General features: G+C 41.6%; 1 protein-coding gene across 25 annotated transcripts; it reads right to left on the bottom strand.

Moving 5' to 3' along the window:
- Positions 1 to 14,672: 14,672 nt before the first annotated feature.
- Positions 14,673 to 59,820, bottom strand: GPATCH2L (G-patch domain containing 2 like). 25 transcript variants are annotated; one of them, XM_088167375.1, is made up of 11 exons: positions 59,717 to 59,820; positions 58,918 to 59,240; positions 58,140 to 58,810; positions 51,842 to 51,906; positions 48,322 to 48,498; positions 47,866 to 47,945; positions 45,744 to 45,811; positions 44,766 to 44,913; positions 42,642 to 42,727; positions 33,354 to 33,445; positions 14,673 to 28,328 (listed from the first exon to the last, which is right to left on the bottom strand). In XM_088167375.1, the coding sequence occupies exons 3-11, from the start codon at positions 58,796 to 58,798 to the stop codon at positions 28,156 to 28,158; spliced, it is 1,548 nt and encodes a 515-aa protein (XP_088023501.1). In that variant the 5' UTR covers positions 58,799 to 58,810; positions 58,918 to 59,240; positions 59,717 to 59,820; the 3' UTR covers positions 14,673 to 28,155. The 25 variants fall into 25 exon arrangements, with proteins under 25 accessions (XP_088023501.1, XP_014745466.1, XP_088023508.1 ...); XM_014889980.2 differs by having other exon boundaries at positions 44,874 to 44,913; XM_088167382.1 differs by having other exon boundaries at positions 58,140 to 58,807; positions 59,717 to 59,790.
- Positions 59,821 to 72,089: the final 12,269 nt, after the last annotated feature.

Here is a 72,089-nt window from a genome sequence, read left to right as displayed (position 1 = left end):
GACCTGCCTGCTACTTCCCACCAGCTCTGCAATTACTGCCTCTGGAACAGCTCTCCTCACAGCTAGATGAATAGATGGTCCAGGACCAGAGAGAAAAACAGCTGCTCTAAGATGATGGCCTGACCCAGGCCACCCCCAAACCCATCAAACTACAGCCAGTTTTTCTAGTACCAGCAAGGGAATGGCTCATGCCTTATAAGAGGTACCACCGACTACTCTGCCAGCAACAGCAGTATTCTCAATGCAGCATGCTGTACAACTTCTTCAGTATGTCTCTCCATAACAACACAAATCCTTCTGAAGAAAACCCCTAAAAGGCTATTTGCACCAAGAAATATGCAAAGCTATTTTCATGAGAGCAAAGTAGACTGGGCCTTGGGCAGAGTTGCATCACAAAAAAGATTGAGCAGTTTATTTCTTATTTTCACATCTTTAAAAAATGTTATTTCCCAGCAACAAACATATAGACCTGTCTCCTTGTATAACATATATTGTGGTAGAAAGAATATCCTTGTCTAGGCCTAGATAGAGTTGGCAGAAATCTGTAGTTACCAATTCTAAAACCCAAAGAACACAAGATGGCTCATGCCATATATCTTACGATGGAGGAGATCCTTTGTTTTTTATATTCAAGGCATGAGGAAGTATCTTTCAAAAGTAAAAACTTCCAATTGGAACAACTCAAAGAATTGATCAGTGATGTCACTTAACACCTTTTTGAAAACAAAAAGCCCACCCAATATGAAACATAACAGAAGTAACGATAGGGAAAATCCTGTAGTTTGAAAAGGACAAAAGGGATGTTGGCAGAGCATTCTAGATCAGTTAAACTTGATCTCAGCCTGAACAAACAATGAAACAGTTAATCCAGAATTATACAGGGAAAAATAAAATCAGAGGCTAAAAATATAGTGAAAAGTAGGTCTTGCTAGGCTGCTAGCCTCTCTCTCCAGTTCTTTCTTTTTTTTGTTGGTTGGGTTTTTTTCCCACTTTTTTTTTTTTTTTTTTTTTAACATGAATGCAGGTCTGGTAAGCAAAGACAGCTGTGCTAATGCAGCACACCTGGACATCTACAGCAAGGCTACAGCCATGGCCACTTTAGGTGTCATTTCACATGCATTGTGCAGATCCTGACATATTCCTGGCCCAGAAACCACCCTGTGCAGTGCATGCACCAAGCTCAGCCCTAACAGTCCTCTGTACATAAGAAGGCAGTAGTGGCAGTCTCACAACAGTGGCATGCTGGCTGCAGGGGGCAAACACTGTATGTGCTGCTTTCACTCAGTTTCCCCGGTGCACTTTGCTCTGCACAGCCTGGAGCCATTACAAGCTCTGGGCTGGACTGCAGGAGACAGGAACACAGCCCTCTGTCAAAGGACTGACACACAAGAATGGCAGGGCAATCTGTGTTCCCATGAAGGAAAGGGATAGAGCTGGATGCTTCTGGTTATGGGCAGGCTGCAGCCCCTGTCTCTGGAGAAACAAGTGATGTGACACAGAACAGGCACCTGGGCAGGATACAAAAATGTGCCATGGTCTGGGACAAGAAAGACATTGTGCTGAGTTTTCAGGAACCTCATGAGGAGAGTAACACGTAGGACAAGATTCTTTGGCTCAGACTTCCTTCTGTGACATCTCAAGTAGTGAATGTGTGCTGCTAGCAATCCATCAGGCATGTAATCCATGCATTAAAAACAGGCTCCCCATTTGAGATTCAAGAGCAATTGTTAACTGTAAGATGACATTACACACAGACACGAGCAGAAGTCTGCACTGACCCATTGCAATTCCAGCTAATTTGGTATTGATACAACCTACAGATGGATGGGATGAGTTAAAACATGGAAAAGAGGCTGCTCTCAATGACAAGACTCACATTATTCTCTATAACCCAGCAATGCATTGCCCAATGCAAACTACAAAGTTGGAGGGACAGATGCTGCAGGGGACTATCACAGAGATAAATTTGGGGTTCCCAATCACAGCATGAGCTCTCAGGTAACCCTAGGATCTACAACATGGGAAAGATTAAAAGCACTATGTAAACATCTTGCTTACATCAATGAGGCAGTTGCTAAAGCCCCTGACCCCCATAGGTGCAAGCTTTTTATCCCCTTGACTAGTCAAGACTGAGAGAATGTGCTTACAATGGTAAAGCACCTGAGAGCACAGTGCCAGTTTTGTAGAAAGAGCTATAAAGAGATACAGAGCCAAAAAGCTGAAGCTGATGGATTCCGTTGAGAATGAAATACTGCCATACTGCCTCCTAATGGCAGGGGGAATTGTACACCAGCCAAAGGAGAAGAGAACTCACTTTTCTATGGCTTACACCTTTTTACATGAGATAAGTTACAAAACGGAATTGTCTTCAAACACTGCTTACCAATCCTTGCAGATGTCCTGTTACAGGACTCTATTTTCACCTGATGAGAATACACCATCTTGCACTGCTGAAAGACAAACTATGTGCATCTGAGTACATAATAAAAGTCAGCTACCTACAGAGGACCTGCAATTCTAGAGGACTCTAGAGATGAGGAACAGATCACACAAGGTTAGTAGAGACATGACTGGATCACAACTGTATCTGAGGTTTCTGATACTTCAGCTCCCCAGAAGACCCCTCATCGCTAGCTTTTGGTAATCAAAGGACATGCAAATACTGTCCCAGAAAATGAAATAAAACCTGTTTCATAAAACAAAGTTCATTTTTTCTTGAGGCCACCACAAATTGTCTGCGATGCAAATCCTCTTTGATAGGTAGGCAAAGAGACAAAGTAGCTTTGAGTGCCCTCGTATCACTCCATAAAAGCACTGAAAGTCTTAGCCTGCAGTAACTGATCACTAGCTCTCTATTGCAGCAGTTCCCATCCTATTTCCCCATACTCCCTTTTGTCAGGAGGTATTGTCTATTCAATCTCGTTGGGATGTTTTTTGGAGCACTGATCAGCACTGAACCAAAATCGTCCAACTCTTGTGGACCTTTTTTTCCTTCCTACTATCAGAATGAGATTTCATCTTGATGTTCAGAGCTTGGAGACCCAGAGGTCAGAGGCCACCACACGATCCACTGAGCCACCCAGTCCCTAGATCACAATGTTAACAAATCACCATTTATCTTTGTTACTGCAGCAAGTATCCAAGGCAAAACGGTGCCAAAGATCATATCTGTTGGGATAACCTATTGATTTGTGTCATATTCCGCCCAATCCCTATTTTATTCTTGCTCAGGCAGAGGTCAAGACAGGTTAAAAATAACTCCTTCAGTCTGAAGTGCAGGACTGAGGAATTTAAAGCCAGGCTGTTCTTCCCAAGGTGGGGGTTAAAAAATCTCCAAGACAAGCAACAGAATCAGAAATCTACAGCAGTTGTGAGCAAGACCTTGTAGGCAGGGAACTCAAGCCATGGCAAAAAGTTTTGCAGCTTTAACTGTGAGATTTTTTATTTTTTTCTGTGAGAGGGAATAAATCAGTCATCTTAGTTCATTCAAGCAACTAAGCATTACAAAAGTTTACGTGATGTACATACACAGTAAATGCTTTGAAATACCAGTGTAGATTAATGCAGATGCTGTTACAGCATTCACATCTCCTAGCCAAAGTACACTGACCAACATCAGCATAATTCAATGTCCTTATTTGACAGTAAGTTTAAAATTTGACCTTTATTACAGGGGTAAAAAAAATAAAAAATATCAGAGTTGAAGCAGTTACTGCTGTTCCTAGCACTAATGTTCACGTGTCATTTTTGTCAGAGAACTCTCTAGGTAGATGCAAATTTTTATTTAGATTATTTTATCCCATTTTCAAACCTGGGAGTAAAATTGCCAACACTTTTAGAGATATTTTCCCTTCCATTAACATTATGCCCTCCAGAAAATGAAAATTTAAACTAATACACATTTACCCTTCTTTTTCATTAATGAAACATTATGTACATGCAAAGCAAAAAGCATTTCTTTATTGAATCTACAGGATCTCCTGATAATTTTGCCAAGTGATGCAAAAGAGGATCTTACCTTTACTCTGGCTTCATATTCCCATTCTCATGTATAGATTAGATGATTAAGAAAGGAATAGAATTTGTTACTGCATCTTCTAAAAACAGAATTTCTGACACTTGTAGTAAAGTTCAGCAGACTTTAAGGGGCCCAACAGGTGGACAAGTCGTTTTCTTCTCTCCACAGAGAGATTTACATCTGAGTATCATTCACTTAATGGCCATACTACAGGCCTTGGAAGTCCTCCGTAGAAGAAAGGAAATTAAACCAATCTATGCTACCAGGTGATAAAAATATGGACTCTGAATGACAGAGAACAAAACCTCCCACCAACTACCAGCACCTTGCCTGTAGAAGAAGAGGGGGGTCTCAACTGTGCGACAGGTGTCAGAAAATTCACTCACTTTCCCAATCAAATGTCAAAAAAATATTGCTTCCTTTCTATATTGCCTTTGGACCCGAAGACTTAGTATATTTTAGGAATATACATTAGTCATAGCACTCTGGATAAGAAACAATTAAGGATTTCATTGCCCTTGAGCAAAGGTAACATGGAAAGTGTGCAGCAGGTCCATGGGAAGTGAACAAAACAGAGACTCCAGTTCTGCCAGGACAGCTCCCCAGATGGGATGAGAAAAATCTCTGTATAAAGTAGTTTACTGAAATAGAGCAGTAAACCACCCTAATGTTGTAACAAAAAGCAAAGGAAAAATCAGGAGGGGCTGAAGTTTTCCTGGGCTTACAGACCGGCACAGAGGAGGCAGGCTGGCTCACTGCACACAGCATCCTGCAGTTTTGGCAGAGGAGAAGGGCATGTGAGAGCAAGCAGGGAATACTGAGGCAAAACCTCACAGCACAGACACCACTGAGAAACATGAACATGTTCATCTCTGCCCTGTCCCAAAATTGACCTGCCCCATGGTTAGGCAGGCTCAGACATGACTAACCTTGCTGACTGTCACAGACAGGTTTCTCTCTGTAACAACCAACAGGTGGAAGAGCCAAAGGGCAGTTTAAGTCTCAGCAATACCACTACTTGCATGATACATGCTCCAAAGCCATCTCTTCCCTTACTACATTCTTTCACCAGCCATTTCTGGAACAGCAGGGCAGAGCCCCACTCTGGGCTGCAGGAGCTGGCCACAGGAATCATCCAGCTGGGGCTGCTCATTTCCAGGTTAAAGAGGAGACCACCAGCACAGCAGGAGGTAGAGCAGAGCAGATGGGGGCAGGAAGCAGCAGAGACCTGGTAAAGCCCTTGCCTCTCTGCTCGCTCTCTAGTGGTTCTGCAGGCGATTACTCCAGAGCATCCAGCCATACCAAAATCAATAAACAATTTATACGCAGCCCAGGGAATTTTGCCACACTTAATAAAAGTCTCCAGTCACAGTTATGGTTTCATTTCATCTTAACGTCTTCTTTAACTGTCCCTTCTTTTCAAGATCAATTAGAGGCACGTGCAAAGAGAAAAACAAACAAAAAACACAACCACACACACACACACAAACCAAAAAACAGGGGAAAAAAACTAAAAACCAAGGTCAAACTAAGCAGTCCAGCTTCTCACCACTCTCCTGAGGCAAACAGAAATTCAGGGACTGACAGATAACACATTGAGACACTTTGTTCACACATGCTCCTTGCAGCCTTTGGTTCAGATCAGCAAGACAGCAGCCTTATTTAGGAGAGCTGGAGAATTTGGTAAGACTCAGTTGAGCCTACAGAAGACACCTACATTTTCCCTGCATTTTCAAGGGAAATTCAATACCTCTGAAAAATTCCGCTCTACCTATCCTCAAAAGGGGGATGGATCAGATACCTTTACGTAGCTCTTCATCTTGTGCTAGGATGATCCAGTCTCACTGTCCTAGTCCCGCCTTGGCTCTTGATAAGACATCCAGAATCCCACCATGAAATCATCTTTACTCCAGCGATTTTCAAGAAGAAAGGGGTAACTTCCATTAATAGCAACTGGGGGAAAATAGCTTTTGATCTCTCCTTCACTTTCTGCATTGAGGTGCTAATATTGCTTTGATGTTGTGTGTTCACTTTAAAAGTATTAGAAAAGTTGTCGTGTTTTCTTGGTCGCTTGTTTGAAAAAAAAATGTCTCTGCACCTGGGATACGTGCTCTTGAACAAGCCATAAAACAGTGGAGGGCTTGCCCCATTTGCCAGACTTTCAGTTCCGTACAGAGCTTCTTGAGATCAAATGCTTCCTCAGAGAGAACCTAAAGTCTCTGCCCTAGCTAAGCTGAGCCTATCAGCCACCATAGCTCTTGCAGACAAGAACAGCTGAAACAGCCCTTTTCATTGTTTTACACTCTTCAGACCCAGGCAGAGTAGGATTCAAGAGCTTCATGCTCCTGATGCCAGCACTGCCCTTAGGTCCTTAACCAGAAACATACAGAAATCATTACAACTCCTCAATTCTTCTCACAGATGCAGGAATCATCAAGGGAAGATTCACTTTGCCTTCATGCCATCAGAAACAGGAAGGAATCACCTGAGAGCAGCCCTGACAAAGCAACAGCTGGAGTGATTGACCTCTTCAGGGAAGACACTGCTGAACTGCTGCCACTCGATAGCGTGGGCCCAGGAAATACTACTTCCACAGGTAATAGTGTGGCCTCATATACTGCTCTTAGAAAAAGGGAGCTTTTCATTAAAAGCAGTTTTGAAATGCAAATAATGGAGACTACAGGAAACAGAACAACACTTATCACCATGCCACTGTCACCACCACTGTCCCCAACTCAGGCCTCAAATCTGAGGTGGATCTATTGTGCCTCCTTCACCAGAAAGAAAGAACACAAGGGAGGAAGCCTGGGGACAGGCAAACACCATTCTCTAAGTGGCTCCTGCTACTTTTGTAGGGCAAACACAGAACGAAATGCATGCATACAGTCAGCAGGGCAGTCTGGCTTTCAAAATTAAAAAACTCAAAGAAGGTGGAAAATAGGTTAAGATATAAGGAACAAAAAATGACTCATCTTTCAACCCAAAGCATATTTCTTTGTTAACATCTCCAAAAGGTGAACTCTGTTCTCCAGCTAGATCTCTTTCAAAACACATCTACCTCTTATCTTGGTTCTTCTTCCTGCGTGCACAAATCCTTCATATATGTATCTTCCCTGATGACTTTCAGTGTGCTTTAGCTAGCATCATGAGATGCTCTGGCTGAGGTCCTGAAGGTTAAGGACAATTAATTCAGCAATCAACAGTTTAGCAGTATTTCTTTTTTGCTATTTCATTTCACATTGATGTCATAACAGATCATGTATCATCCTGCCCTTCCTCACCTTTACTACTTGTGGCCTACACCCACATCCTTCTCTGCTTGGACAGTATGTTCTCTGAACAGTAAATGCTCCTATTCAAAGTCTGTAAAGCCTTAGGTACAGATGGACCAAAACCATATTGATATTGACCAAAATCTTCTAAGGACTATAAGAGAACAGAAAGAGAGCAAAGACTGAGTTTATACTGATCCCACAGGCTACAGCAGTAGCTCAGGGCACCTTGATCCTCAGATTCTTTGAAGTACTACTTTTCCAGAAAGGCCATCTGGTCAGTTTTCTTCATACAGTCTTTGTTGGAGGAGTTTAGAGCTCTTCATCCACCACTCACTTGATATCGTGCAGATCTTTCAGCACACTCACACTAAAATAATCTAAGTTTGGATTAGATGGAGTGAAGCATTTCAAAGAAGGTTATGCAACCTGCACCTGTTATATCCTCATAATTTGAAGCCTCTCAGGGAACATTGAGATCACCAATATATTAAAGCATACATCAGAAACTAATAGGGTGTTAAATACTTCCAATTGAGAAGAGCCTACATGTCTGGGAGGAGACATCTCCAGTAAAAAACTGTATGCTGCTGCATCACAAGCCTTTAGCAACACAAGTATTTTCTTACATGCAATATTTACAGATTGTTCAAGGCTAAAGAAAAATCTATCTTCATTACTTAAATGCAAAATATCTCAGTGATACCCTGAGGTAGAGAATTGGTCATCACCTCGTGCCATGGTGCTACTGCCCATGTCAGTGTGTACACAGCAAGAAGCCCTAGAACTGGGACTTTCAACAGAATGCAGTCACTAGCTATTGGTTTGGAGGAAGAGGAGGGGTCTAGACAGAACAGACATGGAGACCCAATAATGAATGCCCTAAGTTAATCACTGCATGGAGCCACTAAAATCTTGAAACAAAAGAATTTAGTCAGAGTATCAGCAGGACAAAGGTGACTGGAGGGATGAGATCTCATAAACCATCCACTGGCAGGAGTCAGCAGAGAACCTTCTCCTCCACAAACATGTGACTACACATTTATTACACATCAAGTTTATATTTGCCTGGAAAGCACCAGTTAGAAGCAAGGCAATCTCCTGGGATGTGACAAAGCAAGCTTTCCATTAATAATCCATAATGCCACCAAGAAAAACAGAAGGAGCACAGCATTTTCAGAACTACTCAAGATTCTCACCGCCCATGAAACCCAGTTTTGTAAACACAAGTAAGCTGATGGGTTTTTTGTTTTCCCTTAATGTCCAAACACTTGTCTATATCCAACCAAGGTCAGGAGGTGACCATGAGCAATAACAGTTTCTTAGCCACTTTCAGGGACCTGATCTATGGTGATATATAAAAAAAAAAAAAAAAAAAAAAAAAAAAGATTCCTTCAGGAAAAAAATAAGAAGCCACTAACCACAGGCTATAGAAGAATCACCTTCTGCAGCTGTACAGCAATGAGACCTATCATGGCTGAGGCACTCTTTTTGCTTTTCTAGTTTTTTTAATGAGCAAGCATGCCATACAGAAGCTTCCTTCTTTTGTATATCCTGAGAATTTCCATATTCAATAGAAAATCCTTCTCGATGCTGAGCAACCAAGAGTCCTTATCTAGGGATGGAAATGGAGACCTAGTAGGATGTGTAAATGGAGCTAGATCATGTAGCCAAACTGATCCAGTTCATAATGACATGTCATAAACCTGTGCCAGAATATAGGGAAATGGACCAAATGGTTTCCCAAAGGGAGACATATGTTAGAGTTGGACTGGTAAAAAAATATAGACTGAGTCTAAGCACTGCATTACATTCCCTGGGTACAAGAGGGAAATGGAGGGGCTGCTTGAGAAACAGGTCACTCTTCCCTGATTCCCCTATTGCTGGCAAAGCTGTGATTTTATACAGGAAAAATTGAGCATTGTCAGAGTCTGGAATAGAACGGGTCACAACTCTTTTTCTCCCTGCCAAGATGACAGTCCTAAGGGTCCACCAAAGCAACATATTTGCTTTCTTACTCTTTCAAGGGTCACTTCAGCTGTATCATTGCATTGGATCCTCCCATCCAACTGGGACTGCCTTCAATAGCTTTAATTGAGAGGAAAAAGCATTTCATACAGGAATATCCTGATGTTTATGTCTTGCCAGAGGTGCGTGAAGTACCCCAGGATTCCAAGAGGCCTGACAAATATACAGTCCCTTGAGATAAGGTCTTTTTTCCTCTTTATGGGCTGATGCAGTCTCCAGAGGTAGAAATGGAACCGATAACCAGCAATACAGGTCATTGCAGCACCTGAAAATAAGACCATACTGCCCTTTAAATCAAGCTGCTTTATGCTTTCCTAGATGGAAAAATATAGTCACATGTTATGCTCTTTCCTGAAACTCAGACCCTCCAAGCCCCAGGAGAAGACAGTACCTGCACTTCTGCATCCAAGAATTACTCAGCACAGCTCACCTTTGCCTCAGAATGGCAACTGCATTTCCTGGATTGCCTCACTACAAGCACAAGAGGGCTGGAGAGTCAGATTATCTCTTCAGCTGTGGAGGAACGTGACCACTACATCTGGGTGCACCCAGGCACACAAAGGTCAAACAGCATTGAAGCACTGACGCTGCTACCCTGGACCTTGAAGATAGGAGAAAGCAGAGACCTTTCTGGATTTAAGTACACACCCCAATCAATCAGATATACTTCAGGCAATTGTTTGTGGGGTAGTTTTTTGGGTTTGGTTGGTTGGTTGTTGTTGGGGATATTTCATCCTTTATAAATGGCAGGTTTTTTCCTTCTGGCTTTGCGAGTCATTCCAGACCCCAGAATGCTTCAACACTCCCATCTGACAAATTTCCATCTACCTAATCTACCAAAAGGGAAGAAGAACAAAACATTTTGTGTTCAACAGGACAGATGGATTTGTAAAGTAAGATAGTGCAGGGCAAGCTGAGAGGTGTTTGTTGATATGACAGAGAACTCGAGAGTGGGCTCAAGTGAGAAAAATGTAAGAAAGAGTGACACCTGCATTGCCTAATGTGTCCCTCATTCCATCTCAGACAAGTTTGTCACTCCTGTGAAATCCTCACTTGGACGTTCTGTCTTTCCTTGGTGATTCGAATGCTTAGCAAGCATCCCCACTAGCAAACCCTAAGCCTCCCTTTCACAAGTGGCAGACTAGAAGGCCACTTTACTAGGCAATAACACCTGCTGGAAAGAAAATTCCTGTAAGCAGATTCCCTGTGACTGAAGCAGCAACCTTGACCAGTCACTTCAGAGCCCCGTTACATCCATAATGATACTGTCTCCACCTTTCCCTTCCCCCCTGCATGAAAGATGAGTGGTTGTGTGGAACGAGTCCCCGAGCTGTGATGGGAATCCGTCTCGCTTGGCTGCAAAAAATATATATATCCTGGTGTGGCTGTGATGAATCCTTTCATTATTCATCTGCAATTGCCCTGCTCCTGCTGCTGTTCTGTTCTCACTCTCTCTCTTTCTTTTATAAATAAAAATGGAAACAGATTAATGACAAATATTGACAGAGATTGCTTCTAAAGAGCCACATCTGAATGTGGGCTATGGGGGAGAAGCAGTGGCAGAGCCGCATCAGAGGAATGGGAAGACCAGGAAAGACTAAGTAAGAGATGGGAAAAGATAAAGATGCTCACTCCAATTGGGCTAGGCGAGTACCGACTGGAGCAAGGTATCCTCCTGGTGATGAGGACCTAAATTTACTGCAACAAATGAGCTCTGGATTAACAGAGTTGTGCATCCAAAACACCTGAAATAACTAGAAGCAGTCAGCTGTGCTGTCAAAGATACTCTGGAGCAAAGCAGAGACTAAAGCAAAATATTTGCAGGACAAAGCCACAAAACACAGAGGGGCAGTTACACACAGATCACCTGGTGATCAATAAACAGTACCTGATAATGCTGTTTGTCCCACTTCACTCCGGGCGACCACTGAATATCGAAGTTCTAGTTGGCACATCTGCCAAAGATATCTGTATTTTAGGAATGTGACTCAGATGGACCAAACAAATCTATAACCAGTCAGGTCACAGGTTGACACAGTGAGTGAATGCATCCAATGGAGGCAAACCTGGCCTCATGCTACTGTTCCCTCTCTATTCTCACTGTGTAAAGAAACATGGTGTTATAATCAAGTAGCACTCCAACAACATGAATTGTTTATTCCTATTTAAAATTTCATCCTCCTATTGAAGAAAGCAGCAGAGGAGTGGCAGAGATGGCACCGAGCTCCTAGAGAAAGAAAAATCAACTCACTTTGGGTTTACTTCTCATCTTAAAATAACCTGTTGTATCCATTCTGAGCAGGTGGGCTGCAGGAAACAGAGCTTAAAGTCCTGGCCCCTTATAACCAAACTATACCTGCTCCTTGTAGATCCTGGCACTCTTTTTCTCATCACACAAACAGATGAAAGACCTGACCTACAAAATGGCCAACTCGGACTGCTTGTTGTGCCACACACTCCTGCAGCATTACAGAGAAGGGTAGAGAGCTGCAGCCATTGCACTTGCCTTAGTATTTAGCCCAGATGTTGCATCTTAAACCTCGTCGGTGCTGTGTAAAACTCACATATTGGAATAAATCTGCTCTCCCAGTTGGAGGGCTGATGTCACTCCCTGGTCCTACACAGCTACTGATGCCCTTCAGATCAGATGGAGATTCAGATTACAGGGGTTTTTTCTCCAGTCTTTCTGCTTTTAGTCTCTTTCTCATCCTCCACAGACAGATTGAGTTCTGTTAGCACTTCTCTACATATTTCTATCCCTACGGTGATCTCCACTAATTCCAGTCTCCTCCTCTTAGGTCCCATGCTTCCTAACTCAAAGCACCATCTACCTACCTACCTGAAGATATGATATCTGCCAAAATCACCTTCTACCACACCATTTCCAAGGCTATCTCCCCTTCCTGCCATTGATTACACTTCCTATCCAGCTCCTTACTCCCATCAAAGTGTTTGGCACTACACATGAGAGCCGAGATGTGCACAGACTCATTGCTGCTTGCTCCTTGCCAGCCTCCCACTTAACTAAACCCATTTTCATCCTTCCCTCAGAATTGCTCCTGCTCTTTTGGTGCCAAGCCACTCTCCCACCCTCCTGTCCTCCTCAGAGCACACTGCTCCTTGGACTCCTTTCAGCAGCAGCTAATTCAAGACATTACAGCACAGAAGCCTGTGCCAACATCCAGTGCATAAACAAAGATGAGATACATGAGAGGAGAGAACACACTGTCAGCATTTAATAACAAATACTAATTGCAAACAGGGGGATGGACTTCTCCATCCTGTTCTCTCAGCAGCCTAAAGTGATCTGAGCCAAGGGACGTGCCCATTCACAAACAAGGACCCATTAATCACTAAATGACTCAGTAGCTGATGGATTGCCACCAGCCTGCTTGGTGTCTCACTGATCCACTGAATGGACTGGATCTTGGAGTTTTATTTGCACCTCATTAGTGTAGGGACACAGAAATATAAGGCATCTACTGATGCAATTTCAAAAGCCTTTCAGGTTGGTGACAGATCTGCCCTATAATCCTTGCAAAATTTTAACTTTTCTATGTGCTGCCCATTCTCCTTATATCAGGAAATATATCATCTTATATTGCCTTATATCAGACCCCAAAAACCTGCAGAGCAGGCTGTTTGTGGGCCTCAATATTTCAGTACTTTTACTGAAAGCTGTTGCAAAAGATAGATGGTGTTTTTAATAACATTCACCAGAGAAGCTGGTTCTCATCGCATGCAACACAATGTAGAGAGACCAAGTATTTTCAATAATTTTGCCCCATCATTCACAGATAAACAAATCAGACCCCCAGTGAGAAAACAGCCATGTAAACGACACTTGGGTCCTCAATAGAAGGGAAGTCCCTTCTAACCATAATCCCTATTTAGGAAGCATATGCAGTTGTGTCACAGGAAATGTCCCTTCTCTCCTCAGCTCAAGAGTGTCAAAACCCTTAAGGAGCACCTGGGAGAAGAGGCATACATAGTTCTTGGCCATGTGACTTTAGCACCCCCTCAAAGCCCCTCTTGCAGCCTTGCACTGTGTGGATTTCCTATGAGCTGCTGGACCCATGGAGACCATGGGGTGATGGGAACAGACCTGCAAACAGTTGAACCAAAGTTAAAACCTTGGTGCTTACCAGTTGTGTGAATCTCCCTCATTCAAACCATTATTCCCAGGACCTTCTCCCAGCCCACCCAAGTCCCCAGTCCTGCCCTCATGCCTTGGAATGCTGCCCCAGCACTCCTCGTGCACATCAATCAAGCCAAACCAACTGACGAAACCAGCAGAAATCAAGTCATTTTTTACAGTTTGAGTGGTTGATGTGACTCAGAGGAGTCAAAGGAGGGAAAGGTAAGGAGCAGAAGCTTATAGCCAAGCATGAAAAAACAATGTAGTGGAGATGGAAGGATAAGGCTTTCCTTGCATCAGTCATAAACAGTTTACCTCACTTCATGGCCTTGTATCCTGTATTTCTGACAAAAACAAAATCCCTAAAATTTCAGTCAATGCAGACTTTTGAGTGCTTTAGGATGTGTTTGGATTGAAAAGTAGTGCAGAAATAGAAAGTCAACACCCTTCCAAATTTCTACATGCTATAGAGTTTCAGCTCCCACAGACACTCAAGGTGATGTTGGAAACCCTTTGGGTGCATCTGCACCTGAATTCACTGTATCTGATGTATCCAGCTGCACATGTATCATACATGCTGCTCTAGTCCTCATGGTACTTCTCCACTGATTTTGAGCTACACAGCCCTTCACAATTCAAAGTCTGTCTCCTCAGTACCTTCCCCTCCTCAGGTTCTGAGGCCAGTAATTGCAGCATTACTTGTATATTTACTTAGGGCAGATTTATGAAAGAGTTTCAGCTGTTGTCTTGCCTTGAAAACTTTATTAGCTTTGATGTTGCTTTCCAAATGAACGCCCTGCATTAATTCACATGATGTTTTAGCCTTTACGACGCTGAGCAGATTTGAACTCTGTGGAAAGACAGAAGATCTGGAGTTTACTGACCTTCACACCCTATTACAAAGTCCACCTTTCACTCAAGCTTATGTTTAATGAGATGACATGAAGGGCTTAAGTAATGGGGTATAGTATTCAGATGGATATAAACTACCCAAGCAAAAGCCTACTCCTGACTGTCTCTTCTTCCTCCTTTATCTTGCCCTTTGTGTCTCACAGCTTTGCCCCTTTGCCCTTGTTCTGACTCCTTCCTGATCCTCCCACCAGGTGACAATTTGAATTTTAAAGCCATTTACATTCCAAAATGTGCATAATCAGATTTTTATCCTGTACTTTTCTGATGTGACTTTTTTATTATGACATCAAGTACTGACCCATAATAAGGATGTAAATGCCCACTTTAATGTCTATTAGCAGTATCTGCAGATGCATATAAAATTATAGTATCATCACATAACTACATATTAACCTCTTGAGCTCCATGACAAACTCTCCAGGGAACACTGTATTCCAATTTTCAATTACCAGCAGTAGTTCAGTGACAAGCAGTAGAAGTTGTACTCATCCATATCCTAAACACTCGAGGTGCTTGCAGAATGACAGAGTAGACGAATTCTAAATAGACCGGTTCTGATGCTTTCAGTTGCCAGTTATTTCTGACAAGCATTTGGGTTCTTCCCAGGAACAAATACACCGTTACATTTAAATATACATACAAGTGAGATGGACTTACCTGAAATAAATTTGTGGTTTTCAGCAAAGTTGTTTCTGAGTCATATGGTAGTGCACCATCATCACTTTATCCACAGCGATTAGCAGAGAGAAGATAAGGTATACAGCAACATACCATGTGTCATCTTTTATGCTTCTGTTGAGCAAACAATGCACTTTGCTCAGAAAATGCCCACTTAGCACAGGTGTGAGGTACAATGTGTGAGCAAGGAATGATGTGGACTGCAGTACGTTACTGCAAGGATAAGAAAATCACAATTGCAGCTATCTGTCCAGTCTCAAAATGGTATTAATGGAAATTCAAACATTCTGATTTTCATCTTTCAGCTTAATGGAATCTGTTTACATGAGAAAATGGGTATTCAGCTGCAAACAGAGCCTGCCAACCCACATCTAACAAACAAACACAAAAAATTTGTAGAGGGAGGTTGTTTGTGTTTATCTTTTTGGGTTTTTTTAAAGATGTGCTAATTTCTCTAGAAGATGTCAACCAAGAGTCCATGGAGAGAACAGAACAAGACTTAGGATAATAAAGACAATAGTTAGTACCATTTTCTCTTTGTACCCTTCTCTTTTTTTTCCAATACAGCTCAGTCAGATGATTAAATCTGGTTCTAAGGGCATTCTTCCCAAAATAAATATTAAGACTTCTGATACTTTAAAACTTTGCTGAATTGGGCATTAGAAGGCAGCCTATCATTTGCTAAACACAGTCAGGTTTACTTCACTAGGCAATCATTACTTTGTAGTTTAGAGAAAAGAGTCAAGAGGACAATACTGGAAATATCACTGCAAGACATTAATCCTATGATGTTCAGGAAAAGTATATAAAGTGTGATTGCTCCATAGGAAGTTTTCACCTACCTATTGCTCTTTCTTGAGGTCTAGTAGACAAGTTATTTCACAGCAGATTCTCTATGATACTATGCATTTGGGGCTGCTCTTCCAATTCCTTTCAAGTCCAGGAATCATAGTAATTCCAGAGACAAAACATATTTGGGGAAATTAAAATACCTTTATAAGGAAACTCCAATATAAAGTGAATACCAACAAGTCCGAGCTCAAAAATAAATAATATATATACACACAGATATACATATATCTAGTTACAGATAAAAATACTCAAAAGGAAGAGAAATCCCTTTCCTGCCATATTAAGTTGTCCCTTGGTCCATACACTTTACAATAATGCTAAATCAAATTATTACACCGTTTATTTTTGAGATTCTAACTTTATACAGAGCATAGAAGGCATGCCTGCAGAGAGGTGAAGGGCAAGAACTGAAGGAGATGAGCACAAAGGAGTCAGACCCAATGACAGAAAGGACAAAGCAGGAGGCTGTCTGGGTTCTCATAATGAAAGCGACTGACCACCAGCCCTGGAGAGATCCTGCCTGTTGCCATCTCTCTCTCAGCTGAGAACTTCAGCAATAAGGACAGTGCTCCTCAACTCATCCGTAATCAGGGCTGGATGTGCAGAAGCTCTGAGTACTTACAGCTGCTAAGGAAGTTTGTAGGAAATGTGATTTGAACCTACAAAAGGGTACAAAGTCAGTACCTGCAAACTGCCAGTGTCTGGGTATCTCATTTTAGGCCCCTCAAATTCAGAGATAACTCCTGGGTTTTGCTTCAGTCTCAAATTCCTCACTTATGCAATAAGGGTGACTATAACATCCAAATGCTCAGAACAAAAATTCATTAACATTCTAAGTTGTCATAGCAGGAGGTATCCTGATGATACTAACAAGGAAGTTACTTCTTTCCTCTTCAGAATAGAATCTGGATGCTATGCAGTAAATAAAACTTGAAGTTAGCCTAAGTAAGGGGGAGAAAAAAAAAATCCAAGCCAGCAGCTGTACATTCAGAGTCTCAACTGTCCTACACCAAGGCAGGAACCTCATGTGAAAGGGGGCATATGGACAGGCTGAAACATACAATCCTCAAACCCAGCAACAAATCATGCAAGAGCCTTATTGCATTGCACTGTCCATGCAGAAGGGCACTGATTACATGGGCCACTCAAATTGCAGCCTTGTCAGCAGGGCACAAATTTTCTGGTGTGTTTTATTTGCTACTTGAGAGGTGGGTGGGGGTGCTGAAGAAGATTCTTGTTTAAATGTCTAAATATATATGTAAGCAGATGAAGCCCATGGTTTAGAGTCATGCAGCCTATCAGTGTACGGAGGAAGGTGAAATGTCACCTTCCCCACATAGCCCCTGCACTGTTTGAGTTCAGGACAACAGCCACACCTCATGGCCCCTTCTCCCCACCCAGGATTCAAACCCTGCATGTCTAATGCCCTCCTTCCTGTCTCCACAGTATCTGAAAGGACCAGCATGGGATAAAAGATTCACAAAAGCTCCCCTTGCTGTTCACTGGACAGCCAAGGAAGAAAACACAGGATTTCTTTCACTCACCATACAACATTCAGCAGCAGGAGTGTCTGGCTCAAAATAGGAACGTGTTTGCCCATGGAGGAGGGCTAGGTGAGTCCAAGCACTCTGTTGTGAAGCAGGATGAAGAGTCCTAAGGCAACACTGGTGAACCTCTTAGGAAGATGGTGTCAAAATTACTAGGGAAACATCGGTGTCAGTGCTGGCATTGGTTTATCAGAACCACTAGTCTGCCATCACTGCACCTGCAGGCAGTCTGTGAGGTATGACACTTCTCAGAGGAAGATTTCTCCAATCTTTAGGTACAATCCTTCAATCTCCAGGTTCAATTTTTAAAGTGTTTTTTGAAAACTCCATGTGCTACATCTGCCCTATTGCAGCAACTCCTAAGATCTGCTAACATTCTCATATCTAGACACCTCCCTGTCACTCTCCCACTAAAAATTAATTAGATTAATGTAGTTTACCACTTTGAAACTCTATACTACATTTCATTAAAAAATGAAGTATCTGTTCTTACTGGGAAATTGCTCTATGCCAGTAGAGAACAAAATCTGTACCCCAGATTTGAAATAGCCTTTTATTTATATGTGAGAAGTTCTCCATTAATACATAGCAAGTCTACTTGTAATCATCTGTAGTTTCAGTTGATTTTTATGAGCTGGAAAAGCATGAAGCAAGGTTTCATGGTTCGAAAAATATCAAAAGTGAAAAATGCCATCATAATAAGCACCGTTACCAAACTTGCCACCAGTTATTCAAACTGAATTGAGAAAATTCTTAGCCCTGAGACTTAAAATTAAGGACATGTAAAAAAACCACCGTTCAGCTTTTCCTTTTAAAATAGAAATTAATCCAATTATCAGATGAAATGCTTCATTACGTAAAATTTTAAAATTACAAAATTGCAAGTAGGTATAAGACCAAACCAGCTAATTTTTAGACACCTGAAATTTTTTACATTACCAATAGTTTGCCAAATCTGAGCCCTTCCCATAAATAAATCTATTGCTCCTTGTTCAAACTCCTTGTACCTAAGAAAAATCAGCATATTTCACTGGGAACGCTTCCCAATTCTCACAGACACAGACTGTAGATGAAAGAAGAAAATAATCACTTTTAAATATTGGACAACCCTCTTCTCCTAATGTGGTGTTAAAAATTTGAAGCCATTTACAAAGGCTTTTGATCTTTTTGTTTAAAAACCTTCAGTCCACTTGGGATCTAATTTTTACAGTTTATTTATTGAAACAGTTAAGGTAAAGGGATTCCTGTGTTGTTCCTACCATAAATATACATAGCTACTGGGACACAAGCAAAGGCAAAAAAATTATTTCTAAGTCCTCTGGTCATTTGATCTTTGAAGTCACTGTTATCATGGTAAAAAAGAATGATGCCAGTCTATGGTAAAAGGATGTTAGTGCTGGCAAAATGAATTGATATCCATTGAACTATCAATTGAAACTGACCTGCTCGTTTAAATGACAACCCACTTGGGACTGGGCAGATCTGAAGCAGTGGCTTAGAAATGAAAGGGTATTTAAGAAACTCTGGAATTGTTTCAAATTCCAAACGGGGAGGATTCTCACTTGTCTAAAGACAATGTCCTGACAAACTGGGAAACAAAATCATTACAAAAAAAACTCCAAAGAGCCGACATGATAAATTACCTCAAATCCTTCACTCAAGTTTGCAATTCAAAGCAAGAAAAGCATAGTAACTCCCTACAGACCTTCAGATTACAGTTTATACTTCATACTTACGGAAACGGTCAAGGGAGTATGCAGACTAATGGAGAGCCCAATACTGTAAATCTTGTGAGATGTCAGCGAAACCTCTCTTCCTCCACTGTCAACTCAGTTCCCTTTATATCAGATAAAACACTTCTTTCATATATTGATTTATTTCCAGTTCTAGACTCAGAACAGAGATTCTCATTTGGAGAATACACATCTTATTTAAAACAGAGGGATACAAGCCGGAATCTTTCTTATTTACATGTTATCCTTAAAACAGAGTCCCAAGAACCCAGAGTCCAACCCCTATCAAACAGCTAAATCCTATGACCTCATAAAATACTTGGGACATGCACAACTTAGCTCTTCACAGATTTTGAGTAGACCTGTTTGTGAGCTATCTCTAGCAGAACCCTCCTTGACAGGAGGAGGAAGCTAAAATGCAGCTGATGGTACCTTTGGCTCACTGTCTGGTTTTGTCAAAATCTGATGGAAAATTCAAGGACTTCAGTAGTGCCCAAGGGCTCTGGTCAGGCAAGACTAGTCTCAGGTCATGGCCCTCTTAGAAATGCCTCCAGCAATGAAATCTCACATGCACCAATCTAGGCAACCGAGGCTTTAGCTCCAAGTTTTTATGCTCATCCACAAGACAAAAGATGGTTTATTACTTAGTATTTCCAATGTCATAAAGGGTTTTCTATCACACAGGCATGACACCTCTGATCCTCTTCTGATCAAACTAAACAGACTGAGCTCTTAAGTATTGCAAATTATAAATATGACTGGTACAAAATTATGCTATAATACTGCTAAAGGAAATGCAAGAAATTTTTGAATTAATAAGAATTTCTTACTTTCTAGGATCTTGTACATTGGAAAGCAGTGTTAAGAACTTTAGGTTCAGACTCAACTGCCTGAATATCACCTCCTATGGTAGTGTTACAGCAAAGCTTGGGCAGCAAAGACTAGCAGCATATTTGGATATATGAGTATATGAAGCCTGAATAGCAATATTAGAACACTCTATAAGGAGTACCATAAGTTACGCTTACAGTTACTCCGAATATTAATATAAAGTAAGAATACTTCAAGTGTAGACACTAGAACTGAATGCATATGGATGTGGAATATGGGGGATTTTCACGCAGGAGCACAATCAAAGCTTAAATGATAAGCTTTACTGTATGAAGCTTATAAAAATTGATTTATATGGGTTAATGGATTACATAAGACTTGTTGACTGGGCATACAAATACATGTCAAAAAAGCCTCATTGTAAAGAAAGAAGAAGACTTTTCAACTTGTTGGAAAAAAAGTGCTGTAAGAAATAATGCCAGGATGTTGTTCTTAAGAAAACAAAAATCCAAGAGATATTATTTACTTAGAAAGAGGGTAATTAGTAAGAAAACTGATTACAAACAAAGATATGCTAATCTTTACTTGATGTTTTCATCATCAGGATGTGTCCATGTAAAAAATATATTTAAATCCAGTTGCAGGATAAATAGTATAACCAAAAGTTCAAAAATGTTTTCTCTAGCCTTGAAGAAAGCTTGTACATCTTTTTGAGGCAGGACACTGGGCTAAGAGAATACAAAAAAAAAGTATCACTATATTACTGCTTTATCTTTACAGTACCCCCCAGGACAATAAGACCTTAGGCTGTACTGTGTCAGACCATTCTCATGCTGTTCATCCCATTTCCTTCAGCAGTTACAAGGACAAGAGGGCTTGAACAACCCTGATCATCCTTGTAGTACTGGCATCTCTGCTTTAGCACATTGAATACTCTAGCTCATAACACACAGGGCTCAGTAATACTTATCCTGATTATTGTCTGCAAGTATATATATTTTGCATCTTTCTCTAATATAATAGGCTGTACCAGTCCATTTTCCAGTTTTACCAATTTTTTAAGTTGGTACAAGAATTCTCTTTACACAGTATGGCAGTGAGCACATCTTTTCAACTTGCTGGACTCACAAAGAGCCATGGTGGCAATTGGGAAAGCATTCCAGCCCCATTAAAGTTGAGACGGATGTTGAAAGTTCCTTGTCTCTACAATGTAAATCTGTATTATATATCATGTGACTGAAGTCCAGCCACACATGGGTCTCCAGGCACTGGTGCCAGTTTAGTCTTCCTGCACTTGTCTCTGGCACCATTTACTTTCTTAAAAAAGAGATGCTTTGGTGTAATTAAGACATTATGCCCTCTGTGCTGAGTTCAAGCCTTGTACTGGGTAAAATTAATGGCCTAAAATAATCTTGTTTTACCTCCTGTATAGCAAGTGTCCCCTTATGCTTTATGCCTTAAAAAGCATTACTGTTAAGTATTTTTCCTGCATTTGATGGTACAAAAGGATTTCACAGTCACAAAACACAAACTAGAACAGAATACAGAAAACAAAGACACAGAAATGAATTATCACAATGAAAACAGAAGTTCATCTTCCTTTGATAGTCTCTTAAGAGACTATTAAAATACATATTCTGAAAAAATGTAGTATCCTTCACTTTTTCTTTACTGAGAAGTTTTCTGGTTACAAACTGTTCTTCAAGACAACAAAGTTCTTATCCATTTGACATAATTTCTTTTCAATATCTAGGCACACATACTGTTTTTTGTAGCATATTCCTTCTTCAGTACAGAAGGGGTTACAATAAAAGAGGCACTCCATCATGCTTCTTGCTGCCCTTCTTACAATTTCCCTTCTCATCCTCTGCCCACTAAGCAGGTCTCTGCAACATCCACAAAATAACAGCAAGAACATCTACAGTTTGAAGGACAGCACTAACCTACTCAATGTCATTATTCAAGAATGATGCTGGCAAGACACACCTCTGCATACCACAATCACAAAGCTAATCTATCATTCAGTAGCACTAATCCCAGCCTCTAACAAGCTTCTCTCCAGCTCCTGTTTTGCTCCTTTCTTTACTTTTTACTGTACCTTAAAATCATAAATCCATCAGGACAGAAACTACATTCTTTTAATTCAGTCTTCTCCAGTACCTACTAAACTGGGCATTAAGCCTGACTAGAGTTCACTGGAACTACTGGAAATGTGCAAAGAACACCTAGAAAATGTGCTTCTCTCAGCTCTTGATTTCTCTTTCACAGAATGTCCATTTTCTCCCTATACACAGAAGTATATCATTTTGAGATTGGTCACTGCTATCTATGAAAAACTGTTGCAATTGCATGAGGTCCCCACAGACAAGAAGTGATATGTATATATACATCACCTTTCTAAAAAGACAAGAAGGAGTATTGGTGGAGTGATAGGCTAATCAGCCATGCCTCAGTCCCCTGTAGCTTTATGAAGCAAGTTTTGGAAGCCATTTCTAGGCACCCAAAGGACAAAGAGGTAACTAGGAATGGACAGACGGATTAAATAATGGAAAATCAAGCCTATGAACCTGTCTTCTATGATGGAATGATAGGCTCTGAGGATGCATAGAGGACAGTGAACGATGTCTCCACTGACTTCAGTAAGCCTCTTGATGCAGTCTCTCACAGCACCCTTACAGCCAGATTGGGGAATTATGGACTGGATAGCATCCAGTAAGAAAGATCAGAGAGAAGCTGGCCAGGTTAAGCAATCAATGTTTTGAAATCTGCATGACAGCCATTTATGAAAAGCATGTCTTAGAAGACAATACTGGGATTGACAGTGTTCAGACATGATGAGTGACCTGGCGGGAAAAGACAAAATATACTCTCAACAAGATCAGAAATAATGGCATGTTGAGGAAGGGAACCACTGATATGCTGGAGGGTGGGGATACTACCAAGAGAGATTTGGACAGATTGGAGGAATGGAAAGACAGAAACATCATGAAGTTATGATTAAAATAGAACAGTTCAATTGAAAGGGACCTAAAATTAGTAACTAGTGCTACTGACTGACCATTTCAGGACTGAACAGAAATTAAAGTAAGGGCATTGTCCAAATGTCTCTTAACTCCAACAGGCTTGGGGCATCAACCATCTCTCTAGGAAGCCTGCTCCAGTGTTTGACCACCCTCTCTGTATAGAAGTGTTTCCTAACATCAAGTCTGAATCTCCCTTAGCACAGCTCTTAACTATTCCCATTTGCCCAGTGACTAGATACCAAGGAGAAAAGACCAGCACCCCTCTGTCCACTCTCCCCCCGTCAGAAAACTGTAGAGAGCAGTCTTCTTTTCTCCAAACCAGACAAAACCAAATTCCTTCACCACTTCCCACATGATATGGCTTCCAGCTCTTTCACCAACTTGCCCTTTATTATTTTCTCCGTTTTAAAATTACATCATGATCTAGTCAAGGGATGGGATTGTCCTGCTTGGCCCTGCACTGGTGTGATCTCACCTCGAGTCCCATGTGTGGTTTGGGGTGTCACAATATTGGAAGGATATAAAGCTATTAGAGAACATCCAAAGGACGACTAAGAAAATGGTGCTGCTACTGAATATATTTAAGAATTCATTTTTAAAGCACATCTAGCCTTCCTAGATTCCTTTGCCCTTCCGGACTGACTCCCAAGGGATTCTGTCAATCTCCTGAACAGGTCAAAGTCTGCCCATTGAAAGTCCATGGTGGAAATTCTGCGGGTGCCCTTTCTTACTTCACCCAGTATTGAAAACTCTACTATTTCATGGTCACTATGCCTAAGACAGCTGCCAATCACCACATCACCCACTAGACCTTTTTTATTGGACTTGATGATCCCTGAGGGTCCCTTTCCAACTCAGGATTCTATGACTCTGTGATTTAAATGCCTTTCAGTAACACCCAGTATGATCTTCTCTAGAATTTGCCAGGTACCGGGGCTAGACTAGCAGGTCTGTGGTTTTTGGGTCTTGCTTCATGCTCTTCTTGTAAACTAGTATAATGTTGAATAGCTTCTAGTAAGCATGGACCTTTCCCAGGCTCCCAAAACCTTTGGTAGAGATTGAGAGAGGTCATGCTACAACAACCACCACTCCTTTGAGTACTCTGGGATGAATCCCACCTGGCCTCATAGACCTACAAACATTCAACTGGTCCCTTACAATCTCCGTGTACACAAATAGAAAGTCACTATTCCCACAGAAATACTCCTCCAAATCAGAAGACAGGGCAGCCCAAGGTCTGTCAGTATCATAAGAGACCAAGGCAAAAAAAAATGCTGAATGCCCCCACTTTCTCTTCACACCAATTTGTCAGGTGATTATCTACAACAAATATCAGTCCAATGTTTCCCTTAGACCTCCTCTTGCTATATATGTACTTCAAAAAGCTTTACTTGTATGGACACAACACTGGCCAGTTTCAACTCTAAGTTTTAGTCTTTCATATCTTCTCCCTGCATATGTGAACTACAGCTCTGTAATTTTTCTGCGAAGCATGACCTTGTTTCCAGAGATCACACAATCTATTTCTCTTCCTGAGATTCAAGAGGAGTTCCTTGTTCACTTAAGCTGGTCTTCTGCATGGCTTGTTTGACTTTCAACACAGAGAGATCACTTGCTCTTGTGCTTTTAAAGGTGCTTCCTAAAAAACTGACCAGCATTCAAGGAAGAACATGCTAGTAACTAGGCTCACTGAGTCACCTAAAATTAGCTGTATTGAAATTCAGGGTAGCAACTTTGCTGACCATTTTCCTCATTACATCAAAAATTTTTAAATTACCCATTTCATGGCTTTGTGGCAAAGGCAGCCACTTACCATCATATCTCTCAGAAGTCCTTCTTTATTAATAAATAACAGGTTTAGGAGGGGATCTTTCCTAGTTGTCTCACTGAGTACTTGTGACTACAAGTTATCTTCAGCATACTTCAGGAATTTCCCAGACTTGCTTGTCACAGCAGTATGGTATTCCCAGGCCCTGTCTGTGAAGTTGAAGTCTCCCAAAAGGACAAGGAGAAACACAGTTGGAGAGAAGACAAAACTGAAAAAAAGACTGCGGAGTCCTGGTGGACAAAAAGTGAAAAATGAGGGAACAGTGTATCTTTGAAGCAATAATCACATACTGGATGGATACCTTTGCAGAAGCACAGCTACCAAATCAAACCATGTTATTACTCCTTTCTACTCAAGTAATCCACATGGGAAGCAGTATCCTTCACACTGAGTACTGTGTGAGCAGAGTGAATTCTAAGAAATCTGAAAAAAGGAGGCAAAAAATGGACTTATTTTATTCATCAAAAATGGTGCAGATATTAAGTATCAAGTTACTGAAGTCTGAAGATATATTTTGATAAATACCCTGGAGTAACAAGATACACGATCCATTTAGCTTGCCTACCACTCAGGAGAATCAAATTTGGTTGAGAAACTGACTGACTTGTAAATGGATTCTAACCTAGAAACAGGAAAAACAGGGCAGCTGCAATAAAGTGGAGTCTCCTGGAACTTTCAGAAAGTTGCTATGGCAGGAAGTATGGTTTGTCAAGACAAGATCTGCCACAGTTGTTCTTCAGTAGTGCCACAGGTAAAATCAGCCTTTAAAGGTAAGAAATACCTCCTAGGAGCTTACAACCTAAATAAGGGCTTAACCAGATAACACTGCTACTGACCTCAATAGGATAATCTGATCAATTCTCTTTCTCTGCCCCCAGAGAAAAATCACATGAAGCACTGAAACCCACCCCTCCACCACCACAATGAGATGGAGGCTCTTGATTCCCTAACACCTTTCTTGAAAAAGTCTTTAAAGCATCCTGGCTTCACAGAAGAGGAAAAAACTACTGTGGACAATACTCAGAGTGTAGCAAGACATATCACAATTGATTTTAAAAAGAGAATATAATGACTAAAATATAAAATTTTAGCTGAAGGATCAGTAATCTGAGTAAGTCTGTTGAACAGACTCAAACTAAGAGAGGTTGTGGAGGATACTCCATGATATCAAAACCACTCAATTTCACAAATGCTCTTTTAGGGAACTACTCCCTATCATTGGAGCAGCACGTGGTTTAGATTACAAGGATTCATATCCTAAATTTTATCTGCAAGTTGTCAAGAGAACATGACCACCTTTCCCATTCATTGTATTCCTGAGTACTAGAGAGTCAAGCTACTACTCTTCAGGTCTACCTTCTCTTCAGATGTTTTAGATTACAGACCCTCCAGTGCTGAAACTTCCTGCGTTACCCCTTAAGCACCATTGTTAAAAATTGCTACAAATAAGACAAAGCCATGACAACTTCAAAACAGGATTACTTCTTCCTTCACAAACTCTTACAGCTTGTCCTGTCATCCAAATGGACTTTTGTATTCCTTCATTAAGGTAAAAAGGAATTTCGTGTTCTTATTAGTTCTAAAATATACCACCCAAATGAAAAAATAAAAAAGAAAGAAATAGTTTTGAGAAGGATTTATAGGTACAGATCCGACAGTTTGCTTGTGCTGCGAAATACAAATCCAATTTGGATGTCTCCCCAAGAATAAGTAGGTATTAGGGGATCAGACACAGTGTGCATGTAGTATAACTATATTTGTCAATCATGATTTAGCAAGTTATTCAGTTTCTGTTTCATGTATATTATGACCATTTCCCATTTTAATACACAGTTAACATAAATCACTGCTTCATATTCCCCCACTTAAATCTGTCCCTCAGTTATTGGATTCATAAGAGAGAAGAACACTGCAAAATCACTAAAATCACACAAATTTTGCTATCTGTTTAAGAGTGCTAGATGCACCACCACAATCAAAATAGATTTTACAAGTTTAAATGCTCCTGTCTGAAAGCTCCACACGAAGAAAGCATGAAGTTCTATTCATACAAATAGATCCTATTTTTAAAGGATTTAAGAAGCTGTGAGGCCACCTGTTCCTTGGCACATGCTATACAGGTACATATTCTGAAAACATAGACCAAGATAAGCTCCAGTTATTAAAGAGAGGGAAGAAATCTCTGTCCATATATTCTGCAACACAGAAGGTAACAGCAGACCAAGTGGAAGTTGTATGAAGATAACCTCTTTAGTGTACACTGCAGTGTAATGTGCAATCATCAGAAAATGGAGACACCTCCAGCAGGTATAGCAGACAATACTTTTGAAGGGAGAGAAAGCATGATATAGGAGTCTGATCTATACCCATAATGCCCTGAACTCAGGTGACATTTTAAATGGCTTTTTTGTTCAATGGCATGTTAACTTCAACAAGCATCCTTTAAAAACACTAACAGATATTTTTTAATTTATACACTGAGATATGGATGTTTTGTATAATCTTCTACCATACTGTAACAACATTCAAGAGTCCGGGTTTCTACCCAGGACACCAGTTTGCAAATTTATGTCCAAGCAGTTCTCCCAAATCCTTATCCAGTAGGAGGTTTAGGAATGAACATGCAATACACAATAAAGACCAAAGACATTCAGAACAAGGGAGAAGGAAAAGGTCTAATGGACAATGCTGCCAGTGAGCTAATGGCAATTTCTGTGTAGACAAGCACCATATTTGCTTTGCCAGAAGCAACATGATTTGAGTCCATTAGCACATGGCCAGAAAACATTCTGCTAATATAGGATTCAGGTTCCATGTTTCAATGTGTTAGTATTCCCTCCTCATTCCTCACCCAAGGAATCCTTCTGGCCTGGAAGCAAGCAGAGGGAGACGCCTGCCTCCCTGAATGGCAGTGGGACTTTCACCCTGAAAATGCCAAATACACAAACAAGCAACATGTCCAGGGGGTGAATAAAGATCTGAAAACCCAAAAGAACCTGTACATGACCCATTACATATGAGCTGTAATTAGGGAAAGAGATGAATTCATAATAAATACAGTGATAGCAGTAAAACTTCTAAAAGCCACTGCAGTCCCAACATTGATTACCTTTTCTTAAGCATAGATTAACAAACATGACTCAGGTGTGTGAGGCACAGAGACCAGCCTGGATGATGGCAAGCATCACACACCAATACTGAAGATACCACTACTGCCAAACAAGATGTTTGGTGCAAACACCAGAATCAAACACTTCCAAAATCGAGCAAGCTTTTAGAGTTGCAATGCTTCCTTTTAGCTGTATCCAGGGCTCTTCTCTGGTGGCATTTTAAAAAAGTTACTGGAGGCAGCAATAGTAGATTTCTCAGCTGCTGGTGTTTTCCCAGTCCATTCAGAGTTCTGGGATCTCAAGGATGGTGTTGCTGGTAGCTCTGATTCTGCTGCATCCATGTGGACAGATAAAGTTGCTGGAATATAAAATTGCAGGAAAAGGGGAACAGAGGAAGACAGTAAGAAAGAGCAATAAAAAAAGTTAGAACAACTGACTTCATGGCAAACCCTTCATATATATCATTTCATTTATGAAGATATTATTTATGGAATTTCTAAAAGTTCTCCATCTAAATTCCTTTGAAATAGAGGTTCTTGATCATTAACAATTAACAACTGTTAATTAGCATTAACAATTTTGCTCTAACAATTCACACATTCAAAATTCCCAGTCCACTAACTAGTTCCCTTAGTCAGAGTTCCTGTTGAAAATCAAAAGTTTCAGCTCTCCCATATTTAAAATGAATCAATTCACATTCATCTTAAAATAACTTGGACTCCTTGCAAAGACTCAATTAACTTGAGACAGTCTCGATCTACTTGAGACTTTCAAAGTCTCTGAAGGTGTGGCAAATTTCAGGTTGCTAAGCTCATCTAAAGAGGAAAACATACCTCTCCTCCCCCAGTAAGGGCAGTACCATGAACCTCCACATATATCCAACATAGTACATCAGAATAATATGACAAGAAACTACTTGCCAAACTACTTGCCATTGTAATTTTCTCAATACAGCCACTGCTTCAAAATGAGACAGGCTATAATAGCCAGAAAGATTTGCAGATCCATAGCTCAACCCAACAGTCACCCAAATTTCCGGAAGGATTGTCAAAAACCTAAAGATATGAGAGTTTACTCCAATTCTCAGTATCCTGAATCACTCAATCCTCACAAGCAGAACAGGGCCGGGTAAAGAAGAGTAATTGCCATAGGAGTCTTTGGGGCAAACAGAATTTTTTTAACAAGTAACTACTTCAATACAAAAAATACAAAACATATTTCTTCATTGTAGTCTCACAATAAATAATAGTTTTTGTGTGTTTTAATTACAACTTGCATCAGTTGTTCTGTAGTGGATGAAGGTTAGAGAGGCCACAGCAAGCATCAACTAAAGGACAGATTGCTTTGAAGTTTAAATAAAAAGTTGGTTCAATGCTTGAGGTTCCACATTCAGTGGATCTGGAACCCCAACAATGCTGCTTCTGTGCATCCAAAACTGTGAGTCATTCCCATATAACTACAACACAGTTGATAAAAGTACCTTGCAATTTTACATTCAGCCCATCATCTTCCTCCATCTGAAGGTCATATGAAACGTGAAAAAAAACCCCAACAACTAAGTCAGTCTTTAAACTCACAATCACCACAAATACTAAGCTATGGGCTCCTTGCTAGCAGCCTCCCCACTCAGGCTCTCCATCTATCCTCATAAAAAGAAAAGGACTGAAACTGGTTTCTTGTTTCTGGGTATGACAGAGTCAATAATTAGCAAGAAATAGGAGAGGGAAAATTCACCAAATTGCTACTACTCAGACTGTTCATCAATAAGCAGTTTCATAGGCTGCTAGACTGTCACCTTTTTTACAAGCTAAGTGTGAATACATGCCAAGGCAGACAAAAACCTATTTATGCAGATTTTTACCCCAGACTCATTGTAATAGCTGATTAGGATGCCAGTTACCATGTTCACTGCTACATACATAGAGGATTGAACTACAGGAACATTAAAAACATCAGTGTAGAAATCAGTACTTGTTCACCATTTATTGCACAACCATCTGTACTTGTGGCCTATTCTGACCAAATGAAGACAGACATGACAGTCTTCATCAGATTCCTTTCAAACCACAGCATAACTTCCATGAGAATAACATTTTATGCAGTATTTCTCAAACAAGCTCTACTGTGCCACTGGAAATATTATCCCAAATCTACTGTACTGCAACGGAAAGTAATTAAACACAAGGACACTATCCATGCCTCCAAAAGCTCAGATCACTGAAAGGACTTTTACCACCAGAGATTTTCTTCCTCCCTAGGCATTGGCTGTTGGTCACTGAGTTGGACCAACCTCTGGTCTGATCCAGTATCAGCCTTAACTTCCTCCAGATTTCCTTATTCTAATGCCAAACTACACCAGCCAGATTTTTGTTCTTATCCATTGAAGGCCTCAGGCTTTAGGGCTCACACTGTTCAATTGTGTAGTGTGGAAAACATTAATTTTCAGTCTCTCTGAATATTTGCATAAGTTTGTCCAATTTAATTTTGATAAAAGTCACTTCCTGAAGTGTAAAATCAATTCTGAATTTTCTACCCGCTTTTTGTTGTTCTCAACAGCTCAGTTATGGTGTTTAGGCCAGTGAGTCTCAAAGAACAGGATTAATACCACAACTTTAATACTATAGCAATACAATAGAGACCCAAGGCACTTCTACAGTAATGCAGTTTTTTGATGTTCATGCAAGGGTCTCTGAGAAAAGATACTTTACCAGAACTCAAATACTCAACATTCATGAAAGCACATGAGAAGACATGGAATAAATTCAGTTGCTCAGTTCCCAAATAAACATTATCCCTAGCTGCCTTTTCTCATTCCTGCACTGAGGAGGAAACTAGCACCAACATCTCATCTGCCTTTTATTAGCATCTTCCGATTTCAGCCAAATTCAACTCAAAACTTTCTGTGGATAGTGGGGGGGTGAGGTGACAGGGGAAGATTTGTAGCTGCATGTTTAAGAAAGAAGCTAAATTCATCACAATGACAGGGGATAGTGTTGGCAGAGATTTGAGCTATTTATTCTTTTAGGAAAATCCTATAAAGAATGACACGAGGAAGCCTCTATCTGCAGTCTTGTTCATCACACTGGTGAGGAGTCCGATAACAGATGTATGCAGCAGCGTGATTTAGTGCCGGGAGCTGGCCCCTGATGTGTATTAATACAGCGGCAAAGCGGAACGAGCCCCTCTTCATCACTCATCTCTATAAAAGAGGTGGAATCCGAGATGGCCCGATGTTCGGCAGAGCAAGCCCATTTGTTCTGCTGACTGATGAAGCCAGCTCAGGCTGTGTCCTTCACCTCCATGGGGCACTCAGGTTGCAAAAAAGGAGATCACTGAAGCAGGACCTGGTCAACAAGTGAGACGAGAGCAGTTGGACGCAGCGAAGAAGCTATTTAAAGGTGAAGAAATCCAGCACTCTGTGCCTGCATGACAAGCATAGGCCTGCATTCTGATTTACATGTGCTTCACCTTTTGCAGAAGCAAAGCACCACAAACATAAAAAGCCCCAGAAGCAAAAAAAATGAGGCTGCATGACTCCTCAGGCACATGGGAAACCCAGTATATGGCATTTATATGGGGGTGAGTAGATGCATGCCAAGGGAGAAAAATCTTTATCTCATCAATATCCAACAAACCTAAGTGTCCAATTAATTCTACATTATTGCAGAATAATACTTGGTTATCTTTTTAGGCATTAGTAATTCCATAGCAAAATCTCCTTTGACAGAAATAATCAGATTCCAGAAGTTTCCAAGTTACACATCCAGGTTGTGCTTCAGCTGTAATTGGGAGTCTGTAGTAGAACGTTATTTAGGACACAGCTTCAGTTATCCAATCATAAAAGTTTCTTTCCACAAGTCAGTACTGCAGCAAACCCTGCCCATGGCTGTTCACTTGGCTGAGGATATTTCTAAACAGAGTCTGAGGAACAGATCTTTACCATTTCTTACCATTAAAGACTTTGCAGACCTTGTCTCTTGATGATCAGCATAAGCATGCTGCCTGTACTCTACTAACTACACTTCTTCCTTATTTTGTAATACATAATAATCCTCTCTCTCACATCCATAATAAGAAAGCTTTCCAAAGCCCTGTGCTATTTTCCAGAGTTAAGTTCCACTCCAGATGCGCTCTCAACTCTTCAAAAAGTGTTCATTATACAATTTGCCTAATCAGGTAAGTACAACTTAAATAGTATTTTGAAACATGTAGGCATGGAAACAGAAGCTCTCCTTATAAAAGTGACCAGCAATACATTCTGAATAATAAATAAATGGACAGGTAACAGGGGACAGTGAAACATTAGCACTCATACCAAGAAAATCTAGTATTCTAGTAGTGCTAGGATTCTGTGGTTACAGGTACTATCCCTTTTACTACAGAAGTTTGAATATCCCAAAATGGAATACTCAAAAGCCAGGAATGAATAATCTAAATAAATAATCAATAATAGAAGAGACTTCTGCTGAACAACAGATTATTAATGTTCTTTTCTCTTCTTTTTTATTACAGAACCTGACAGTTTGCAACCCAGATCCTGGAGAGAAAGCTCAGCTTTCTTCTCTAAGTCATTATTCTGTCTATCCACCAGCCCAAGGAAGAAACATAAACTTCCTCCTATTAATCATCAATTTATTTGGTCTTCCTCACTGTTTTCACACCTCCATTTTTTCCACCATCTTACCCACTACCTTGTTACTGGATTACAAGAATAGTTATTTCATAAACTAGTTGGAAGAACATATGTCAGTGGATAGCCGCAAGATAGGGTAATGTGAAAGAACAGAAAGAAGCATCCTAAAACCCACCACATTCACCAGATTAAAGCTTTTTCATATTCTGATGACTAATCAGTGACTTTTCAGAAAACAGCCACATGAAAATTGACCAGCATTTTAATTACTACATCCCCATAACAAGAAAACACTATTTTCATCCAGAAGAATAAGACAACTCCCAGGGAATAAGTGGTTTCACACCCAGAGAAAATACAAAAATTGCCAGATTTTTGCTCCTGTAAAATTGTCTACAAATGCCCGGAGATAAAGGGCATCAGAGCCACCAGTGAGCCCAACACTGAAGGAACACACCATGCATACTGATCAACTGCCTATTACCATGAACTACATCATTTAGGACAGTGGAAATAACATCTTATGAAGAAGCAGATCACTATTCACCGTAAGGTGAAACACTGCAAATTATATTAACTTAACATTGCTACATTGCCAAAATTTTTTTTAGTAGGCAGCTTTTGATGCTATGCAAAAACACATTATATGCTCTCTTACACATTTCATTAGTTTCAAACCAAAGTAACACTATTTTTGCCTATGGTGCTTTGCTCAAAAGGGACAAGACTATAAAAATGCTGGCAGGTTACCTGATGTTGGGCTAGACATGGAGGCTGCAGCTGGCTTTCGTTTCCTCTTGATGTCCCTTGAACATGGCAGTCCCAGGTGGACATTTGCTTGCCTATGGAGAAAATAAAATAAATTAAACTCTGTTCCAATATCCCATTTCTGTAAGATTGACCAGCCACCTCCAGCTCCTACCTTCCCATCAGCTTCTTAACTAGCAAGTAGCACAACCCAAAAGTTTCTTAGGGAGTTTTGCTCAAATTCTTTGTCAGTATAAATTATGTTCCCATTTCCTTTAAGAGCTCACACTTAAACTGTTCAGTAATTATTTCTTAGCCTTGAAAGGATGTGGTTTTGTGTTAACTCCAAACTAACTCCTTGCATACATAAAGATGTGATCAAGCAGTAATATGACATGTGTCCTACCATTACCTCAATGCTAGAATAACAATGTATGCAAGATGCTCTTTATATAAACTGTGATATTTGTTCCTTAGTCAGAAATTATTTTGCAATCTATTTGGTACTGTAGAGTCATCTCAGAATGTACCTAAAATGCCAAATGCCCATGCATATTGTTTCACTATAGTTGTAAAGTTAGGAATTCAAAACTGTTTCATGTGTTTTTAAAATTGTTATTTTCTTATCAAAGTGGCGTACAAACAGCTGAATTTGACTAATGGCAATCTTGTTGCAACTCTAAATTGACTGAAAGGCATAATCTGTTCTGTTAATATCAACTCTTAAGTGTGAAGCCTATTGATGGATGTTTCAGTTTAATCATTTGCCAATTAAGAAGCAGCCATTTCCAATTAAGAAGAAACCTATATTGTTGGAACTGACTTGAGCTGAGAACTTCTTCAAGTCATATACCTGTAGGAAGCATAGAAGTTTAATTCAGAAATAACAGTCTTTGCAGCAAACCAGAGAACTTCCTCGAATAACATCCATAATGAATATAAATGCATAATTAAGCAATGACATTGGGTTCAAATCCCTTTTTTGTCCAATATAACAGACTTCCTTTGGCAAGTTCCTTGGTCATACTTATCATCAGATCTGATGTACAAAATGCAGAACTACAATGAAAATAAAATCAGTTAAAGACTGTGAGGGGCTTACACAGTGTAAAATTTGGAACCATATATGTTTTGATGATTAAGTGCTGAAATGTTGCAGTGTCTTCAAAGCTTATTTTGATTTTTAAAATTTTTATTACTACTAATTTTTTTTGTTACTACTAAAACGTTTGAAATATAACAAAAGGAAAACCTTATAAGTTTTTATTCTGATGACAAAAATCTATTAAAAAAACAAATCCACGTATTTACAATATGTATCATTTTAGATGCTGTATTTATGCAAAACCAAATTGTGCTATCATATCTATACAGAACAGTGTAGGAGCACAAAGAAATTCCTATACTAGTCCAGTCTATAAATTGTTTGAATGTTGCTGAGTCTTTCTACTCACCTGAAAAAAAAAGAGCAACCACAAAATAAAGGAAATACCTACTGTTTCATCTTCTCAACTAAAATTCAAAAGTTCTACAAGAAGTCTCCACGATCTGTCCTCTAAATCTGACATTCAAGAACAGTTCCAAAAATTTCTAAATTGTGCTATGTTTCACAGACAGCCAGTTTTTCAAATCTGGGAGCACGTATTAATACAACCAGACAAAGAAATCTCCCGAGGGGATAGAGTGTACTTTCACTTAAACTCACCAAGACCAAGTGCCTTCACTTTGGCCACAACAACCCCATTCATCACTGCTGGGGGAAGGATGGTGGGAAAGCAGTCCAGAGGAAAAGGGCCTGGGGGTGCTGATCAACAGCGGCTGAACATGAGCCAGTGTGTGCCCTGGTGGCCAAGGCCAGTGGGATCATGGCCTGGATCAAGAATATTGTGGCCAGCTGAACCTGGGAAGGGATCATTCCCCTGCACTTGGTGAAGCTGCACCTCGAGTTCCATGTTTGATTTTGGGTCCTTCACTACAAGAGCACTGAGGTGCTGGAGCGTGCCCAGAGAAGGGCAATGGAGCTGGTGAAGGGTCTGGAGCCTAAGCCCTATGAGGAGCAGCTGAGGGAGCTGGGGTTGTTTAGCCTGGGGGAAAGGAAGCTCAGGGAAGACCCTATTGCTGTACAAGGACCTGAAACGAGGGCATAGCCAGGTGGGGGTCGGTCTCTTCTCCCAATCAACTGGCAGAAGAATGAGAAGACACAGTCTCATGCTGTGCCAGGGGAGGTTCAGGTCGGATATCAGGAGGACTTTCTTCAAGGAAAGGGTTGTCAAACATTGGAATGAAGTGCCCAGGAAGGTGGTTAGATAAGCCATCCCTGGAAATGAAGAGCTTTCAAAAAGACTGGCACACTTACAGAATGCACATTCAAATCTCATGCTTGTACACTGAAGTGATTCACCTCTAAGTAACTTTGTGGATGCTAAAAACTGCTTTTGTACATGACTATAATAGTGGCTATACAGTGTTTTAACAAAGCTGTACTCATGTATTCTGAAACATCTAAACACACATAACCTGAAGAAAAGAAACCGTTTTTTATTTTGCATCAGTGACACAGTATTAGATTACTAACTGCAAGACTACATAATTGTATATAATAATCTGATTAATTTTAAATAATGTAACAATAACAACAGAAATAATTTTTAAATGTTCCGTTTTTAATTTTATGAACTTACACCAACACTAACCAGCTGATCCTTGGGGAAGAATCACTATGGACTAGGAAAGAAGTATGTACTATCATTTCCAAGAGACTTTATGCAATTTTTCCCAGCCCACAAATAGCACAGCTAGATTTTGCATAAGAGCTCCTGGCTCTCAGCTACGCTACATACTCAAACATATACCCTTACCTGATAATTACACAAGAGGTAAAAAGAAAAAGAAAAGAATCTCAAAATCCCTTCTTGTAGTGAAAATAAAGGCAAATCATGCGTCAGTTGAAGACTGCTAGCAAGAATGCCGTATCTAGTAGCCCTGCCTCTAAATACAAAGGCTCAGAGGTCATAAATTGTCTCTGTAACATGTTTTTCATTCAGGTTTATCCCTTATTGATCACCCACACTTTAGTTAGTAAATCAGGAATCTATTGATTACTCACTGGCTCTGACTGACCCAGTGGTAAAAGTGTCATTTCAAGTGGCTGGTGCATTTTACAGGCACCATAAATCTACATGTGGGGAATCTCCAGGTGGTAAGTACCTTGGGAGAGAGAAGAGCAGAAGACTGCATTCAGAGATGACAGTCCTCATTAAAGCATGGACAGAAAGGATGTCTGAGGTATAACTTATGAAATATGCAGATTTTTGGTAGATATCACACTTTTCAATGTAAATTTCTAATCACTTAGCTTGCATGAAGGTCTATATCAGTGAGATAATAGAATTAGCGAATCCCAGTTTAACAGCAGACTCCTATAGCCTCCTACAACCACCACCACCATTAGGCAAATCAAGTCATGGATATGCACAGTACCCAACATAGCAGTGGATAGGCTGAATTATAAAATGCGAAAATATCACAAATTGCAATGGTAAATTAGTTCTCCTTCCAAAGCTGAATTTTAACAACTCTTCTGAACAGTTAAAAATTTCTCTGAAGTACATTAGAACAGGAAAGCCTGACAGAAAATGTATATTTGTGCATTGTCACAGCCCTCTCTGTAAAGAAGTTTGAGACCAGAACTTTGTGAGATATAAGATCTGGGCCTAAACTTACACACTAGAGTAAGACTTACACTGTTATTACTATCCTTCAATCTCTTCTGCTAGGCCTCCATGCTTTCTTCAATGTTGCCTAAACAGCAATGAGAAGATAATTCCCTGGTTTCTTTTGGACTACAACAGGTTTATCATAAGAAGAAACCAAGCTGCAGTGCTTAGTCATGGGTGGAGCAGCCAGGTGACCAGTGACTAACATGAAAATGTAGTTTATAATCTAGAGATGACTGAAATTCTAACCCTGGAAGAGAAAAGGAGAACACACTTAGAGAAACATATCAGGATCAAAAATGTGGCTGTTCTGTTGGCTGCAATATATTCAACTCACACAGCAGTCACTGCCAGGAGTTAGTGAATGAAAAATTACACATGTATAGGAAAAATGGTTTTCAACAATATGAAAAGTCTGTAGTGTCTTTTTGACAGTGATAATATTTTTTGTAATCACAAACTAAAGGAATTATTCAGGAAATAGTTTTTGTCTTTTGTTTTTAACATAGTACTTATAGTACTCAGTTCTGCATGCAGGTCATGCTGAAGAAAAAAAAGGCTTTGTTATGCAGCAAGATGAAATTCATGGTAGTCTCTAATGTGTCAGAAGTAATGCTTCCTTTCATTTCTTTTCCACGCATTTATTCTATGACTTTTTTTACATGTTTTTAAATGACCAGTACTTGCATATACAGGACTCCCATTGCACTTCTACAGTTTGAGATGACCACGCACTGGAGATTGCCACTATTGCATATCTACCACAATATTTCAACAGAAAATTAGGATTGGCAATATAATCTGTGGGAGACAATACAGAGCACAAGCAGACACCAGCTCACAAAGAATCTTACTGAATAGCATCAAGACCCTGAAAACTTCACTATCGGTGAAGTCTAAATGGTAGCATGAAGTCCTTTTAAAATTTAAGAGTCGTTTAAAATTCAGGGTAAAAACCAGCTTAATCTCACAACAAAGGTCTCTGAAAAGGCCATACAGAACTGTATGTCAAATGTGACAACCTGTGGCCTTCTTGGAGACAAGAGGCACATTGCACACTTGTAGCGTGTATGCCTCTCGCTGCCATCTCACATCATGGAGATGTCTGCTTACACTCTTTATTCTAACCCTATCCTCAGAAGAAGCAAAGCATGTGGATTATACAGTGAAAGTGAGAGGCAGTCATTAGTCTACTACTATAAAAACAAGGGATGTTATTATCTTCACGTTAAAGTGAATGTTAATAGAGACAGCCTTTTAACTAAGATACTGCTACTAAAACTCCACACAACCCAGCTGTTGCTGTTGTGATGCTCTATTCAGAGCAAACACAAACCAAATGAAAGGCTCTTTCTCTAAGCCCTGAGGTGTTACCTGAGGCTGTTGATAGTGGCTTCACAAAATTAATAGTAAAAGCAGAATTCTTTCTCCTCTTTGACTACAGAGCCAGCTGGGCACCAGTCTAATCTGCACATAACATGTGTAAATCAATACAAGTTACTCATCCCATCTGCATGCAAAGCTCCCACACACACAAGTGGTTCTTGCTATCACATCCCAGTGTAGATATCTCTGATGCACAGCAGTCTCCTACGTCCTGCAGAGCCTCTTGGGAAGGCTTCTAGAGCACATTTTCAGATTCCAAAATCTCTAATAGGTGAGCTCACTTCTTCAATCATCCAACTCTCATAGATCTTCAACAGCAGCAGTCTGTTCCCCAAGTAAGCATTTTAATGATGTGGAAATTCCATTCCTAAAAGTCTGCATGTGGCAAATGCAAGTGAATGCATTCTCTTCTTGTTCTCCATGTTAGCACTCTAAGCAGAGAAGATGTGATCCCATATATTATATTCCCTATTTCCACACTGAATCACACTGTATCTGTGCCAGAAAGACTACTACTGTTTGCCAGATCTGCTGAGTACACAGATTTGAAATAGCAAGTAAAAAAAAAATTCTGAAGCCAAGGGGAATTTATTTTTCACTCCAGAGAATTAGGTTTCATCAAAATGGGAATATTAGGCCCCAGTCAACTGCATGTGACACTAGGTTGATAGCTGCTGTTCACTGCATGCCTGTCAGAAGAATTCAGTTATATTCCCACCTGGAATATTAGCCAGGCTTTAGCAAAGGAAGACATGCAAATCCTCCAGCTAAATGGAAATAGAGTGAAAAAAATAGGGAGAAAGGTTGCCTAGAATGAACTGGATACTGTCCTGCTCAAGTAGGAAAGTATGAAATTGAGGACATCTGTTCACTCCTTTGGCTGCCTCAGAAATGGCCTGGCATTGCTGGCAATCTCTGTATTTCTACATGCTTGGGTAAGAGGCAGAAATATCAAGATCTCTGTGTGCAGATACAGAAGTGACAGAACAATATTTATTTTCACAAGAGTATTTCTAGAGCTGGAACTAGAATTTGAGACATTCAAGTCTGTTCAATTTAATACCACCACCAGACCCAGAGTATGGGGCAACTCACAGTAAATGAGATCCCTCATCCCTCTACATCTTTATGCCATGTTCCAGGCAAGATGACAGACTTGCTTCTAAACCAGATTAAACTCTAGATTTACAGTTAGTATTAACAGAGTATACGCAAAGCAATTTTCTTTATCTGTGTTGTTCAAAATTTTAATACAATTCTTCAAGTCTCCACCTTCAACATCTATCTGCCATCCAAGGTCCACTTCTCCTATGACCTCCAGTGGGAATATTCAATTGCTTTTTTTCACTCATAATCCTATTTTAAGGGCTAGGCAAAAAATAAATGGCATTAGGGACAATTTATCTTCTACCTTCCTCTCTTATTCTGCCTGCTATTCAAATTAAAGGGAACATTGGTTCTAGGCTCTTCTGAAACTCTTCTCCTGCCTCAAGGGAATAGCAACCAACAATCTACAACATCTTCTCAGCTACAGAATATTGAATAACCGACATCTAATAAGGTATTCAACTTCAGCCTGTACAAAATTCTCTTAAGTAGAAGGAGCTCAACAACAAAATTCTGCTCAGACCACTCCTCCCAGAGAGGCAAACAGGCAGAGGGGAAAGAGGGCAGGATCCCTTGAGTTGCCCATGTAAGCCTCTACTTGCTTGCTTTTAGCAGTCTGCATCGTGAAGTTGAAACCTTAACAGACAAGACATGATTAGCAAACGTTTTGTGCTCTTAAAGGAGAGTAATTATAGGCATGTGAAAAAAGAAGAGATCCCTGAGGTACTCTTCCTTGCATGCCTCCCGAGAGGCAGCAGGGCCATTAAAAATTCCATGATGAAGAGGAAAAACAGTCTGGGAACAGCCAGGAGGCAATACAGCAAATTAATACACCAGTCATCCCTTGGGAAGGCTGCAAGAAAGCAGAAAACTCTCCTTGCTTCACAAAATAAAATTATACCACTAATGATAACAGTCACCACACACACAAAACTGCTTCTAACGATGGGTGTGAAATTCCCAGTGCTGTGCACACACTTTGAATGAAAGCTCCTCTCATCACAGTCATAAATCAAGAAAGGTAGCGTACGATTTATACTGCCTTTCAAATAAGACTTCCCAAAGAACCTTCCACATAGGCCTGTCAGTGTCAAGGAGGAGGTTCTTTCTCAATCCTCAGCTGCGCTCAGTACTCTGGCCTTTGGCTCTGCCTAAACAAAAGTACTGTGTTACCAGTCTTCCAGATAAACTGCACCAAAATCCACCAGTGAGACAAAGAAAACAGTTCCATAGCAGAGAAAATACTCCACTGGACACACTCTGTGATAGCAGAAACAAAGCAGAGAAAGCAGATTTTGCAAGGCACAGCAGGATCAGGTTGAAGAAACTGGATGGCACACAACATCAAGACCATATCTTTTCTAATATGTTTCATATGATTTAAGAGGATTTGCTTCCTACATACACACATCCCATTCTTTCAGCAAATTTCTGCTTGGCAAATTTTAGAGCAGAATTTCTCCAGGATGAGGTGCAAGCTGATAGAAGCTTCCTAAAGCACAAACTACTGAAATTGATTCCATACATGGCAAAAATAGGAGACGTTACCTGAAGCAACAGTTTATCTGAGCTTACAGAGATCAACTGAACCTCCTGTAAGAAAATAGATTACTACCAAGTATGCTTGGCATATAAAGCTAAAGAACTACTATTAAGAAAATGTTTCTCTGAAGGAGCAACCTCCTTCTGTGCCCTTAGCAGCATCTTTACATAAACCAAACATATATTAACTGGCTAACTGGACTATACAACCAGAAAAACCTAGCAAACACAATCTCTCCAGGTTTAGAAATCCCTTGTAAAGAGCTTGGCTTTGGAAAGGGCCATCACTGACCATCATAAAGGTAGAGATTTTGCCCAGTTTGAATTTGCAAGCAGGATTTGTCCAGCTCACCTTTCTGGAAGACAAACTTGTATAAAGCACCAAGTAAAACACTGGAGGCAAAAGAAAGGCTAACCTAGTTGAAAATGAAGAGACCATTCAATCTTCTTGCTTCACAGGCAGAAAACATCCCCAGAGTGGGGCAAAAGCACAGAAAGGAATCAATTTGCTGATGCACAATCTTCTGAATTCTTTTTATTCTCATCCAGTTGAACATTTAAGAGCTGATTTCTTCCTCCCTCCCCTTTTCCAGCTTTGGCATGCTGGCTACAGCAGCATGAGGTCATGGTGCGACATCGCAAAATTCCCTGCAGAAGCCGGTGGGAAGAGAGGCTTTGCTGGTTGGGTGCCAAGCTTCTGTTCAGACACATACAACCTTAGTACATTTTTCATGCTCTATTTGCTAATTAACAAGGGGAAGAAAGCCATGAAGCTGAAAGTCCAGACATTTCCTTCAGATTGGGTCCCTGGTACAAGCACATAAGCAGAACTGTGTCCAAAGCAAGTCTTTGTCTATTTGCTCAGAGAAAGAGCTCAAGGGCACGTTACCTTTAGATAGTCACCTGCAGCACAAAAACAGGAGTCACCTCTAAGGCCAACACTTGAATTTCATTTAGGTTTAGTCAGCAGAAGGTGCCTGAATAGCATATTAACCCGAACTATGCAGACTCAAATATACCTAACATCTGGCGAAACCAGACCTAAATTTCAGCTATTGCTACAGAGAGATATCAAGCCATTAGAGGTCACCTCAGGCGAGTCCTTAATTTGCTCAGAGGGTCTATTTAAGACACCCAGGAGAGCAAAATGCTGCAACATATCACTCACACCAGTTTGTCAGCATTTTCCCTCTCATCTTGTTCCAATTTCAATAGTGGGCAATGATACTATGTCCATTTGTACCTCTAAAACAGATTTGCAGCAACTCATCGCATACTTCAGAATACATTGCAATTATTTCTAGAGGAACAGTATATTTTGCCTGTCATACACTGTTTCATACACTGTAAGCACTTAGTTCATTGAAACTCTCATATAAACTGCATTGCTACATTTTGTGCTAAGTTTGGACACAGACTTCCAAGGGAAAAGTGTGTTAAGTTACAGGTCCGTGAGTACTGTTCCGATCACACAGTACTACTGAAGACATCCAGAAGAAGGAAGTGAGACAACCCCAAGAGAGCAGAGCAAGGGAGTTACCTGGCAGTGCAGTGTGCTGGCGAGCATCTTCGGTGGGAAGCATCAGCAAGCACATCCAGAGAGTACAGAGGAGATAATGGATTGAACTGGAAAGTCAAGAGATTTTATTTAAGCAAAGCATTAAAGAAATAGTGTCCAGATAAAGCTCCTCAGATCTGTTCTGTTCATGCAGTATAAGGAGACCTTTAGCTGTTCACACAGTATAAGACCACCTTTCTGACACCTCAAAGGGTAAGACTCGATGAGAACAGACTCTCACTTCAGACAAAACGCTAAAATAAAGGGTGAAACAGCAAATCTCATAACCACCTTCTGAATACAGACAGCCTCAGCACACTCCTCTTCCAACTTGCATTATTACAAACACTGGTTGACTAAGAGCATAAGTGCTCTGTTGCTGCATGCTATGAGAAAAAAGTCTGCTTCTCTTTCAGAAAGCCTCTTGTTTACCTTCACATTGCAGAGAAAAAAGTCACTGTTATGAATTGTGTAAGCACAGAACTTTCCACAGAGCAGTTCCTGTACTCCCAAGGGTTGCGTATATCACTGAAACAGACCTCTAGAAGACTCAGATCCACCAGGTTAAGTTCACAGTGAGCACCCAATTAATTCCCTGGCAAATGAGTTGCTCCTTCCACACCCCTCCAAACTCATAAGCTGAATTTGCAAACTGCTTAAAACAAATTTTTGAAACAATGCATGGTCAGGCTAATCTAAAATACTCCGTTAGACATACATTAGAAAAATCTTGAGGACATCAAACCTGAACAAGACAGCTTGTTGTAGAAGATGCAAATGGTCAGGATTTTTAATGGACAGGACAGAAATGGAATAATCTGGTCAATCGATGCATGGAACAAACTTTGCTCAATATGTAAATAGAAGCTTTAGACTGGCAGTTTCTCTGGGGTACCTGCTTTATACTTCCATTCAGCATTTCCTCTTTATTTATAATTCACACCTCAAGCGGGAAATGAATTTCCATCCGCTTTGCAAAGTGCTACACCAATCTCCAGAACACTTTTTTTGCATTACTAGGATCACTGATGCATTTTTAAATAAGGATAAAGGAACAATCCATACCTGTAGCAGGACTCATTATACAAACTATCTGTAACTTCAGAACTCAGTACTAGGCCTTTACCCTCCACCTTTCTGAGAAAGAAGATGCACCAAAAAGCTGCTGCTATCAGGGAGATCCTCCTCAAGTGTGACTGCTCATTTACTGTCAGTGAAGCAACATTGCAACTGCACAGAAAGGAGAATCACCAGGAGCGGTCTCTCACTGGAATGGCTGATTCAAGTTCATTTAAGACAAACAAAAGTTACTTACTTTTGGTCATTTTAAATCTTATGTAGTTACTCTTATCTTTAGCAATATAAAAGTAATCTGTAAATTGTTCTCACTAAGGGAAAATACACAACTGCGCAAAGGCCTGAAAATTATTTCTTGCCATATATGCATTTTTAGTCACCTGAAAAGTAAAAAAAATTTATCCCTACTGCTCACCAACCATAAAACAACTCGCATAGGAATAGAAAGGAGTGTGCATGGCCAGAAGCACTGCTACAGTATGACTGCTCAAATGGAAGAGTGGTTCTTTTGATCTTAGCTATTAAGAACCTGAGCTTTTATATCTTAGAGTGAAAAAAAAACTCCTAGCAATGAAGCTAAGAAAGACTTACTGGAGAATATAAAAGAGCACACACAAGAGTTTCAATTACAAGAATGCTTGTTTCTCTTGCTTATCACCTCTTATATTTTCCTGTTACAGCTGTTATTTAACTACATAATTTAAGCTCACCATTTTTTCCCTTCTCTGTGGATGAGACTGGCAGGTAGAAGCCTCAGCCAAACAAGGCAAAACAAAGCACTTAAAAAGAGAAAAATGTTCCAATTCTTATGGAATTTTGAGAAGCCAAAGCTCCTCCTGTCAAGAGGCATTTTCCCCTCCCACTCACTGTTAGAAAGGATGGCCTACACTAACCTGAAACAGGGAGATAAATAAAAGGAGTTCCCGAGCTATTCAGTTTAAATAGACAATACAATGCCTGAGAAATGGGTTGTCTTCAAAGCTCAGAAGACATCAGTTAACAAAATGAGAAGGGACAGGACTGCCTTACCTCAAGTGCATAGGCAACAGTGTGTGGGAAATCAGAAGCCAGCATTGTGCTCTTTCTAGAGAGAAGAAAACCAAGAAAATAAAAAAAGAAAAAGCAGAGTGACCTTACCTGGTTGCGATCTCTCTTTCCCATGGATGGTAACCAAAAACTGGAAGGAGGCAGAGTCAAAAGGACAGGTGGGAGCAATGCCAAGGAACAAACATGGGGGGGAAAAAAAGGGTTGGAGATGAGATGAGAAGGGGAAGGGAAGAACACAGATGGAGGGAGAAGGAAAAAGATTAAACATCATCAGGAGTCATATTAAAAACAACAAATTTCAGATCCTAAGAAGAAAATTAGGTATCAACAGCTGGTGAAGGCTGGACCCACTGCACTACAGTCAAGATGTGCCATCTTTACCTACCCGTTCCCTAGAACAACATTAGGGAGATGCCAAAGGATAAGCATCATGACTATTTCCAGTGCTGACTACAATTTAGAAACACTAATAGGGGAAGGAGACATAACACCAAAGAAAGAAAAAGTAATTTCATAGCTGCCTTGTCAGCATCATTTCTGCAGTCTGGGTATGCGTCCATAGTACAGTTCCACAAAGAAGCATTTTAAAAAATGAACATATGGGGCTCTTAATGTCCAAAAGATCTGCAGTTACTGCAATAGCACACTATAAGGGAAGGTGAAAAAAAAGTTGACTGTAAAAAAAGGGCATTCGAATAGCATCCACACACTGGGGCAGCTTTATATAAACATATATATATATATATATATATATATATATATATATATATAAAACAAAGGGGAAGTCAGCAATTACAAGTAAGAAAACAGAGAAGCCATCAGTACAACACTGTCTCCCATTCCACAGGTTATGCTTAAGTGTCCACCCAGCTCTTCATGTCCTTCACCCCCAGAAGGGAAGAGGATCCTATAGCTCTTCTTCCCCTCCCAAAGTTATGTACAACAGCTCAAGGGCCTTACTCTTTCTGGCGCGGATCATTAACAATATGACCCAGCCTCTCGGTGCCCAGAGTGCTCATGGAGGTCTCCTGAAACACAAAGACAGGCAAAAGGTTGCAAACTCTGACACAGTGAGCAGAGAATAGCTTGCTGCCGCCAGTAAGAACAAATCTTACTCCCTTGGGTCACTGAGCCCACTCTCAGCTAAACATATCCACTCCTTTCTTTTAGAATTTCATCTGAGATGATTTAATTAATTAGAATGGCAGAAAATAATTCAATTTTATTTATGAGCCTTGTTTATTATTTTTAGTGATGATATTTGCTTGCAGAGGAGCATACCATAAACTGGACTAGAACAAAGTATGCAGCACAAGGATGCATGAGAGCAGGGGAGATGGCTGGGAAATGTTTCTTTCCATGTTACTGGGGTCAGTTGGGCTAGAAACAGGCTGAGATAGGACACTACACTGTTCCATTAACAGTGGGGATTCACCAACCACCAATGAATAAACTAAAAGAGTGAAAGCATGATGCTTTTGCCCTTTCTGAAAGCAGCAATTCAGCAGCAGGACCTCTAGCAACTAAAGAAAAGGTGGGTCCTAGGAGAATGGACTTGCTCTGGGAGCATGGTGCTTCCTGCAAGATACTGCCCTGTGTACGTGCTCGATGCTGGCACACACAGCCTGAAGCACCAGCTGTTCACATCTGCATAGCAACTGCCTCCAAGAAAGGAGTATACTTTTCAGCAGGGGGCTGAAGATGAGGGCAAAAGTCTTTCACAGGTAAGGTTCATTTGTGCCAGGTATACAGGCAAAATACACTCAAAGTTTGGGGGCAGTTGTAGCAGCAGGGGTGAAAGATGGCCTATTTGTTACAGCAGGAAAATTATTAACTTAAAGTGCCATAATGTTTAAATTTACGGTTTATTACTGTGTAAATTACAAGCCGTACTTTTGGTAATTAGCAGCTCGCTGGCGGGGAGCTCTGAATGAAACTCATTATTTATGATTACAATTTCGAGAGAGATGGGGAAGGGGGAGCAGTGACCTCCGCTGCAAATGACAAAGATCCCTTTAAGGTGATGAAGATGAATTAAACAAGTAAATATTATCCTTCTCATTTGGATCATTAGAGGTATGCTGCCAGGCCCAGTCACTTGCAGGTGGCCTCAGGAACCCTACGTAGTCAGTTTCTTGCCAGCTGAGGATTCATATTTTGAATGCCGGTTACAATTAAGCAAGGTGAGTGGAAGAAAGAAGGGGCAGACAAGGATCTTTCAAGTATGACTGAACAGAAGGCAGCTGTCACACTCCTCTAGACTCCAGGCCTCCCTAACACACCTTGTTAGCAGACTACGGCCAGCCAGTTCAGAACTTATGCCAACGTTTTCAAAAGCACAGAGCACATCACAATAAAAAGAAAAGCCAAACAGAGGCAACACCTTCCTTCTCAGAATCATCTTTTACAACAAACAGCAGCGCTCAATACTCCATGATGCAGACCCAACCAGGTGTAGCCCTCCCTTTTAAAAAGACAAGACATCTGCAAAGTATTGTTTGTTCTATCAGAAAAAGGAGTGATATTTTGTTCAGTGTTTGCCTTCCATATAATCGAACTAGTCAATAACTTTGGGCAGCTTTGTCTGCATTTACTGCATATACCTTTTTACTCTCCTGTCTTCCCATTAAAAATGCAAGTGCTAAAACCACCTTCCTTTGCTGCCATTCATATCAGTCTTCTTCCCTATATAAAATTTGGCCTTCCTTCACTTTTGAGGCACCTCTCTGCCCTTGTAGTCTCAGATGAGCATGCACAGGTCTCATGCCATCATCATTTTCCCCTACGTTCTGTCTAAATCTTCTTGATATTTATGCTCCCTGTCATTCTTCTTCAGGCCTCCTTTCATACTGCTTTCAGCACTGATCAGCTGTCTTTGCCAGTCCAAATGTGCCTTAAAATACACTTAGTCACTCAATCATCTCCTGACAGTCAAAGCAGTTAAACAAATCAAACAATACATGAAACAAAAAATATACAGGACCAGCTTCTGCAGAAAACAATTTACATGGTATCTTAGAATAGTACATCAGGACTAATCAGAATTTGAAATACAAAATTACCGTCTTTCAAAAGGGCATACCTTGCTAACCAGCCTCCTCCGACCTTTACGGAGACAACGAGCAGCAGCTCCGGGAAGGCGATTCAGGCGAGCATGAAATCCTGAAAACCAATTGCAGAAAAACTGAGCAATGAACACAGAAGATTCTTCCTGACAAAGCCACCAGAGAAACTCCTTAGTTCAGTAATCAAATCATATCCTCTGTCTCTTGTTTTTCCAGTCTCAAAGATGTAGATATGGCAATTTATTCACAAATCAAATAAAATCCTTACTTTTAAAAAAAGGAAGACTCTCAGTGGGCAGCTGGTATGACTATTTCAGTAAACTCACCAATAGTGCAGCTTTTTCTTAACTGGATCGTAAAAAAAACAAACCCCAAACAGATCACCAATACAGTTTAAATGCAACACCTATGAACAGAATCTACTCTTGCCATCATATCAAAAGTTCTCAAACACTGTTCCTTATGGACCTCACCTCTCTGAGCTGGCCGTGAGGGCAAAAGGAAGGTGGAAACAGAGAGTTTGTCCAGGCCTGAGTCAATCCTCTCCACTTCAGATCGGTGATCAGCTCCCCACTTGGCAAGGAGGTTGGGGACAGTGAATCCTGGAACACACTCTCCTTCATAAAACCAATCACTTTGCTCATCATCTCCTAAAGAAATAGGATGGAATTAGCCACAAATAACATCGATGTAGCCTGTGACAGTCCCTCAAAATACAAGTAGGCATACCTGAATGTGAAACAGCTGAAGTCTCATTAGGAATTCGTTCTTGAAGAGCCTTATATTTGTATTCTGTTTCAATGATTCTCAGTAACTACGGGGCCTCACTAAATGCTTTAAACTATCCAACTCATCAGTCTCCAGAATTTCCCTATAGAACAAAGCCTCTTTATAGACCTGCCTAAGGCAGGTTTAGCACTCTGTTGCTACTGCATCTCATCAACCTTAGTTCAACGTTGTGTGATGTCTTATGCAGAACTCTTTCTCTGAAGTAATTACTGTGACACCGGTAGAGGCCAATCATTTGGCACATGTTATAGGCTGTCACAGGAGAGACTTCACAAGAGGGGAAGACCAGACTCACAGAGTAAGCAAAAGAAACATACTGATGAGAAAGACCCCTAGTCTCCTAAGACAGCAGCTAAGACGCATAACCTAACACGTAACAGAAATGGTCACTCAGTCTAAGTAGTAACCATGCTGTGAGTTGCTCTCAATCAAAATTTCTTAGAATCTCTCAGAACTACAAACCCTCTGCAAAACTAAGGCAGCAGCAACAGAAGTCATGACCAAAGTCTCAATGGAGCTGGGTCGCTGTAGTTAATGCAGTTGCAGTCTAAAACTGAACTGCATCAGACACTGTTCAATGGTAAATCTGTCTGGTCAGAAATTCCCAAGAGCAGTAGCACATGAGCAGCATATGAAAAAAAAAGAACCGGGCACACATAGCATTTCAGTAGCCCAACCCACAAACAGTCCATGTAATTGCAAGGTGCTTCATCTTGCCTTAAAAAACTAACACACCTACCTTAGGGAAAATTCTCATTTGCCTACTATCATTAAGTCTCAACTCAAGCATCCCCACTTACTCTCCTTTCCTCACTGAATTACATTATTCCTGACCAAAGTCCATTATGCCTACTCACACATCTTGCTGGGAAATAAAATTTTAAAAAAGAAAAAAAAAGAAAAAAACCCAAAACAAGAATACAAGAAAGTAAAAAAACTCATCATAATAAGAATGCTGCAATCTTGCACATAACAGAAGAAGCAACGCACAAAACCAACTCTAATCAGCAACAGGCAGGACTGTTGAAGCCAGACTTCACCCCAAAGCTCTGACATTGTTTTTTCTGTCATGTATCAAGCTGACCTACCAGTTATATCTTAAAATATAAAAGTCCCATCTCCACTTCATAGTAAATTAAAACTAAGTAACATTGGATAGTTCTTCTAAGAGATCATAATTCGTGCAAAACTACTCCTATAAATTTAGGTCTATGAGCATAGTGCCCCGTCATATCTCAAATCACTATTTTCAAGACAAACTTTAATGATCAGCATCATATGCTAATATCCAGTAATTTTCACTGTGAGAGATCCCAATGCATTTAACAAATATAAAACCAAAAAAACCTCATCGTACAATCAAACTAGGATCATTCTCTGCTCACAGAAGTGTGCTGGTATGTGCAATTGCGAAGACAATTTATTTAATAAGCAACAGCACAAATAATACATGATGTAACCTCAAAAGGAGGGGAAAAAACTGCATTTATTTAAGAATGCTGCCAGCTTAAATTTCCCATTATTCAGCCTAGAACTGTGCTGGAAAACTATAAGGTGATGATCTGTGACCAAAAAAAATTTTTTTGTGCTCTCTCCATCTCATTGACATGGAAAGCTGTTGGCTTTTTTATTTACTTTATGACTAAGAATTGTCAAGAAAAAAAAAGGAAAAATAGATATTTTTTTATTTATTCTGAAAGTGCAACAATATTTTTAACCATTTTAATGTAACTGTAAGCTAAATCTTCTTGGCCTGAAAGCTATCAGAGAGAGACTTGATGACAAGGATGTCAAACTTCTTCTCTTACCTAGACAGGGAAGGCTGTAATTGGACTTTATTAATTTATCTAAGTCATATTTCTACATGTTCCTGTATATTAAGCATCCTACTTCTAGTAGCAGCCAAAAATTAACGTCTAAAACAGGGTAAAAAATCAGGGCAAGTATATAGGGCAAGCATATAGAAAAGTATGCATACACACTACCCAGTCTCCATCAATCTTGTCTCAGGTGATGAAGTAAAACACTTCAGTCACCACTCTGCTTCACCATCTGATACACAAGTGCTCACTAATTTCAGCTCCCCCTGGACAATCATCAGTAAAAAAGAGGGCAAAAGATTCTACTTTTCTGTTGCCTTTCAAGAACCAGAGTCTGGAAAGAGTTATTTTTCAGCAATGGTCAAAGCTGATATTTGAAATCCCTACTCTTAAGGAAAGTTTTATATTCCCCTAAGATCACACATTAGACCTACAGCCTAAAATACTATCAAAAAACACATAAGCATGTTTGCTATCATTGTGCTGCTTCACACAGGTACCTGGGCCATTAACAAGCTAGTGGAAGCAGCATATTCTATTGAGCTACTGGTGCTACTTCCTTTAGCACTCATATATTCCCAGAAGAGACCTCATCCAAATCTTAGCTTGTGAAATGTGACAGAATCAGAGTGCACAGAATTGCAGGTCGCTAGGGTCACATTCCACGTGCTCCAAATGTAATAGTCCTCAATGCCTATGTGCCTACTACAACCTATTTCACACTTACTTCTGCCGTACCCTCACCAAATGAACAATGTGAACTGCGGCTGAAAAATAAAACCAGATTGCACTTCACACTCAAAACTCCTAAGATACCATTTCTACCACTGAAATTGAAAATACCACGTTCAACTAACGCACACAAGAGCAAGGGAGGAACACATATTTAAAGAAATAAAACCTATCACGTGTTAGCATCATCTTCTTAGCACAGTCTATTAGGTGACTTGTCAGTCTAAAGTCACTTTTTCTCATCTTCTCTTCCTGCTTGTAGAGAAAACAACTAACAGATTCAGGCACTAATGGTATATAGACAACACTTAAAACACCTACAGAAACAATCATAAGCTGTGCTTTTTCATCATGTAAAGTTCTCAAATTCTTCTTGTATTTCTGTGCCTTTCTACAAAAATAGCTTCTTATACAGCAAATATTATGGATCCAATATACAAAGTATTTCATTAGGAAAAATGTAGTGTTATGAAAATCATATATTTGTAGCCCTCACCTCATTTCTTAACTTCTAGCCACTCCCTGCCACTGGTTTTTCCTCACACAAATCCCTCTCTCTCTCTCTCTTCAAACATAGATCTTTCTTTGCATTTCTAAAGAAAGTAAGAAACTTCCTAGCAGCACATGAGGAAAATCACAGGAGGCTTGTTACCTTGGCGGCCTTCATCATTGGTGAACAGGCCAGTATCACTGCTGCTGCAAACACTGCTGGTTTCACTGGAACAAAAACAGAGAAAAAAAAAAAAAACATGGTTACAATTGCAACAGGTACAATACAAAAACCACTCTACTACATTTTACTAGCTTCTCCAAGACCAAAATATTTTACATGTCTCCCAAAAATTGAATTTCAGATACATGACTGGTTCTATAACAGAACGTAACTGCTTTCCGTTAAAACTTATCAATACTGCATCACTTGAAAAAGAGTAGAATCCTGCCTCTAGTTTAGTTCTAAGTTATCAAGAAGTAATTAATAAAGTGGCATTTGCCTGAATTAATAGAATTAACTAGAATTAATAACCTAACTATGGCATCGTCTGGAATACTCACCAGGAAATTAAGCGCAGTTAAAAACTCTGTCCTTCCGTCACTTAACAGCTACTGAAAACCTCCTTAAGTTTTCTACTGCAGATTCCTTTTCCTCAAAAATGTTACACTGTCACACAAACAGCCTCCCCCTACCCTCCAACTTTTATTTTATATGGAATAAAGAGCAGCTGTGACATCTACAACTCTCCAGTTAAATACCTTAGCACAGCATGACTTGCTACTGCTGCTGAACACAACCTTGTCATAGCATGCTTTGCATTTGCTGAAGCAGTTAGAGGAGATTTCATTCTTGAACAAAAGAATAAAGCTAGAAATTAACGTGTAGAAAGCCATTAATTGACTGCAAAGCTAGATGAATATCTGTAGCAGAAATACATGCTCATGTCAGTCCCAAGCATCTGAAAGCTTTAATGTTGACTTGAAATCATTCCTTGGACACTTCAGGCAATCCTTTGTCTGATTTAGCTGAAAGATACTAGGATAAGCAGAAACTACTGCCTACTCCCTGAGCACTAAGACCTTAGATGTGAATAGCAGGTCTAAGTCAGCACTAGAATCAGTCTCCAGTCAGGGAAGGCTGTTTGAAAGTATCTCTGGATGCCTCTTCTCCAGGGAAACCAGATCATACTAGAGACCAGTATCAACTGGAAACCCCTTGATTTACAAGGCTGAATGATGAGGGACCACAAAATATGCCACTCCAAAGAACTGCAGGCACAGAATAAAACTCTATTTTGTGAGCAGATTGTTGTTCTTAGAAAATGCACTCTTTAAAGTACAGCCAAGTCGACTCATCATGCTGGATATCTAAAACCCTGCATCTTCATAAAGGCCATTTATACTTAAAGGATGAACCATCTGTAAAGCATTTCAGCATGTAAGTTAATATCAAATTCTAAATTAATCCATTACAAAGCTTGGCCATGCATTCATCCTCCCACATATACAACACAGCAATTAAGGCCAAGGACTGAGAGCCATGAAGTAATTGTTTCATCCCAAGCTCTCCTACCAACCCACTGTATGACTCTGGGCCAATCTCCTAGTATGCCTGCTTTCCCTTCTGATAGCTTGGATAAACAATCCTCACAAGCTGCAGATGCAAGGACCAAGTGATTGCTTCATAAGGGTTTTAGCATCCTCAGAGGAAAAGTGCCTGAGAAAGGAAAAAGCATTGACAAGAATCCGGGTCATATGAAGAGTCTTTTAAGCATCTTGTTGCACTGAAAGCTCTTTAGTTCCTTATAGATAAGCATCACTGCCAGTGCTTTACAGTAAAAAACTTTCAGGGATTTCACCCTCTTCACTACTCCTTCTACACTGCAGGGCTGAACACAAACTAGACTCCTATGCAGGCCTTTCTGCAGGTCCAGTAAGCACTGATTAATGACCTCCACTTGCAAAGGAGGCTACTTACCTTAACCATGAAATAATGAATGCTATTGATCCGACAAGCTACTGCTACAGAGTGTTATTGATCACCCAATCTTTGGTTAAAATGGTCCTCATTTAGCAATTTCACTGTCGCAAACACCTGGAGCAAAGCATGCTTATAATTAAAGAGTTTGGGGGAGTTAAACTGAGAGGTGATGGACAGAGATCTCAGGTTTCCCCCATTTATTCTTCTGCCTGAGCTATTGTTTGTGTCAGGAGGGATATTGATTTTCTATAAAAATAAGAAAACAAGAGGCACCGAGGGGCTGCAGAAGGTCAGGCTGGGCTGGAGAAGGAGGGGAAGCGGAACACTCTGTCTTTGTCACTTGCCTTCCGAGAGGGGAATTTTTTTCTTTTATGGAGAGACTGGCCTCCAATTCATCAGCTTAGCCAACTCATGAATACAACTGCAGACTGTCATCAAAGTAGCTCCCTTCCAAAGGGTAAAGGAACTTGACTGCACATTCAGGATGAGCGATGGTCACATTCTCGGGCCAGAACATTGTACTGGTTTTGGCTGGCACAGAGTTAAATTTTTCTCATAGTAGCACTTTGGTTCTATATTTTGGATTTGTGACCAGTGTTGATAACACAGAGATGTTTTAGTTATTGCTGACCAGTGCTTGCACAGTGACAAGGCTGTTTCACACTGCCCTGCCAGCAAACAAGCTGGGGTGCACAAGAAGATGTGAGGGTACACAGGCTGGACAACTGACCCTGACTGACCACAGTGATATTCTACATCATATAATGTCATGCTTATCAATAAAAGCTGGGAAAAAGAAGAATGAAGCCAGGGACATTTGGAGTTGTGGCGTCTGTGTTCCCAAATAATGTTACAAATTATGGACTTCTGCATTCCTGGAGATGGCTGAACACCTGCCTGCCGATAGGATGTAGTGAATTCCTTAATTTGCTTTGCTTGCACACACAGCTTTTGCTTTAGCTACTAAACCAATTTTACCTAAATTTGAGAGTTTTCTCACTTTTACTCTTCCATTTTTCTCCCTCATCCCTGCAGGGAAGTGAGCAGGTGGCTTTATGGAGCCGAGCTGTCTATTCAGGTTGAAGCACAACAAATACATCAGCATTAAGTCAATGAAATTAGTGGGGCAGTAGAATCAGAGATTTGAAAAAGTCATGGTAGGAGTTTTGCTACTTGAAAACATATGAGACCAACTGCATATCTTTCACAAGTAAATACAGTACTCAAAGAGATTTTTAAAGAGCTCTTATACTATAGTTTGTTCTGCCCAAACCCAGACCATTCTGGAAGTAATCAGCTTAGATCAACAAGAGAAAAAACTTCAGCACTCAATATATAATTTGCCTTTGTTTATTTGGCTGCAGGGAATCTCAAAACATTTAGGAACAGAAAGGCATGTTACTTCCAACAGTCTTAGCAGCTAATTGTCACCTTTGTACAAATATACAAATGACTGCTTAAACTAAAACCACTTGTTTCCTTTGTTGTTTCCACAATTATTCATAGATTAGGCATTAGGTCATGTCATTACCCAATTCAGAACCATCATCGTGTCCTTATGTTCCTGCACATCCATCCTTCACTCAATTTATGTTCACCTTTTGCCATGTTTGGTAAACATGGTAAAAATTTCAAAGATTTCATTACATGCACACTTGAATCACATTATTGCAGCTCATCTTCCTCCAGCAAAGGACTGGACATAGTCCCACAAGCAAGATAGAAAAAAAAAAACATTTCCTCATTAAGAACACATATCCAAGACTTTCTCAGTAATGGGAGTTTACCAACTGAATAAACAGGTCTTTGACCTGACTTAGGATAAGAAGCCTTCTAGAAAGCAAATAACATACTGGATATTTCTGCATTTACAGATTCATTCCTGTGTAACAAACCAAACAGATTGTCAGTGTAGGGGTGGAAAAATAAGGTTAAAAAATCCATTCTGAATACACAACTTAGTTTGCCTGAAAACCCGTTTCATTTTGTCACATTCCCTACTGTTAGAGGAGTGAACAGTAGTGAAACCAGTTCAGTATGAAAGTTTTGTAAATCACCAGACCACCACAGATTGTTTCCAAGTCCCACAAGCAGCATCAGTCACCTTTCCTCCCATCAGCTTGTGATGACAACCACACCATTTGCTCTCTCAGGCATCCAGTTTTCTTCTCCCTTCCTCAGGATATGCCCTTGTCATACATCTGTGAAAAGTACTTCTCTTACTGTACCAGAAAAAACAGCTAGAGCACAGTGGGAGTGAGGCAACCACAGCCAGTTTGACTGTGCTGCTAGCAGCAAATGCTATATTTAGAGCAGCGGAGACCAAAGCATGATCCTGCACTGCTGTGAGGGATACTCCGCACTGAAGAGGGCTGTACGTATTCCTCCCTCCAACTCGTATTCCTCCCTCCAACTGTGGCCCTCCCTAGTGAGTCACAGCACAGATCACACGTGTCGTGTTGGAGAGGTCAAATATTCCAAGCACTAGCTTTCCAGAGAGAATCCCAAGGATTTGGCAGCAGATGGTAAGTGTCATTTGATGCATACACTTGCACAATAATGAGTCTGAGAGCAAGGGACAACTGAGACAACACAAAGCCATCTCCCAGCATGGTCCTCAAGTAGCAGTCTGGACACAGCTCTTTATTTACTCTTTCCAAGGCTGGCACAAATAAAGGCTGGATGAAAGCCTGCTGGTTTAAGTTCAAGTTTAACATGATTGAGCAGACTCTGACTGGTGTTAAAAAAACCCAACTCAAAGAACACTGTCCATCCCTGCCACATCTAGTAAGGGTATCTCTCAGTCCATCACCACTGACGTGCACTGTTCAGGACCTACTTAGCACACTTCTTTTCCTGGACTACTAGCAAACAGCTCCGAGAAGATAAAACTAACAACTAGTAACAAAGTTTCCATCCACAAGTTTCTCGTAAAGCCCCTCTTCACAACCACTTTTTAGCAATAGCCACTCTTAAAAGAAAAAAGTGACCACACTGTAAAAGTTACATGCTACAAATCACAACTGACCCAGTAAAAATGCAATAGTGGTTCCCTGGACCACAGGGCGGGCTTACTATAACCTAAACTTTTCACAGCAGCACTGAGAAGTTTGCAATTCCAGCTATTATCCACAAAGCAGTTAAATAATGAAGTGCCACCTCTCCACTCTGACAAACTGCAGGAGCTAGACAGTCACAACACTTAATTGAACCTCAACATATGAACAATCATACTGTATCAAAGAGTTAGACTTTCCAAATCCAGTCCCCTCTCATAGTGACTATTACAGTGCTTTGAGAAAAGAACACGAGAACATGACAAATGCAGACTTCTCTGTATGTTCCTCTAGCTTTTAGAAGTCAGCAATTTAAAGACTTTCTGAGTGGGATCTTTCATCTGGACTGCAATGTTTAACAGCCCCTAATATATCTATGCTTCACATCTCCCTTTTGAACATATTTCAATTTCGACCTCTAAAATGTCCTGCAGTAGAGTGCCAGACCTCATGTTTCACGAAAAAGAATACTTTTTGTTTGTTTTAAATGTCTCCTCAATGTCTGCTGTTCTTACACAATGATAATGAGAAAATCAGCAATCGCATTTGCTTTTTGAAAGCCATTCATTAAGAAATTTCCTCCATTTGATTCTTAATAGTTACCTCTTTTCTAACCTGAAAAATCTCTTCGGACAGAAGCAGTTTTATGATCCCAAACCTTCCACAGAGAGAATAAAAATCACACTTGAGGAAAAAAATTCCCGAGGGCAACACAAATTTAGACCATGACATTTACATGTCTCGTTTTAATTCCTTGTATTTGATTCTGCCACAAATTCATCTAAGTTCTCCAAAACTGGACATCAAGACATCAGACTCCACTGCTTGCACAGGCTTATCCTGTAAGTGACATAAGTTCCTCTCAACTTCATCATCTCACCACATTCTCCCCATAGCTAGGCTTTGATGATCTGATCAAGAGCAGAAATGTAGAACCGCAAGCAAGGTTAGACTGAGGTTCACACAGTACCTGCACAGAGGGCGAGCAGTAATGATGGGAGATCTGATCTGTTATCTATTACTACTCATAGTAAATGTTAAAACAAGAAACTGAGATCAGTTCATATCAATCATGCAACACAAGTGCCAGCCGTGGGTTTACTCCCCAAACCATAGGCCACAAGCATGCTACGTTGTAGCTGCAAGGACACAGACATTTCAGAGGACTCCTTGTGTAACAGGAGCCAGAAACCTACCAGCTTGCCAACTTTTCAAGGGAGCATTCTGGGTCATCACACAGTACTGACAGGAAAGACTTGGAAAAAATCTACAGTTTAGAAGCAGCTGAGATATTTCTCATCTTCAAAAAGAGAGCAGCACTGAATAATTTTAAGAACTTCAAAAAGCAAAGCACAGCATTTACAAGCAGCTACAAGCAAGGTGGCCATCTGATTAGCGTGGGGAAGAAACTGAGATCTCACCATTCCGACATGTTTTCATCTGAGCCCTGCTTCTGATCATCAGCTTCACACTCCATCCGCTCCTTCCTTCCCCCGTTGCTGAGGAAGGGCCTGTTCTCTCCTGATTCACAAAGGCCATGACTGGATGATGTCCAAGGGGCATTCTCTTTCCAGCGCGAAAGACGCTGTTTCTTGGCTGACTTGAACCTGCAGCCCCTCTCATAGTTCCACTCTGACACCCTGAGCTTTTGCTGGAGACTGGCAGCCACCTCCGATGTCACACGTTTGACTTTCCGTCGGCGCCTGAGAGGTCGACAGGGTGCATTCTCTGTAAAGGAGTCTGACTCATGCCACAAGTGTTGTTTGCTCCTCAGGGTGGCACTAAGAGCTGGATGTCGTTTGACGACTGCCATGTCATCAGAGTCACTGAAATTAGCTGTCAGCACTTCACGGCAATCCTTGACAGCTTCGTCCAAGCTCGACTCTGAGGCCTCGCTGTAGCAGCAGGCATGTTCTGCCTGATGTGTGAAGTCTGAGCGTCGTTTACGACCCCGTCTCTTGCGAAGCTGACGTCGCTGCTGCCGTGGGCTCAGGGCCATCTCTTCCCATAGCTCATCCAGTTTGTTTTGCTCTGAAGTCTGCTCTAAAGCTGAGGCCAAGTCGTGCACCAGTTCATCCATTGGCAATGCCTACTAAAAATGACAACAAACAATTAGTACTAGACATAAATACTGCTACCAACACATCAACGGACTGTAATATGCTGTAACCTTTGTAACATTAATGGAGTTACACTTACTTTGTAGTTACCTGGGAGGACCCGATGCAGGACAACTGACACTTCCTGGGCTAACACTCACTTCTTTTTGCAAGAGTTAAATCCCTCTTCTAGCCATGGTGGCACGGATCTCTCTCTACTGCAGCAGTTGGGCTGAGTGCTCTGTGTCTGAAAAGGCCTTAAGGTTCATCGTTTGTGTTGAAGCAGCATGCTCAATTACACATCCCAAACGGCATGGAAGGCTGCAACTTGTTTTTGCTACCCCGCGTCAGTAAAGCCACAGAGAAGGGTCAGCCTGCTTGATAAACAGATTGAGTCTTCCAAAAAGTAGACAAGCACCAAAGCTGGGAGTAAAACAGATGGCAAAACAGGTAGTTTGCAAGCCAGCATCACTTCAGAAGCAAAGCAAGGCGTGCGGGACCCTGGGCTCCTTAGAACAGTGTGTAGGAAACCAAGCCCCAACTCCTACTGCCGAAAAAAAAACACTCCTACACCTCACGGCTGTCAGTGTGCCAATCCCGAAGTCCTGGCCAAATCCCTCACCGCACAACACCCCTCTCCCCACCCGTGCCTTGCAGGCGTGGGATTTCTCTCCCCACCGGGCTCAGAAACACCCGCACCCCCCAGCCCGGTGAACTACCCGCTGCCGCAGGCCGCCTCCCTTAGTCCTCAGCGACCCGGCCGCACTGACTCCCTCTTCTGAGGAGACGCCGCTGCTTCTGCCCGACACTCCCCAGCTTCACCGGGAAGAGCCGGCAGAACTGCCCTCACCGTCCCGGACGCGCAGCCTCCTGCCGGGCCTCCCCACGACCCCGCTCACCGGCCAGCGCCCCGCTCCGCCAGCCCCTCCTCAGGGCCGCTTCCGGCCTCCCCGGGCCACTTCCTCCGCCCGCCCCGCCTGCGGGCGGGGCCGCCGCCGAGCCTGGGCGGCCCGGCCGGGCCAGCGCCGGCCCCCCCGCCGCCCGGCCCGCCTCCGAGCGCGGCCCGCCGCCGAGCTCTACGCTTATCTGTGTGTTTATGCTGTGCCTGCTTCCGCCGGTGGAGCCATTACGGGTCCCTCACCTGCCAGCGGGGCAGCCCTTGCCATATACGTAACCTTGGTTATCGTATTTTAGTCTTAATGGACAACAAATAAACTTGGAACTCGGACTCCTCCATTTCGTTGCTGCCACGCTAGTTGTGTGCATCCTAAATTAAACTTCGCAGTGCTACTCCCCCCTCCGTAAGGCTTGCATCTCTTTTCCCATCATGCCAATTTAGACATCGCCAGCAGCCATAAGAATAAGGATAGGTGTGAACCTGCCATCATCCAGTTTTGTGTAACATTCCGTTTTATTTCTCGTCTTTGATGATGCGTCTTCAGGGGGTTTTGAGTTCGTCTTTTTTGTTGTTGTTTTGTTTTGTTTTCGAGGGGTTTTTTTGCTGGGATTTTTTGTTTGGATTTTTTTGGGCTTTTTGTTGTTTTTTTGTTTGGGGGTTTTCTTCGTTTGTTTTTGTTTGGGTTTGGGTGGAGGCTGGGGGTGGGTTTTTTGTTTGAGTTTGCTTTATTTTGGGGTTTTTTTCTTTTCAGAAGGGTGTTTGGGCTTTTCTTAACTGACATAGTTGCAGTGACATTCAAGCCGATACTAGCTGGTTTTTCATGTACTGTTTTACAATGCAGCATATCAAAGGTGTTGCCAGAGCCCATATCGATATTATGTTTGAGGTATTCTCTTCACTAATTTTGTAAATCAAATAAAAAGAAAGTAATCAGATTTATTTCAGTGTGGTTTATTCTCTATATATATATGCTGCTGCCTATTGCTCACAGATCTCTTGTCCTTTGTATTCTTACTTTTCCCCCCCATTTCTGTTTATTCTTTCACATTGCCAGGAAGAGAAGTTACTCTGAAAGGGTCATACTTGCCAAGACCACTGCTGCCTCCGTGCTCCCACCACAAAAGACCAGCACTGTGTTTGCTCTTCCTCAGTCCTCTGGCACCCTCCCTAGTTTGTCAAGATACTTCAAAAATAACTGAATCCTTGAATTTGCCATTGATTCCTACACCCTAATAGGATAAGTTTCATTTAGCTTTGCTGAACTTTCTTCATGCTGTTTATCTAACCAGTCCTTCATGCCAGTCTGAGCTGTCATGATAATATTTTCATTTCCTTGTAGTTCTCAATTATTTCCTTGGAAAATAAATATTAAAAGAAGAAAAGCAGTCATTAGGTAGGGGTTTCTTTTGTCCCATTTCCAATAGCTGGCTTGATTAAAGTTACTTTATGTGCACCAATTTGCCTGTAATATTCTGTCCTTTTGGTTTTTTAACCCTTTCTGGGGCAGTAACTTACCTTACTTGCTGGCAGCATTTTGTTTTCCCTGCCAGTTTCCTATTTCCAATACAGGGGGTTTCTTTTTACTCTCAGATCTGAGAGAAAATTCGTCCTAAAATCTAATCCTGTTTCACCGCTGCAATCCTTTTTCATGCTTCAGGATATAAAACAGCTACAAAATGTCTGGGTTAGAGAGAAACTCCCCTGATGGGAAGGTTATTCTGTAAACATCACTTCAGAGCTTTTTACCCCTTCATTTCAAGCACTCGATACTGGCTGCTGTTCCAGGCAGGATAACAAACCAGACAAACAATTGTGTACCAGAAATCCTGTATTCAGATGTTCTGGGGAGATGGAAGCAGGTGCCCACTCTAATTTCTCTTATTTTCCCCTCATCTCCCAACTGGTTCTCTGCCATTTCTGTAGGTCGACAAAATGTTTTGCAACTGGTATAAATTTTACTTCACCTGTTAATTATTTTTTTTCCACATTCAACACTCAAACCCAAATTTCTGCAGATGTTGTCAGCATTTGACCTGATATTGGCATTTGACCTGCCAGTATATTGTATTTACTGGCACACAGCATCACTTTTCTGTGAGAGAGATAGGGCAAAAGCAAGAGACAGGATGCAAGTGCTCTTGCAATTTCAAGAGTCAAGAACTAAAAGGGTACCACAAAGGAGCACTGATGTGTATGGGGAAAAATCAGAAAATTTGGAATAGGAGTTCAAGAAATATAATGAGGCAGTTGGGATAATCTGGTTTTGAGCAGTTTATGGTATTTCTGTCCAGTCTTACAAGGTTCACCCTGACATGGGTCAGCAAAAGTAAATTTTGAATTCACATTCAACTTCATGCTACATCCCTGGCAAATTGTTTACTCTGTGTGCACTTTGCAGGTCGCCTGAATGGGAACTACTTTTCAGCACTAGTTTTGCTCATTAAGTGCTCCAAGGATACAAAATGTTTATCACTCTTATCCCACATGGATTGTTATCCATCACTGGGCTTTGTGTAAGGATGGGGTTTTTTCCTGCCCACAGACTGCAGTCACCTGTGCTGAACTGCTGCTGGGCCTGGAGGCAGGAGAGGGTGTGTCAGTGGTAAGGGAAATTTCTGAGGCAAGCAGGAGAGGAAGCTTGGCCGGATGCTCTCCACTTGTCGTGGCAGTGCCTTGGCCCGGCTCCCTCCCCGGCGGGCAGCAGGAGCCATACAGCCCAGTAGGATGGGGACAGCAGCAGGGTCATTGCTCTACCCCAGCAAATGCTCTGCCGAGTCCCATGGCACTTCTCAGCGAAACCTTCCAGGGGTTAAAAGGAAAAAGAGAGACAGAAAGGGGACAAGAGACAAAGGGAGGAATAAAGTCAAAAAATGTGCCGTGAAGCTTCTTGCAGCAAAATGCGGAGAAAGTCATTTCCAACTTCTTTCATCTCAGAGATGAAGCCACTAAATAAAAGGGCAGCGCAGAACACAAGGGCTTTTAATCTGTCTCATCTCCTTCATAATAACTGCAAATTTTCCCTGGGCTCCTGGGAGTGAGCCTCTTTCCTCTGTCTTTGCCTTATCTCCCCCCTCCATATTTCACAGCCGGCTCGGCTCCCCTCACTCGGCTGCCCCCGGCCTAGTCTCCGAGAGGCCTGTGGGAGCCGCCAGCTCCCAGGGCCTCATTGTTCCCGGCTTGGGAGGAAGCTCAGGGAGGGAATTGAAGGCAAGTCAAAGGGAAACGGCATCATCGCTGCTTCATTAATGGGAACCTTTCAGCAGAAAACATATCAGAGCGAGGTCTTTTCAGAGGCAGTAATTAGCAATTTGGAGCCTTCCCCCCTCAGGAGATGCAGCTGCGATCTAACAAGTGGGAGCAGTGCTCGCCTCCTTTTACGCTTCATATTTATTGTTTTTCATTTTCTCCATCTTCCTTCCATTGTCCAGCCTCCTCCTCATGGTCAGATAAGGGCTCTTTATTAATCACTCTCTTTTAATTCTTCATTAATGATAATAACTTTCTCTGGTGTGTGAAGAGGAGTTAATCTTTCCTGGGTATTGAGAAAGGACAGGGCTGAAAGGAAGGGAGGGAGCGAGGGAGGGAGAAGTGCACGGTGGACAAGGCTGTACTGCCACGCTTCCTGCCTGCCCCACCACCCAGAAGGAGTTTCTGAAGACTCTGGCTGCCAAGTTGCAAGTTGCCCGCTGGAAGATCTTGGGCTGTCAATTTGGTCCAGCTGTGTGGGTGTGGTGGGATGTACCTTTTCTCAGACATCCAGTCCTTACCAGAAATAGATGTACATTGGCCAGGGGGAGACACCATTTCTGTGCAGCTTTGCCAAAGACTCACCAGCATCTTGGTGTGACTAATCAGCTATGTCTACTTACCTTGGAAGAACCCTCAGATGCCTTCAAAGGCCAGTTTCCCACGTCCAAGCTGAAACAGCACCTTAAAGAGGCAGAAATGGTGTCTGGGAGGCTCTGCACATGTCAAGACCCTTCTAGGAACTTCTTCCTAGGAGCTGGTACAGTCTGCTTGGATTGCTCTTACTGGAGGTGCTAGTCCACCAACGTGAACATTTGTGTGAGGTGACCAATGCCAGGCTGGCTCAGCATGGACAGCCCAGTGACAAAAGCTGGGTGAATGGCAAGGAGAGAAGGAGGCTGTCATGGAGGCTCTGGCTATGTGTGTAACACAACAATCAGTGAACACCAGCTCCAAAACATAGCTAGGGAGGACAATCCAAACACACTTACAGAGCTCAGCTTCTTTTCCTGGTGTTTTGTACCACTGGGTTCATGCAAACCCCTACTATGCAAACTGATCTAGTGATAGCTTTAGTAGTGAACCTCACAGCAACTCTTTCTGAGTAACTGGTCACGCCACTATCTATTAAGAATATTTTAGTACTACCAAATATGATGAAAAAGGGGTAGAATTTCACTGTGACCAGGATAGGCGGCTTCACAACACCACTGAGGATTATCAATTTGGCAACAATGAGAAAAGCTGAGGGAAGGGAACAAATGACGTGCAGAGAACCCTGAATTTCAATGCAGAAGCTCAAGCAAATCAGTCAATAGCAGAGACAGCTCTGTGTCCTTACCTGACAGAGTGGTCATATCCTAGCTTCACATTCCCATATCATTCCATGGGTGTTGCCAAAGAAGCCAGTAACAGTTCAAATTAATGACTCCCACAGGCCTGGAAAAACGAGTCACCACATGTTCTTGTGACACAGGTTACCCCAACACCATCAATATCATTGTGTGCTGATCTGAGGCAGTTGTTTGGCAGCACTTGGAATGGATGGAGAAACTAAGCTGCTGAGGGAGTGACTTTAAGGATTCCTGATAGTCCCAATGATTAGGGATGACCTGTATTTCAACATCCTTTGACAGGCCTGTGCTTAATTTCCAATGTCCCTAATACACTCCACGGAGATGTCTGAAAGAGCTTCCTAGCTATGAATGCGAAGTAATACAGAAAGTGGGAGTGGCTTGTCTGCAAAAGTTGTATTTTAATCTTGCAGTGAGTCAGTCTAGTCGCATTAATGTGGTCTGGATTTTAGGTTTAATTTTTTTCCCACAGTACCTCTACATGAGGCCAAAAGACTTCACTTGTGCCCAGCAAAAGAAAGAGGTTTTCAACTGTACAGCAACAAATTGATTTTGTATTTTAAAACATGTATCTTTTCTTCAGACTCACTGAATCAGATCTTCTCTGATCGAACACTGCTCCCCTGCACTGGAAGGCCAGTAGGGTCTACCAAATCCTCCTCCACCCTTTCTGCCCCAGTAGATGCTCTGGACCTTCTGGGACTGGTGCCTGCCTTCACACATGTGGCAGGGGATGGACAAAGTCTGCATGGTGGAGGCAGAGTGAGCTAAAGTGAGGGGAGCCAGAAGGTTTGTGGGACCTGGTGTGTATGAACTCTCCTTCCAGTATTGTGTGCTGAGCACTGAATAGTGCTGCAGATCCTACCTCAGTGGGGATTCATGGGGACCCCATCACTGCTAGCAGTTGGCTGAGCAATTACCATGTGCAGGATACAGCGCTGGGACTTGTGACAAGGTGCCACTCCTGCTGATATGGCCAAGTCAAACTCCTGATTGCTGCGAAGTGTACACTAAATATAGGTGTGAGGCAACATAAAACAAATGTGATTATTACTGTGACAGGTGAGAGACGAGGTGTCACAGATGCAGAGTTCCTCCGGAAAGAAATTAATAAAATGAAACCAGCTCTACTTGGATTTTTCCATGGAAAGGGCAGCAAGAAATATGTAAATGCTGTAATTTGAAAGCAAGAACTAAATAAAAAGAGAAACAGATGGCAAGCAAGGCAGTAACTAAAGAACCACTAAATAAGTTGCAGGATTCCCCTTAATCTAGCAACAGAAAGTCTGGTCGTGAAGCTACTCCTCTCTTATCTAGCATGTTTTATTTTATAATTTTGTTTTATTAGGCAGTTGATCAAGGACTTCTGTAGGGCTGGAATGATCTGGGTTCTTACTGGAGTGCCTGTCTACCTGCCATTGCTGGTCTCAGAGACACCTAGAGGGGCTCTTAGCAGTCTCCCAGCCAGCCACAGGGACGTGACTAAATCGCCTGGGGATGTTCTGAAACGAAGTACATTTACCATGGCAGCAGAGAACAGACAGCGGTACCAGTGATGCTGGTGAGGGCTGGAACATTGTGGATGTTAATGTGGTTGGGCAGGAACTGAGTGTTAGCTTGCCCAGAGCAAGAACAAGCGGTGTTTCAAAATCTATAGGCCTTAAAGCAACTCAACACAGCCAAGTGTAGGGATCACCTGCAAGGACAGGTAAAGCCTCAAGGAGGCTGGAATTATGTCTTTTGCAGTTATAACGATTGCAGGTTTTGCTTCCTGGAAGTCCTCTACGGCCCCTCTTGTTCATTCCTCTCCTATTGTCCTTGTGTCTTGTGATTATCTGCCTGTTTGTTTCAGTAAGATCAACTGGTACAAAGAAGAACAGCAGGTCTTATATAGAGCTGTGGGGCATGTCACAAGCCTGCATGAAGTGGGCAGGCAGGGGTTGCCAGAAGGCCTTATTAGTGCACTGTCATTCCTTATTTGAGGGATGGTGAAGGTGCCCTATTCCATGGGTGTGTGGACTGGGCTGGTGTTTCAGCCAGGAGCACACTTGTTGGCTGGCATCTGTAGGTTGGGCTGAGCTAGACGGCTTTTTTTTAAACATGGAGCTATTTTTTATATGGGATCCATCAATATGTAGTTTTAGAAAGCAACCAATAGGACAGCATTTTCTGACTCTCATGCAACAGCAACTACATCCCTGCCCCAGGCTGTACTTAACATCTCCCTGCCCTCCAGACCAGCCTGCAGCTAGGGCTCCCCTTCCTTATCTCCATGTACTTAGTCATTCCTCTACCACTGCTTTCTTTCAGCACAGCTTGTTTGGATTTGTCGATTCCTTGCCTCTTGCTGCTCAAAACCCAAATAGAACTGCTGCAAGTCCCTGCCTCTAGAGAAGATTCTGCTCACTGTCTTGCCTGGCTTTTGCCTGCTGGGTGCTCTGGCCTTCCACAGCCATTCCCAGCACTGCATCCAGGCACCCCCTTCTCCTACCTTATATTGTGGCTGGGGGAGCCTGGGGTGCTGACATTGCCAAGCCTTTCGGAGGATTGAGAGTACTTCATGGTAAGGAAGAACGCAGCAGCATGGATCTGTGGGGAGGGGGAGGGGAGCAGTCCTGACAATCCCCTTCGAATTATAAACATATCCTCTTTAAATACATTTCTAAGGATAACATTTGTATTACTGCGTCCTGTGGCTGCAGATAGGGCCCTGCTTATCGCCTTGGTCTCTCCTCCTTTCTCTGGGCTCTGCTGGGAAAGGTCCCTATCTGGAACCGAGCTGGCAATCCTCCGCCAAGCAATTGTTTCAGTCCAGGGGAAAAATTAATTTCTGCCTATCGTTAATTGAGAGAATTGTGTGGAGAACTGGAAGGGGGGTTGATGGGGGAGTGGGGGATGGAGTGGGGAAGAGAGAGATCGTGTTATTAACAGTGTCCCTTTCATAACCAAATACCCTGATTTCCATCAGTGAGATGAGAGGCTCATTACAGCAAGAAGGTGATTAGAGAACTTGGAGGAGCTATCAGGCTAAGCAGGAGAATGGCAGAGAATTCGGGAGGGACTCCCAGCAGAAGGGCAGCTGCATCAACCAACCATCCCCTCTCACCCTCACTGCCATCTCCTCCACCCCTCTTCTCCATGTCAGCACCACACTCACATCTGTACTGACCCCGTACTCACATCTGAGGAAAAAGCAATGAAGAAATTCCACAGATCAGCAGTTTTAGTGGCTGAAGAGATGCTTTATGTGGTGGCAGAGCCTGCACACTCTAAAGAAAAGCCCAATGGAGCTGTTCAGCTCCTAAAGGGCCATCTGACAACTCATCTTAAATGCCTTGGCCAAAGAAGAAGATGTGACAAGTGTTGGCCTCCTTCTCAGCTTCATGAGAATGGCTATTGAGAGTGTCTTGCATTAGCTGATCCCTCAACAGGTATCTATAAACTAGGACTAAAGGTAACTAAAAACTCTGACTGAATCACTCACAGAATTACGTACAAGGGGAGGAAAACTACCCCATACTGTACTATGATCCAGCTTTTGTACGACTCTGTGTGTGCCTCCTGAAATACTTCCTCTATTCTAGAGGTATCACTGCTGTGACACAGCCCACCAGCCCCCAAGCCACCTCATGTGCCATGTTTATGTCTTCATGAATTTCCTGTCCTTCAGCTCACAATCACTCCCCTGACAAATAGCTACAGAATCCCCTTGATTCCTGACATTGCTAGAAATAACTTTCTCCCTCTTTGTGAAGGTAAGCAGCCTTGAAAATTCATCCAGCCCACATAAACACTAAGGGATGAGACTAAGATAAAAAGTTGAACTCCCACCTTGAATGTGAACGATTCTATGAAAAAAACCCATCGCTTTAATTTTCATTCCTTTTTCAATATAAAACTTTGGTATTCCAGACAAATTTTGAGTGGACAGGAAGATAATAATGTTTCTGCTAAATTAGAGTAATATAACCCATTACTCCCACAGTTAATATTAGTTAATGCTTTAGTTGTCATGATTTTTTGGTTGTTAGTCTATTGCCAATAATGTACTTGAGACTGTCAAAAATCTGTTTTTGAGATGACAAAGGGTCTTTAGCAAGAGAAAAGCTCTAACAGAGAAGTCAGTGTCAAGTGAGCAGCTGCAGATTGAAAAAAACTGTGGGGTCTGAACTGTCCTCTTCCTTTGACAAAAGCCATTCCTCTAGATTCAAGATGAGGAACGGATTGTCCCACTTTATAGGCTGCAAGAAAATCAATCCAGCATAAGACTCACAATAAATTTATGTAAAACCAGAAATACTTCTCACTAGATCACAGGAGACCATGAAGGCAGACAGAAGTGCTCACTGTCACAGTGTATAAAGTTCTGCACATAGTAGCACAATTAATCTCTCCCAACTCCCAAACCAGGCAGATCTCTACCCCTTCTTAGCTTAATCCCATCTATGTGTGACCACGTGTTGAGTTCTAGTCATCTCCACCTCCTCAGGGCAATCCAAACAGAAGTAGAGAAAAGCAGACCCTCCACATAAGGCAAGGCCTCCCATCTAGCATCAAGTTTCATTGCTGACAAATAGAGGACATGTCCAGGAATATATGGTCTCTTAGAAAGCAAGCTGGAGGGCATGGTAATCACGAAGATCCATTCAATCAGTAGCAGGTTCTCTTCATGCACTTATTCCCACTAGAAAATTGTTGGCAATGAGCAAATCATTAACAGACCGTTTAAGAGTAAGTCCAGAACCAGAGTTAGAAATCTTTGAAGCCAGAATGATTTATGAAAGCCTGTGCATTTAGCTTTTTTAAATAAAGTGTATATTTCTTGCTGCTTTCTCATGCAAATCACCAGTAAAATGGAAATGGAGAAGAATGTTTGTTTTTTTAGCTTAGCCTAAAATTTCTAGTATCACCATCAACTAATTCATACAGAATCTTCCTCTTTATTAAGAGGCAGCTCTGGACTGATAAAATTAATAATAAGGCCAACATAGGCTTCATGCCAGCCTCTCAGCTAATCTGACCTCTGGCCAGAGGGGTTCCAGAGACAAACTACAACAACACAACAGGCAGTCTGACCCAGGGGCTAAGCACTCAGTCCTGGCAGTTGAACCCAAATGCCCTCTCACCAAGCCTTAAACAGCTGAGACTGCTATAAATTGGTAGCCTCCAGCTTTGGATATCCAGTCTGAGCTTTCATTCTGCACTCACATTGACCAGGCTCTCTTCAAGTGAGTAAGTCTAGGCCTTGCCTCTCAAACAAAAAGTGATTGAGTATTTTAAAAACCCTCTGCTACTATCTATTTTCTTCTTTAGTGTTCTGTCACCAGCCTTGCAAGGCTTCAGCAATGAGGTCTGAGGAAGAGCTTGTATGGCTGCTTCTCATCTCTCCCTCTATGTTTGTCTCTCTCCCTCTGTAGCCCATCAGAACACACAGAAGGGGAGAGATTGCATGGTTAGCCTCGAGCTAAATCTATGTCAATTGAAGGCTGTGCTCTGTCAATCCAATGACTAGAGTCAGTTTAAAAGAAGAGAGCATAACTGAATGCCACCAAAACATTTGGATATATTTTTGCAAGTAAGAAGAAAGCGGGGGCCCCCCCCAAGCCCATCCTCTGAAATCCTTCCTGGTGCTCACACTGCTTGGGGACTGCTGAGTGATGTAGAGGCCCCAACACTGGTTAGATGAGCCCTTGGAGAGAAGGAGATAAGGATGGTAGTACTGAAAATGAGTTCATAAGGCAACTCCATGCTCTGATGGTCTCTGCTATTCCAAGAAATCCCACAGCAGGGCAAAGTGGGACAGACCCTATTCTGACACTGGGAACATGCATTTTCCAGCATATTTCTTCCAGAGAAAGAAGTGAGATTAGCCAAAGTTATGGAGTGAAAGAAGTTATGACACCCATACAAAGAGGGACAGGTAAGCAAGCAGAGAACGTGAGAGAACTTCAGGAAGAAGAGTTTGAAAAACAGATATGTGACTACAAAGGTAGAAGAATAAGGGTGAATTAGACAGAGAGAGATAGAGACATGGACTGTGTTTGGAGGAAAGAGCATAACAGGAGAAAGGAGGGGGCAAAGTCTGAGGCACTCAGTGAGTTCAGAACAATCTCTATTCTCTACAGCACTTTCTGTTTAAAAAAATAAAAAAGGAATGATGGAGAAGGGGAGAGAGTCAGACAAGTTTAATGATGTGTGTTCAAAGCTCAGATTGGAAAAATGACAGAGAAAAGCAGCCTGTTTCGGCTCTAATAAATTGTTCTTTGCTGTAAGAGACGCCTGTCGCAGCATTAATACAGGGCCCTAATACACGGGTCAGGGTTAAGTAATTTTCTCCGGCAACTTAAGCGAATAATGAAGCTGGCAGCGGCTAGTGGCGCAGTGGGAGAGATGGCCCGGGCCGCCGGCACTTTGTCTTCATTTATTATGCCAGCTCTCATGATTTGGGTACTGGCTGCAGCGACGGGAAGCCTCCGCCGAGGAGATATCGCTTCATTTCGGCAAGGTAATGAAAGCTGGGATGGGGGGAGGACAAACCAATTTGCTGGCTGACATGGGAAGGAGTGATTTGCAGACCTGGGTAGGGGAGGGGGTCGACCAAGCAAGAGGAAGCACAAGGCTAAACCAAGGGGGGGTGCTCAAGGCCCTTCCTTAGATAATGGCACCATGTGTTTGTGGGGAAGGCAATGGAGCAGGGCCAAGCAGGAGGGGATACTGGAGCCGGAATGCAGAAAAAGTCAGAACCTGAGAGAGTAGGGAAGGAGGAGGAACAGTGGGTGCAGAAGAGACTGATAGAAGAGGAAGGAGCAGGCACAGGTCCAAGTGCTGTGCTGATAGAAGTGGTTGGTGAAGTAAAGTAGAAGTTCATGTAATGGTGAGATGGTGGGAGACAAGCAGAAAGCAGACATATGGAAGGAGGTGGGAGCAAGAAGCATGGTGAAAGGGAGAGTAAGGAATGTTGTCCTGTCACTGTGGGGAAGGGAAAAGCTCACAAGCAACTTGTCTAAGGCATAGATACTCAGGAAATTGAGTACTGAAGTTCACTGAAGTCTCTCCACACTGAGCCCATCAGTCTTCTCATGAAGAAAAACTCCAATGAAGTTTAAGGCAACCCTGCAGCCACATCTATCCAAGAAGAGAGAAATTCACTCTCTTGCACTCCATCCCTACCACATGGGCATAGGAAATCCATCTCCAAGTGTACTTCCTCAGATCAGCAACAATTTTGTAGCTTAATTCTCAAAACATATGGCTCTCACCAGCCTGGGCATACTGTTTGCATGCTCAAACATGCATCTTAGTCCCTGCTTTAAAATACATGGATCATTCAGAGAACATCCCTAAGTCCTTCAACCTCCATGCTTCCCACTCCCAAAACATTGAAGGGAAAGGAGGAATCAGAGCTCTGGCAGAGTCAAATCTGGAACTCTTACACTTTCCTTCCCTCCCCCTCTTCTCGATGTGGGTTAAGGATTTCCAATAAGGACCAAGTGTTGAAGGCTTAACACTGCAGTCTCTGGAGAAGGAGGCCAATTTCACACTAATCTTCCCCATGAAGGGAGAGAGCATCGGAAGCAAGAATTACATCAAAGAGAAGTTAATGCTGAGAAGCAGACGACAAAAAGGAGCTGCTTTCAGTTTCAAATGAATACACACAGCTGGATTAAGAGATCAGGCAGCTCAAAGCCTGTATCACAAGCTTTGGTACCCAGGATTTAGCCAGCAGGGAAGAGTTCTGATCTGGGCACTCTTTTGAAAGAAGAGGTGAATCTT

Source organism: Sturnus vulgaris, chromosome 6, assembly GCF_052056855.1.
Source record: "Sturnus vulgaris isolate bStuVul1 chromosome 6, bStuVul1.hap1, whole genome shotgun sequence".
Classification (NCBI taxonomy): Eukaryota; Metazoa; Chordata; class Aves; order Passeriformes; family Sturnidae; genus Sturnus; species Sturnus vulgaris.
This window is presented reverse-complemented; position numbering and strand designations above follow the sequence as displayed.

Bases quoted from the DNA above. Each gene is read 5' to 3' on its own strand.
- GPATCH2L (XM_088167375.1), bottom strand. From the start codon at position 58,798: ATGGATGAACTGGTGCACGACTTGGCCTCAGCTTTAGAGCAGACTTCA. The intron at 51,907-58,139 runs GTGAGATCTCAG...TTTTTGTTCCAG, and splicing joins GATGAAAACATGTCGGAATG to TGAAACCAGCAGTGTTTGCA. The intron at 45,812-47,865 runs GTATGCCCTTTT...TTTGTGTTTCAG, and splicing joins GGAGGAGGCTGGTTAGCAAG to GAGACCTCCATGAGCACTCT.